Here is a 71580-nt window from a genome sequence, read left to right on the forward strand (position 1 = left end):
GGTATAAACCAAATGCCTATTGTGCCTTTCATCAAGGGAAAGGCCATGATACTGAAAGGTGTTATCGACTGAAACACGAAATTCAAGACATGATTGAGAATGGAACATTCCCGATCCCAACTGTTAAACCCAATAACATCACCAATCCATTTGGCGATCACGCCAACTTTGTTTCTGTCGAAGACAATGTCGATTATTCCCATCTTATCCGCCCATGTCACTTGAAAGTGGTGTTTATCGGGAAGATATTTGCGGATTGCTTTGAATTCTTGCTAAACCCGAAGAATGAAATTCAAGTCGGGAGTCTTGCTCTAGAATGTACTCCTCTCGTTAACGAAGTTAATAAAAGACAATTCGATTCACCAACTTTCATCACTGGCGTAGATCCTAAGAGGACTACCTCGGGATGGAGGCCGACCATCAAAAGGATCAAGGACAAGAACCGAGCATCTAAGCTGACAGCTGAACAAGAGAAAGCTCAAGACCAGATTTAAAAATTATGAGTCGGGATCTGTTTTCTTATCTTAGTCGAGTCGAGTCTAGGACTTTCTTTTCCTGAAGTTGAGTCGTTTGTTTCGCGATGACCTAGGGTGTGTCCTAGGAATCGTTCCTTCGAGTTTGTTAAGCATTTGTCATTCCAATAATGGTTGCAGTTTCGTTTCCCAATTTGTCTTGTTTTCAATCCTCAATCATTCTGAAAGCATGATAAAACGCACAACACACTCAAAGGCATCCCTGGGGTGGAAATATGTCTCGTTTCAAAATGTAAGGTATACTAGGATCCCGTGTTTGATTCCTTTACCTATTCCATGTCTGGTGGTAGAAAACCTCCATCTGAACCAATGTTTGTGACTAGCTCTTAGATGATTCTATGATAAACCCGGACTGGCTCCTTGTTTCCCCTATCGATGATGGAAGGCAAGCCTTTTCCCCAAAAAAATCATCCCATCTCGAAGAGAGAAGATATCAACCCGTTCTAACAAGGAATTGTTAGTTCCTACCCAAATTAGTTGGCGAAGCCCAGTTTTCAAGGTGTATCCATTTGTGACTAAGGGAATGAATAGAAGACCATTTTCAAGAAGAGAAGAAAAAAAAAAGATAAAAAAGAATGAAAAGATGAGAAAAAAAAGGACGAAAAAAAAGCAAAAGAAAAAAAATGAAAAAAGATGAAAGAAAAAGAAAAAAGAAAAAAAGATGTTGAAGTTGTTGCGGAATGCTTTTTGGTTGAATGTCGAAGTTACGAAAAAGCCAATTCAAGTCAAGTACCCATAGTTGAGGTTCAATGGGCGAAGCCCAAAAGCGTAAGTAGTGACCTCTTTACCCTCTAAGTCCTTCCCGAGACAGATTCAAGGGGATAGTCGAATTTTGAGAATCATTCCGCTTGTCTTTGTTATACCCACCTTTTAGGGTCCGGATATGGAGATTTGAACCCACATTGTTTTCCAACCCATTTGCACTCGGATTTCGTCAAAACCGAGACACCTTTTCCAACCACGATGTAAGCCATAGCCCTTGGCCTTAGCACCACAAAACAAACCTTCATAATGATGGTTAACCATTCCAACTTGTTATTACCAAGCTCTACATCCCAAAAGATCCAAGCCTTTTACACCTAACCCCAAACACGGGATTTAACGGTACTTTACAGGCTAGAATGGGATATGACGTGATACCTTAGGTGAAACCTTCGAGTGTGTACACACAATCAAAATGCCAAGTTTATGCACCATGATCGAACTACGCCGGATTTGATTTCGCTCCACGCGAATACGTAGGCAGTCCTTCAGAATAAGGGATTCAATCCACTCATCAACCAAGTTGTCATCTTGTCGGTTTCTTACGGGTCTTAACCAAGTCCAAATGAATCCACCTTTGTTTGAGTCGGTCTTAGCACTCGATGTAGGCTAGGATAAGGATATAGGTTCGGATGAATAGTATCAAGTCTCAGAATGAGCTTTATCTAATGGTTTAGGCAAAGATGCTGAGTCACATAGATGTAGGTTTGTGTTGAGAACAGAAAATATGAAAAACCCGCTGAAAAGAAAGAAGGCGTGGAAGAAAAATAGTAAAAGCCCGCTGAAAAGAAAGAAGGCAGTGGCAAGAAATGATGAATACTCGCTGAAAAGAAAGGAGGCGAGGAGAAGAGTGACAGAATGTTCCCAACAAAATTCATGTGTGATGTCTAAGTGTTCTCATAAAATCGATCTGTGTTTAGTGTCCGGCGAAGCCAACGTTGTTGCTCTGTGATTTTAATCCACCTTGTCAATGCCAAGTGATCTTGATTCCCGTGTGCTCTTGGGAGCACGCCCATGCCATACGATATCTCCGTCTCAAGTCCTATGGCCTTGTGATTCCCCATTTGCCATCTTTTGGCGCCAGAATGGCCAATCTACATTTCTGTCCCCAGCAAGTCAATATTTGAATTAAAACCCGTGCACACTTACGGTTTTATTTTCCTTTTTTGTTTTACGGTAGCGGGCTACGCCCACGTTGTTTACCGGTCATACAGAGTGTCTGAGTCGTATTTCATGCTCACCCATCAAGGTTCGATTAAAAAAAAAAAAAAAAAAAAAATTCAAAAGTTCAAAATTCCGAAATTTCAGAATCTTTTCGGGTCGATGATCCAATCTTTCAAAATTCAAAATTCAAATTCAATTTTTCGGGTCGATGACCCAATATTCCAAGTGATGTCAAATTCAAACTTCGGGTCGATGGCCCAGTTTTTTCAAAATTTTCAAGTTCAATTTTCGAGTCGATGACCCAATCTTTCAAATAATCTAATTTTAGGATCGATGATCCAAATGTGCTTATGTGATGATTATTGCTAGTACGTTTTTGTGCTTCAAATGTAGCAGGATATGCTTCAACTGGGGGCTCTAAAGTCTTCGACTTTAGAGCCATTACAAATTGGGGGCTCTGAAGCCGTTGGCTTCAGAGACCATTATCAAGATGTAAAGGATGATATCCACCAAGAATTCAATTCAATACAAGAGTATGAAATGGAAGAATTCCGTAGCTGAAAGCAAATGATGAAAGCGGCGGCAACCTCCTTGGAAAGTCCAGTCCCATTCGGACAAGTGCCAGCAGATGATAAGTTTTGGGCAAGTGTCAACAGATGATGAATTTTGGACAAATGCCAGCAGATGATAAACTTTGGGCATGTGTCAGCAGTTGCCGAACTACGACGCGGGTTTGATTCCGTCAGAAACGGATACGTAGGCGCCTAAGGATAAGGCTCAATCCACCATATATGCAATTTATGGGTCGACGACCAATGACGATAATTTGACACAACAGAAGCAAGAGTCAATCCCCAACGAAGTTTCAGGTATGATCTCTTCTTATGGTCAAGTAGCTTATATACGCAAGTCTAATGGACTATAAACGACCCGAAGAATCCTCGGGTCGAAAGGGACCTGGGGTATACTTTGACTTTCGCCTTGTCCAAGCCTCGGTCAAAGTGGGGGCTCAGAGATACCCGTATCCGTCGATATTGGAATTTATAGAGAACCCGACAAACACCCGATGATGATAGGACACATGTATTCTTTAGTTGTCATTGTCATTATTTGGAGCTCGTTTTACGATGTAGAATGGGCGTCGTCGATGAAGTATTTTATTAATTTAAATGATATTTAAATTAATGTTTTTTTAAGTGAGTTCATTTTATTAATTTAAATGATATTTAAATTATGGCTTTTTTTAGGTGAATTCAATTTATTTTATTTTGAATTTATTTTCCCAAGTTTATTTTATTGAAAATAAAATAAATATTTGATTTGAAAAATCATTTTGTGAGTATATTTGGTTTGAAAAATCATTTATTTTAATGTGTTAATTGATTTGAAAAATCGATTTGAAAATTGAAAAGAACTCGTTTTGAACATGTGTTTTTGAGCTCGATTTTAGCTCGGTTTTTGAGCCCGTTTCCTTTACGAGTTGGCACGAATCTCGAGTACACTAACCAACCTAAGCCTCTACCCATCCAACCCAGTTCGAACCCCCTTAACCACGGCCCAAATCCCATCCCAAATCACCCCCAACAGCCCGCATACAAACAGCCTACCCCCTGTTTTGCGTGATGAATCCCGAGCCCAAAACCCGCTCCAAATACCACCAAAACCCGTGCCCATTAACCCTAACCCATACTCTAATATCCTACCCATATTACCTTACCTTAATCACCAAGAAAAACCCCCAAACGAACCCTAGAAAACCCCCCCAAAAGCTGCTGGACAGCAGCTATGTTCAGCCGAGCCCGTCTGCCTCTCCTCCCTTTTACCCTACTTTAACTCCTTATAAATACCACCCCTTCACAATACATTCATTCCTCTAAGTTCTCCATACATCCTACCTTCACTCACAAGCTTTAAACCTCAGAAACGAACCCTAATTGCCTCTCAAAAACCTTCCACAAAACCGACATCCAAACTGAAACAGTTTGTGTGTCCTCTTCGAAAAATAGTTCGTTCCTCCTTCAAACCTCCATCAAAACTCGAGTTTCTTGTTCCTAATTAACCATATAACATCCATCTACACATTAGACAAAGATTTACGAGCCAAATTGCCCTTGAGAGTACACGAAATCCCTCGAAAAACAGAGTGTTATACACTCTATTTTCGCGGCTTTTCCCGTCTGTCCAGTTCTGTTTGTGCTCGTTTTTCGTGCCCAATAACTCAAAACGAGCAGGGGTTGCTTTAAGATCTCTGTTCTCCTCTCTTTCTAGTTTTCAAAACATCTTTTAAATCGAATTTTCATCGTGAAACGAGAGAGAAATCGCTGTTTGAAAGTTGCTGTCCAGATTCGATAAAAACGCGTGTTTGCTTTGTTTCTTCGTCGACGACGGCCTCTCGAGATAAAATCTACCATCGATTACGACCCAAGACGGTGTCAACGATACATGTAGGTTGAGGGTACATCAAATCCTCCTCTTTCTCCCTTTTATTTCGTTTTTTTATGTTTGTTTTTTATAGTTTGTTTTTATTCGTTTATCGTTTTTGTTTATCGATTGTTTAATTAACTATGAAACTAGTTTAGTCCGAGTATAGTTAAAGTACCACCATGAACACCCGCGTTGACTTGAGATGGGAAAGAAACCGCTACATCAGTCGGTCGTACACCCCCGTCTCATTTACATATCCTCGTGTTCAAGGTAGGGCATTAATAAAACGAGTTCTAACTTCGCTCTTCGCTTTTGACCCCTCTTTTGTTTCGTGTGATTCGACCCACCTTAGGACCATTCACATGTTAGTTTGATCTCTGATTGTTAACATATAACTCGTTTAGATGACATTAGATCAATTTAATAACCTAATTAGACACGTTAGGGTACATCGACGTAGCTTTAAAAATCAACTAACAATTCTGTAACTTAATTGAATGCATCTCTCTCTTTCACCTAATTTCTCGCTAGTATAAGAGTGCGTGATTAGCACCTTCTTATTAACACTCGATGAGTTAAATTAATTAGCAAACTTAACCTAATTGGACCCCTTTAGGCCGTGTAGAATACACATTTGCAAGACATCTTTTCAATCGATCAACGTCGTTTCTAACTTGTTTTCTAGCCCGCTTTCGAACTTGTTTCGCAATCAATCGATCTAACTAATGAACCTGACCTAGGACCTAGGGTAGCCGTGTCTATAGTGGCCGTGGCTTGGCCGTGTCCTTTGGTCTTTCTTGCTCCGTTTTTTATGAATCGTTCGTTCTTTATTTGTTTTGTCGCTTGTAATTTATCGTTCGTTATCGAGTTGTAATTTTCAAGTTAGCTTTCTTTTATCGAGTCAAAACTCCTTCCAAAAACCTTAGTCTTGTTTGGTTAGATGGTTGTGCCTCAATGCATGTAGGAGCGTAGTAAATCGCATGTTGTTTAAGGCGACATGGCCCGATTTATGCTAATGCATGCTTTGGTGCGTGGCCTTATGTCTAATTCGATGAGATTAAGTGAAAGCACGCATTACGAGGAGTGACCCAAAACCGTGAGTCATGTAAGCCGTGGGCCACCCCTTTTTGCACGGTTTCCGAGGCCGAATGGCCGTGTTTTGCGTCGTGTGTATAGCGTTGTATTTTAGATCGAGTTGTATCTTTAATTTATCGTTGTGTCGGCATGAAATGCCTGGGTTGTAATAGGATAGATCCCAACGACTCCCCCATTCCCATCAAGCCTTGTTTGTTTGCTTTACATGTTGTTAGATCAATCAACCCACATGCTAAATTACAACTTTGACAAAGTTAGTTTAGTTGCATCTAAAACGACATAGAAATTGTTGTCACATGTTAGGGTTTTAAAACGATGTTTGCATATCATATATCGTAGTAGCTATGACCTTGTTTGAACTCCGACACTTGACTTAGTAGAGGCCGTTATTGACGGGCGGGGTTAGGTGTCCTTATGGGATTCCTAACACGTACCCTCACCCCTTACTCAAGATCTATGGTTTGTGGATCCGTCTAAATACCATTGGATTACGAGAGTCATTCCGAGTGATATAGGGTACAAGTCTTTATCTTTAATCACTCGTAGTCGATTGGCTTTATGCTTTTCGATGAAAGGTGTAAAGTTGACTTGAACGGTTCCAAGTTCCCAAAAAACTTGGTGGCGACTCTAATTTGTCTTAATTCGATTCGAAAGAACCTCGAGTCGATTATGCCTAGTGTGTATCCCGAGGACGCAGTTCCCGAGGGCCTTGTCCACAGTTTGGCGACTCTGCTGGGGAAAAGAGGACTAGTTACACTTTGTTTCTAAGGTCTTTTCCTCCGAGGTGAAACTTGAAAAGAAAGTGTTGGAAAGTAAAACATTACTCATAGTGCTACGATTCATGCATAAACCCTTAAGGACTTGCCCGGGCCGTCCCAGCATTTCTTCGTGATGCGTGGGGGGCGACGTCCCACTATGCTAGGAAGCTGCACATTGCTCGCTTCCACTTCACCTCGCGTGGTTCTTGATGGTGGGGAAGATCTTCTAGGTACTCTACCTTAAGACACCTTGCTCTATAAGACCGCAAAAGGATGGAGGGCATAGACCTTCTTGTAGAAGACTTGCCGAGACTTAGAGATGTCTAGGAGCATACATCCTTGTAACATGAGAATGACAATGTGCAAATTGTTTTCCCGAGTCTTTTCGAAATTTCCCATGTCCTTTTCAAAACCGAACTTTTGAACAACTTACTTTCAAAATAGCATGATTTTCAAAACGCAGAATGCTGCCCAAATAGGACTAGAATTTTCGGCCAAAATAAGCTTTTATAGCCGGCATGCTGCCCATTTCAAATCTCATTTTCAAATCGATCCTTCGTTTTTTTTTCAAATTCAAATCCAAAATATTTCTCGAACCTTAACCAAGCATGAAATGCGTCGAGTCGTGTCCGGATCATGGCCGTGTTAGGCCAGGCGTTTTTTCGTTCCAAGAGTCTAGAACACGACCCTGTTGGGTCACCCAAGCTCACCTCTTGGGCTTTGAGTCATGTTGGTCGACCATTTGGTCTAGGATAGTCCACAGAAACGTCCAAGCTAGGCCCTTTAGGACGTTTCACTCGAACCTAAGGACTATGTTGGTCCAATCACGGGTTTAGTCACACCGAGTCCAGTTTAGAATCGAGCTATGACAGCTCGAGTCATGTCATTTTGTCGAGTCTAAAATGAATCGAGGTCTAAATCCAACCGTGAGTCGAACCTTTGGTTAGTCAATCTCAAGTCGAGTTTTTGTTTGAGTCAAGTTGGGGTCGTGTCCTTAAGTGTGCAGGGGCTCTTACTTTAAATATTGACTCAGTACGGGGTTTTCTTGTAGAAAGGCCGCCAAAACCCGACGTCAAGCAATGGAAGATGCTTTGTTAACAAGCTCACCGAGGCCGTGAACCTCATAATGACCCGAATGGATGCAATCGAATCTAAGTCGGGTGAAGATTCCCTCCACCTCGATCGATCCGGAGAAACGGTTCAAGTTCATCGAAGACCGTTTGAAACTCTCCTAGGGGAAGAACATTCACTATGAGAATGCTAGGGCCTATGCCCCGGTGCGGGATAAGTTGCCCACGAACATGGTACTCACCGACATCCCAAAGTTTAAGGGCACGGAAGATCCATCCACCATGTTAAGGCCTATAAAGGGTACTTAGCACTGAAGGGAGTGCCTGCTGACATGCTCTCTGAAATTTTTGCTCAATCTCTAGATGAACACCTGAAGGCGTGGTTCTATAATCTTGACATAAAGAACTTCCCTACTTTCGAAGATATCACGGTGGAGTTCTGCAAGCACTATGCTGATAATGTCGAGATTCAAACCAACATAAGAACATTGGAGGTGATGCCACAGAAAGACAAAGAAGACTTTACTGAATTCCTTGCAAGATGGCGCGCTGAAAGCATGAAATTAGCCAAGAAGCCTGACGAAGTTGAAATGGTAGATAAGTTCGTAAAGAATCTACGACCTATTTACCGCAATGCTCTGAAATACCAGAATTTTGGCTCTTTCAAAGAATTGATAAGAATCGGGATAAAGGTAGAAGATGATGTCATAAGGGCAGAGGCTGAAAGGCCGAAAGGGTACCAAGGGGCGTCATCGTCTAAGGGCAAGGCCCCAGCAACGACCCATTTAGATGAAGGCATCAATCTCTTAGAAGGGCAATCGAAGAAGCCGCAGCGCCAAACACCTAGGGCATTCACCGATATCGGATGCACTTATACATACGCTCTCCAAAGGCTCATAGCCCAAGGGAAGCTGAAGCCTATTGGTCCAACTCCGGACCCACCCGCTGAGCAACAAGGCAAATGGTATAAACCAAATGCCTATTGTGCCTTTCATCAAGGGAAAGGCCATGATACTGAAAGGTGTTATCGACTGAAACACGAAATTCAAGACATGATTGAGAATGGAACATTCCCGATCCCAACTGTTAAACCCAATAACATCACCAATCCATTTGGCGATCACGCCAACTTTGTTTCTGTCGAAGACAATGTCGATTATTCCCATCTTATCCGCCCATGTCACTTGAAAGTGGTGTTTATCGGGAAGATATTTGCGGATTGCTTTGAATTCTTGCTAAACCCGAAGAATGAAATTCAAGTCGGGAGTCTTGCTCTAGAATGTACTCCTCTCGTTAACGAAGTTAATAAAAGACAATTCGATTCACCAACTTTCATCACTGGCGTAGATCCTCAGAGGACTACCTCGGGATGGAGGCCGACCATCAAAGGGATCAAGGACAAGAACCGAGCATCTAAGCTGACAGCTGAACAAGAGAAAGCTCAAGACCAGATTTAAAAATTATGAGTCGGGATCTGTTTTCTTATCTTAGTCGAGTCGAGTCTAGGACTTTCTTTTCCTGAAGTTGAGTCGTTTGTTTCGCGATGACCTAGGGTGTGTCCTAGGAATCGTTCCTTCGAGTTTGTTAAGCATTTGTCATTCCAATAATGGTTGCAGTTTCGTTTCCCAATTTGTCTTGTTTTCAATCCTCAATCATTCTGAAAGCATGATAAAACGCACAACACACTCAAAGGCATCCCTGGGGTGGAAATATGTCTCGTTTCAAAATGTAAGGTATACTAGGATCCCGTGTTTGATTCCTTTACCTATTCCATGTCTGGTGGTAGAAAACCTCCATCTGAACCAATGTTTGTGACTAGCTCTTAGATGATTCTATGATAAACCCGGACTGGCTCCTTGTTTCCCCTATCGATGATGGAAGGCAAGCCTTTTCCCCAAAAAAATCATCCCATCTCGAAGAGAGAAGATATCAACCCGTTCTAACAAGGAATTGTTAGTTCCTACCCAAATTAGTTGGCGAAGCCCAGTTTTCAAGGTGTATCCGTTTGTGACTAAGGGAATGAATAGAAGACCATTTTCAAGAAGAGAAGAAAAAAAAAAGATGAAAAAGAATGAAAAGATGAGAAAAAAAAGGACGAAAAAAAAGCAAAAGAAAAAAAATGAAAAAAGATGAAAGAAAAAGAAAAAAAAAAAAAAGATGTTGAAGTTGTTGCGGAATGCTTTTTGGTTGAATGTCGAAGTTACGAAAGCCAGAATTCAAGTCAAGTACCCATAGTTGAGGTTCAATGGGCGAAGCCCAAAAGCGTAAGTAGTGACCTCTTTACCCTCTAAGTCCTTCCTGAGACAGTTACAAGGGGATAGTCAGGAATTTTGAGAATCATTCCGCTTGTGCTGTTATACCCAGCCTTTAGGGTCCAGATATGGAGATTTGAACCCACATTGTTTTCCAACCCATTTGCACTCGGATTTCGTCAAAACCGAGACACCTTTTCCAACCACGATGTAAGCCATAGCCCTTGGCCTTAGCACCACAAAACAAACCTTCATAATGATGGTTAACCATTCCAACTTGTTATTACCAAGCTCTACATCCCAAAAGATCCAAGCCTTTTACACCTAACCCCAAACACGGGATTTAACGGTACTTTACAGGCTAGAATGGGATATGACGTGATACCTTAGGTGAAACCTTCGAGTGTGTACACACAATCAAAATGCCAAGTTTATGCACCATGATCGAACTACGCCGGATTTGATTTCGCTCCACGCGAATACGTAGGCAGTCCTTCAGAATAAGGGATTCAATCCACTCATCAACCAAGTTGTCATCTTGTCGGTTTCTTACGGGTCTTAACCAAGTCCAAATGAATCCACCTTTGTTTGAGTCGGTCTTAGCACTCGATGTAGGCTAGGATAAGGATATAGGTTCGGATGAATAGTATCAAGTCTCAGAATGAGCTTTATCTAATGGTTTAGGCAAAGATGCTGAGTCACATAGATGTAGGTTTGTGTTGAGAACAGAAAATATGAAAAACCCGCTGAAAAGAAAGAAGGCGTGGAAGAAAAATAGTAAAAGCCCGCTGAAAAGAAAGAAGGCAGTGGCAAGAAATGATGAATACTCGCTGAAAAGAAAGGAGGCGAGGAGAAGAGTGACAGAATGTTCCCAACAAAATTCATGTGTGATGTCTAAGTGTTCTCATAAAATCAGTCTGTGTTTAGTGTCTGGGCGAAGCCAACGTTGTTGCTCTGTGATTTTAATCCACCTTGTCAATGCCAAGTGATCTTGATTCCCGTGTGCTCTTGGGAGCACGCCCATGCCATACGATATCTCCGTCTCAAGTCCTATGGCCTTGTGATTCCCCATTTGCCATCTTTTGGCGCCAGAATGGCCAATCTACATTTCTGTCCCCAGCAAGTCAATATTTGAATTAAAACCCGTGCACACTTACGGTTTTATTTTCCTTTTTTGTTTTACGGTAGCGGGCTACGCCCACGTTGTTTACCGGTCATACAGAGTGTCTGAGTCGTATTTCATGCTCACCCATCAAGGTTCGATTAAAAAAAAAAAAAAAAAAAAAATTCAAAAGTTCAAAATTCCGAAATTTCAGAATCTTTTCGGGTCGATGATCCAATCTTTCAAAATTCAAAATTCAAATTCAATTTTTCGGGTCGATGACCCAATATTCCAAGTGATGTCAAATTCAAACTTCGGGTCGATGGCCCAGTTTTTTCAAAATTTTCAAGTTCAATTTTCGAGTCGATGACCCAATCTTTCAAATAATCTAATTTTAGGATCGATGATCCAAATGTGCTTATGTGATGATTATTGCTAGTACGTTTTTGTGCTTCAAATGTAGCAGGATATGCTTCAACTGGGGGCTCTAAAGTCTTCGACTTTAGAGCCATTGCAAACTGGGGGCTCTGAAGCCGTTGGCTTCAGAGACCATTATCAAGATGTAAAGGATGACATCCACCAAGAATTCAATTCAATACAAGAGTATGAAATGGAAGAATTCCGTAGCTGAAAGCAAATGATGAAAGCGGCGGCAACCTCCTTGGAAAGTCCAGTCCCATTCGGACAAGTGCCAGTGATGATAAGTTTTGGGCAAGTGTCAACAGATGATGAATTTTGGACAAATGCCAGCAGATGATAAACTATGGGCATGTGTCGGCGATTGCTTGCGAACTACGACGCGGGTTTGATTCCGTGAGAAACGGATACGTAGGCGCCTAAGGATAAGGCTCAATCCACCATATATGCAATTTATGGGTCGACGACCAATGACGATAATTTGACACAACGAAGCAAGAGTCAATCCCCAACGAAGTTTCGGTATGATCTCTTCTTATGGTCAAGTGAGCTTATATACGCAAGTCTAATGGACTATAAACGACCCGAAGAATCCTCAGGTCGAAAGGGACCTGGGGTATACTTTGACTTTCGCCTTGTCCAAGCCTCAGTCAAAGTGGGGGCTCTGTAGATACCCGTATCCGTCGATATTGGAATTTATAGAGAACCCGACAAACACCCGATGATGATAGGACACATGTATTCTTTAGTTGTCATTGTCATTATTTGGAGCTCGTTTTACGATGTAGAATGGGCGTCGTCGATGAAGTATTTTATTAATTTAAATGATATTTAAATTAATGTTTTTTTAAGTGAGTTCATTTTATTAATTTAAATGATATTTAAATTATGGCTTTTCTTAGGTGAATTCAATTTATTTTATTTTGAATTTATTTTCCCAAGTTTATTTTATTGAAAATAAAATAAATATTTGATTTGAAAAATCATTTTGTGAGTATATTTGGTTTGAAAAATCATTTATTTTAATGTGTTAATTGATTTGAAAAATCGATTTGAAAATTGAAAAGAACTCGTTTTGAACATGTGTTTTTGAGCTCGATTTTAGCTCGGTTTTTGAGCCCGTTTCCTTTACGAGTTGGCACGAATCTCGAGTACACTAACCAACCTAAGCCTCTACCCATCCAACCCAGTTCGAACCCCCTTAACCACGGCCCAAATCCCATCCCAAATCACCCCCAACAGCCCGCATACAAACAGCCTACCCCCTGTTTTGCGTGATGAATCCCGAGCCCAAAACCCGCTCCAAATACCACCAAAACCCGTGCCCATTAACCCTAACCCATACCCTAATATCCTAACCATATTACCTTACCTTAATCACCAAGAAAAAACCCCAAACGAACTCTAGAAAACCCCCCAAAAGCTGCTGGACAGCAGCTATGTTCAGCCGAGCCCGTCTGCCTCTCCTCCCTTTTACCTTACTTTAACTCCTTATAAATACCACCCCTTCACCATACATTCATTTCTCTAAGTTCTCCATACATCCTACCTTCACTCACAAGCTTTAAACCTCAGAAACGAACCCTAATTGCCTCTCAAAAACCTTCCACAAAACCGACATCCAAACTGAAACAGTTTGTGTGTCCTCTTCGAAAAACAGTTCGTTCCTCCTTCAAACCTCCATCAAAACTCGAGTTTCTTGTTCCTAATTAACCATATAACATCCATCTACACATTAGACAAAGATTTACGAGCCAAATTGCCCTTGAGAGTACAGGAAATCCCTCGAAAAACAGTGTTATACACTCTGTTTTTTCCCGACTTTTTCCCGTCTGTCCAGTTCTGTTTGTGCTCGTTTTTCATGCCCAATAACTCAAAACGAGCAGGGGTTGCTTTAAGATCTCTGTTCTCCTCTCTTTCTAGTTTTCAAAACATCTTTTAAATCGAATTTTCATCGTGAAACGAGAGAGAAATCGCTGTTTGAAAGTTGCTGTCCAGATTCGATAAAAACGCGTGTTTGCTTTGTTTCTTCGTCGACGACGGCCTCTCGAGATAAAATCTACCATCGATTACGACCCAAGACGGTGTCAACGATACATGTAGGTTGAGGGTGCATCAAATCCTCCTCTTTCTCCCTTTTATTTCGTTTTTTTATGTTTGTTTTTTATAGTTTGTTTTTATTCGTTTATCGTTTTTGTTTATCGATTGTTTAATTAACTATGAAACTAGTTTAGTCCGAGTATGAGTTAAAGTACCACCATGAACACCCGCGTTGACTTGAGATGGGAAAGAAACCGCTACATCAGTCGGTCGTACACCCCCGTCTCATTTACATATCCTCGTGTTCAAGGTAGGGCATTAATAAAACGAGTTCTAACTTCGCTCTTCGCTTTTGACCCCTCTTTTGTTTCGTGTGATTCGACCCACCTTAGGACCATTCACATGTTAGTTTGATCTCTGATTGTTAACATATAACTGTGGACAGCGGGCCGCCCACGGGGGCGCTTGGATGAAGGGGCTCGAAAACAAGCGTTTGCATTTTGTAAGGAGTCGCCACCAATTTTTATGGGAAATTGGAACCGTTCGAATACCTCGTGTCATGTCAAGACACAAAGTAGTGACATGAACACTAAGCAATCGTTACCCTTAGCATTCTATGTCTAGAATGACTCTCGTGGATGCCAATGAACACGGGTGCTCACGGAGATCTGGAGTAAGGGGTGAGGGTACGTATTAGGAAGCTCTTTTGATCGAACACCTAATCCCGCCCGCCTCGATAGCGGCCTCTACTAATGATTAGGGAAGTTATTCATACTCGATATATCGTCGGCTATATGCATGCAATGCAACATCCATCAGATTAATCCTAGCATGTGAAGATTAGACTAAGTCGGTTGACAATTAATTTAGCATACAATTGAGTCGAAGTCGGGATTTAATGCTCATTTACATGTGAACAACGAAAGAAATACAACAATTATGAGCTACAATAATGAAAATTACATTAATTACAATGGAATAGATGATTCATGTCGAAAATACCCTTAAAACGGATTATTTGAGAAAAAGAAATAAAAGAATAAAACACGACAGATCAGAAGGTGATAATACGAATATTAGTGAATTAATACGTAAACTAATTAACTACGTCAAGGCAGAAAAGGAGTTCAGGGACAGAACTCATCCTGGAACAGGCGCAGCAGACACTGCGCCCTTTGGAAGAGGCGCAGCAGTTGCTGCGTCTGTTCCAAGGGTGAGTTCTGGCTGTGAAGCCGGAACTGCAAACCGTTAATGTGAATTGTTAATTTTATGGACTAATTACGACAATTAACTCGAATGAAAGTGATTAGCAGATTATTTACATATGATTGAGGTCATAAAAACGGCAAAACGTGGATGAGACGGAAATAAAACAGATTAATTATGTGAAGGGTCGATGTTAATGAATAATTAATTAAACTAACTAATTAAACGAATTATTATGATAAACATGACGAATAAGACGACGGATATATGAATATGGATGAAAATATATCAATGACGAATCTCAGAAACCCAATATGAACAGATTGAACTTCTAAAATCCGGGTTTGAATATTAAAGACGAAAACCCGTAAATATTGATTATTTAGGATTTAAATTGGAACAATGAGGAATTAAACATGTTAATGATGAATGAATAATATACATATGGATTATCATGACATTAAAACGAAGAATTAACAGACGAACAAAACAAAAGAAACAAATTTGATACGAATTACAGAGGACGGAGGAAGAAGAAAAGAAGCAGGAACTGCGGCAGCCTCACGAAGAGGCGCAGCAGGTGCCGCGCTCCTTCGAAGAGGCGCAGCGGTTGCTGCGTCTTTTCTCGACGTCTGTCTACTGGAAATCCGCAAAAAAAGGTTTTAAAAGACGGTTTTAGAGATCGGTTTTAATGAGGTACTTTCGACATAAACCTTACAACGATAATTAATAAAATAAATAACAATAAATAAAAGAGGAATTATTACACCCTCAGACTTACATGTTGACGGAACGAGAAGAACTAAGAAGATCGATTAGTGAATGCTCGACGCGAACGTAAGGAAAGAATGCCCTCGTGAGAGGAAAACGATTTAACAAGTTGATTAATTAGATTGATTGAGTGTAGTGGTCAAATTGGTCGGTCATGCAACGGAGAGGCTGGTACCCGGAAAGATCCGAGCTTACGTGGTCGAAGGTTCAAGCACGTAGGCGCCAATTAGTAAGAACGAAGTCTAGAATGCAAAGGGAGAAGAGAAGGGCGGACACTCGCGTGAGAAATATGAGGAACGAAGGCTCCTATTTATACTAATCACACGGAGGTTTAGGGTTTCGGAGACTCTTTGGAAGTGAATCTCGGAAAGATATAAAAAAGATACGTAAATCATGCAAAGAAGGGCCTGGGAAGAGGCGCAGCGATCATCGCGTCTCTTGGAAGAGGCGCAAACACTGCTTGCGTCTATTCCCAGGAGGTTTCCTCCTGTTTAAGAAAGATTTCCGTGTTTAAGTTATGGTAGGACGGAATTAATTCGATTATCTCTAATATCTTATGTAAATATTACGGGATATTATTTGCCAAAAGATAAAATTTGAGAAATATGGAATAGAAATATCCGGAACATTCCAGAACATTCGACTCGGGATTTAACAAATCGAAAAAATGGAGACGGTTTTTGACCCGGACTCCGAATGTACTCTAATTACTGCCAAAACGACCGTATCGGGACGTAGATGACAACTAAGAGGTTGACATTAATATTTGAGCAATCACTTGACGATAATCTTACGAACTGTCACAAATCGTTCCGCGGATCAAACATGCGGCCCAATCATCACCGGGTGGTTTGCGAGGGTGCGAAACGAGGTGTCTGAGAGCCCCCACTTTGACTGAGGCTTGGACAAGGCGAAAGTCAAAGTATAGCCATCAGGTCAATCGAAGATTACAACCTGACGACTATGGCGACGCGAGGCGGCTCAAGGGGTCTGAGCCAAGGACCTATCGTCGGGAACATTTTAGAGTCTGTCGACTTCCGGGGAGGGTCGTTTTAAGTCCATTAGACTACGTAAGAAGGCTCGCCAGCCATAAGAAGAGACCATACCTGAGACTTCTTCTCGAGATGCTTTCGGAGGTGCATAGGAGCCAAGGTTTGAGCTTGGGAGCTAAGGGTAAGACCTAAAAGATATAAGGATTGGTGCTAGGGTGTGGGACCCTAAAGGAAAGCATTGACGGGAAGGAGGCCAAATATGAGTTTCGACCTAAAGGGTAACTAAGGTTTGAGTATAAGAACTTCTGGAGAACGACACCCTGTCGGACTCCGCGGGGAAGCGAGAAATATTGGAAGCAGCAGGACGTCGGTAGAAACTGCTGGGGGAATCCGCTTGCGTCGGTCTCAAACGAACTCAGGCAAAACTTGGGGTTGAATCTGCTTGCGTTGGTCTCAAGCGAAACTCTTGTTGGGAAATATACTGACGACTAGGAACATCTTGATCGTCGGGGGAAGTCTTGCGTGAGCAGTACTGCAAAATACTACTGCGCTGGGCAAAACAAACTGAGCAATACTGCAAAATACTGCTGTGCGGGATAAAACGGGTTTGGACAATACTGCAAAATACTGTCGCGCTGGACAAAATGCGGGCCGGAACGAAAGAAAATCGTCGAAACGGACCAAAATGATATAATAGCGTTGAAGAAGAGGCGCACCAAAGATGGGCCCACAAATAACGAACTCATAACGAATTTTTGAAAATTCGTATGGAGGGAACAAAAGGAAGAGGCGCAGCAAGAGCTGCGTCTCTTGGAAGAGGCGCAGCGCCTGCTGCGTCTTTTCCCCAATTTGGCAATTCTTGCGTAAAAACGCGAAATCAGAAGGTTTATGTTTCATTTTATTCGAAACATAAATCACTCCATTCTCTCTCAAATCTTCACCATTTCCATCAAGGTTGGATTCAAAAGCTTGCTTTAAATATGACTAATCGAGGTATGTGTCTTAATTTTGCATTAATCATCCGCATTCGTCGAATTTTGAGCCGCAATAATTAGGGTTTTCGACCCATTTGATCGAAAATTTGGGGCTTTTCCCCCAAATGGATTTGTCCTGCCAAATTGATGCTAGGAATGGATAATAGGTAATGTTAGGAACATAACCATGTATTTGCTTCGAACTTTTGTCGAGTTTTGAGCCCTTGAGCGAATTTTGAGACGGTTTCACAGCTAGATCGTAAATTGCTTCGAAAATGGTTTTAGGATTGCCCCTTGGCGATGAAATTTGATATTCGGGACCCTTGGATGATGGGTAAACTTCCCGTCATTTCGGAATTTTGGTTGGTGACAACTTTTGCAGGGCACCTTTTTAGGGCATAACCGCCATTATAGCGAAATGCTGCCGAATTTTCGACTTGAACCCGGGACTAGGCTTTGACTTAGACTTGACTTGACCCAATTTGTCACATGAGTGATCGGGTTGGCGGGAATATGGCCAAGGATGGCCAGAAAATGGGGAATTCCCGGGCCTTGGAGGCTCGAAAATTTCTTAACGGAGGCTTGTCGTCACGTGACGCGGCCTGAATTCACTTTAATGTTGCAGGTGATGATGCTTCTACTTCTGGGAGGACCCCCATGGATATAGACGCTGCTGCTGTTGAGGAGGCTTTGGAGCGGGCCTTCACCGCCGCGGTGATGGGCTGCTGCAGACGAGGTTCCCGAGGGAGGAGGCCGATGAGGAGGAGATTCCGAGACGGGCCCACCTCGGACGAGGGGGTCGTCACCGAGGGAGCTCCGCGTGGGCTGAGACCTGGGAGAGTAGACACCTTGTGTGGGCTGCAGAGGGTCATTTGTCCTACAGGACGGTGAAGAGCTTGGTAAATAGGAATTCCCTAACTCATTGCCTATCCCTTTCTATTTTTGTTCAAATTTCCTTTCAAATTTACTTAAAACTAAAGATAGCTTTATTTCGAATCATAATAGGAGGTGGGAACATCGGGTCGTTTCGGTACACGACGGCGATGGAGCACTACGAGCGGCTGTCGGCGGAGGAGAGAGCCATGATTGAGCGTGGAGCGTTCGGTCCTCCGGTTCGTCCGGAGGGATATCGTGAAGAGGAAGTTGCGGGCCAACCTTAGCCTGGTTCGCGCTTTCTTGGATCGATTTTGGGATACGACTTCCACGTTTCACCCTGCTTTGGTGAGGTGGGAGTCACCTTGGAGGATTACGGCATGATTTCCGGTCCGCCGTGCGGGATCGAGGGGATGGTGTGGCCGAGACGGCATGAGGGCGGATTCGGCCGAGGCGAGGAGGTTGATCGGCCGGAACCCGTCGCCGAAGGCCGTTGCGTGCTTGGGTTTGGTACCCAGTGACTATGTTCGAGATTACTTTGCGGGGAAGACCCCAAGATCGGTGGTGATTGATGGGAGGGAGACGGCTCCCCCTCCTTGTACAAATGAGCGGAGGGCTCGTCTGGGGCTTTGGTGGTTCTTGTCTTCGATTTACCTCGGAGACAAGGGCGAGAGGTCATCGACGAAGCTTCTCCCCTTTCTTTCGACTTGAGTTCCCTAGAGCGTTGGGATTGGGTCACGCTGGTTTTGCGGTCCTCATCCGCTTCATGAGGGCCATGGTTCGTCCGGAGTTGATGGAGAAGGGGACTTCTCCCGGTGCCGTCGGACACAGGCTACCGTTGGAGGTATGAACCTTCCTTTAGACCAAAGTAAATTCTTTTCTTTGTTGAATCACGAAAGATCGTCATTGATTATTATGCTTTGCAGGCGTGGGTGTACTCTTACTTCCCGGGCCTCGCGCCCAAGAGGACGGAGCCGCTGGAGAGGGCCTATCCCGTGGTAAGGGATTGGGTCATGTGCCGGACGAAGAGCAAGCGTTCTTCTCACAACGTCTACCGGCGAGATGTGAACGCTCTTCAGCCGAGCAGCGTGAGTATCCTATTTGTATGCATTTATTCTTCTCATACTTTGTTTTAAATTGATCATAGGAATGATCTTTGCCTTCATATCATCGCAGTGGGTGCCCAGACCTTGGGCGGAGTACGCTGGAGCGCCTCCTTTTGTCGCTGAGGTCCTTCGACCTAGGAGCTCGAGTCGGCTGCTGTTGTGGACGTCGATGGGTCCTGTGTGGTATCTAGGCGAGCGGTTAGCCCGTCAGTGCTTTCGGGGCGCGTTGACGGTTCCCGTCGATCCTCCTAGGACGATGTTTAGGGAGCCTTCTGAGGCTGAGAGGGAGGCGGACTTGGCTGGTGCTAGTGGTGACGACCTTCTTCTCCCTGACGAGGATTACTCGGCGTTCCTTTACGGGAGGTTGGCGTACTGGCCAGTGGTGGTGAGCATCCTTTATTTTTGATTTGACTTCGGGAATTACGATGAAAGGTCGTCGATTAATGAGAGCCATTTGTCTTTGCAGGAGGTTGAGGCGGCGGGCATCGAGCCCCCAGTGTACCCCGAGACCCTCGAGTACACTGACGCGACTGGGAGGACGACGATCTCCGAGCTGCGTGACTTTGACGTAGCTGTGACGGATGCTGGCTTAGATGACTGGCAGCATCTGATTCGGAGGGTGAGTTCTTATTTTGCATAGTTTTCGTGTAAGAACACGTTTGATTGAACTTGTTCAGTTTACTGAAAATTCTTTTGAAATGCAGGTCGCGCCATCTCGGTTTGTGGCACTATGGAGGGTGGCCAACCGGCTACGAGCTACGGCCATTGAGGCACTCGTCGGCGGTCGAGGTCGTCAGGTATGAACCTCATTTGTTTTTCCTTGATCTTTGGTTTTTCAGTTTTGTTTGAAATGATTGACATGAGCCAATTTCTTGTTGTCCACAGGCCGATCGTGAGCTGGAGCGAGAGTTGACCCAGTCTCGGGAGAAGACGGCTCGTTTGTCGAGGGAGCTCGAGTTTCGGGATGCCGAGATCGCCGCCCTTATGGCGAGGGTTGCCGAGTTGGAGGGTGCCCAGCAGTAGTCTGCGTGGTTTTGATTTTGAACATTTTTGGATTTGTTTGGGGCGCGAGCCCCCAGTTTAGATTTGGACTTGTTTGGGGCGAAGCCCCCAGTTGCACATTTGAACTTGTTTGGGGCGAAGCCCCCAGTTTGCTTGTATATTTGCTTTTTTGTTGTATATGCGACGGCCTGAGTGCCTTTTGTTGCTGGGTTGCGTTATTTGTACCTGCAGGTTAGCCTTTGAACAGGTTTGGTAGACGACGGTTTACACCGTCATGCTGCCGAAATTTACATAGACGAATCACATAAAACATACATTTTTATATACACGTAAGGCCTTTAATTAGTGCAAAATGAGACTCGAAAGGACGTGAAAATGCAAAAATTTTGTCAAAAATTTTGTCGGAAATGACCGGACGGTAGGGAGGGTTAACCCCGAAAAAAAAAGAAAAAGAGAAATCTATAAGTTAGAAAATGGAAAAAATAGAAATTAAGAAAATGAAACGACTAGGTAAATGTTGAAATGAAAAAGAATTAAAATGAAAACTAAATATGAAAGTGTGAGAAAATGGCGGAAAATGTCGATGTCGCCTCGAAACGCGCGCTTGTGGATTAGGGAAACCTGAAGCATGGTAAATTACTCGGATTTACCAAAATAAAATCCCGTAGGAATAGGAAATTATTCGCATATAGAATTAGGAAAGATCCAAACGCGGAAATCACAGAAATAAGGCTGGGGAAGAGGCGCAGCAAGAGCTGCGTCCCTTTGAAGAGGCGCAGCAGGTGCCGCGCTTGTTCCCAAGCAGGTCGGTTCTGACGGATTTTTGGAAACAGCAATTAGTATAAATAGAAGCGTCGACGAAGCTTTAAATCATATAATTCTTCCGTCTCTTCTTCGTCGATTCACACATAACAACTCCCAATAAATTTTCAAGAGAAAATTATCATCATGAATACCTTAGAGATTCGCTTGAAGGAATGGACTAATGAGTTTTCGAACATTGAGAAACATGACATGGGTGCTTATAACCTTGGATCTTTGTTGAGTTTGAAACTCATTAAGGTTGTAAAACCGTTCTTGGACGCTTGCCTTGATTATTGGGACCCAAATTACCATGTTTTTGCGTTCCCAGGAGGTGACATTTGTCCTTTTCCGGAGGAAATTGCTACTATTGGGGGGTGGGACCCCGAACATTTACCTGCCATCCCTTCTGCTGCTCAAGGGTATAAGAGCAAGTTTAGAGATTTGCTTGGACTTACTAGACTTGAGGTGGATCGCCTTGTTACTCCGAAGGGCGTGAGGATGCTAGATTTTATAGACCGATTCATCAACAGGGCCGACCCTACTGTCTCTTATGTTGCTAGGAGGAGAGCATTTGGCTTCTGTTTGCTTCATGTTTATGTCTTTCAGGGACATGTTGATGAAGATTTGAGAGGTGATCCTCGTCTATTGGGTCTTATTGAGCAAATGGAGCTGCGCAGGAGCCCAGCTTGTCTATGTTTGGGGGAGATCATCTTGGGTTTGGATAATAGGAAATCCAACCGCAATCTTCCATTTTTGGGGAGTCCCGTTATCCTACAGGTAAAAGACACCCTTCTTTCTTTCCTTTTTTTTTTTTTTTTTCGTTTTTTTTTTTTTTTTTTTTTTTTTTTTTTTTTTTTTTTTTTTTTTTTTTTTTTTTTTTTTTTTTGGGTGTCTAATACCTGTTTTTTGGTAGGTTTGGCTTATGGAACGGCTCCGATTGCTCGAGCCCCCAGTTCATGCACTTTCCTATCATGCCCGTATGATTTCGATGAGGACACGGCTGTACATGGTGGACTTCACCCGGGTCTGCGATTATTGGAAGAACAAGTCAAGACCGATGATGGCCCGCCGATCGGGTGGGTCGTTCCGTGGTGGCACCTCAAGTCCGTCACTGGAGTGTCTTCTTTGGATCCTACTAGGTCCGCGCGCATTCCCCGGATTGGAGTTTATGGTATGCATCTTCCCCGAGAGATTGATGAGGCAAGTCGGGTTGAAGCGGATGATCCCTAGGCTTGACACCGTTCCATGACTGCTATGGCGCTTACTACCGAGAGCCGAAGAGAGTGGGCTATGAAGTGGGCCCAAAGAAACATGTGGTTCTTGAACTTCTCCTCCAATGCCTTGTGGGTGTCGGACTCTTATCCGAGGTGGAGGAAGGCAAAGAACTTCGGAGAGCGCGAAAGACTGAGGAAGCGTGAGCCCGTTGACTACAAGGTGCGCGAGGGAGAGAAAGAGAAAGAGAAGCATCTGACTGAAGGAGAAGAAGAAGCCGGGTTCCAAGTCATTCATCCTTCGAAGAAATCGAAGACTACTCCTGTCGCAGAGATGGTGGTCGGCAAGAATGGAAAAGTCAGGCCTCGAGAGAGACCGTTGGTGATTAGGTCTGAAGTGGTGCAAGAGCGCCCGGCTCGAGGTCGTGACAAGAAATATGGCAAGAATGACAAGGGCAAGGGAAAGATGGAGGAATAGCCCAAGTCTTATTTATTATTTGATTATTATTATTATTGTTGTAATAAGAGAGGAGGGATTTTTAGAATCCTAGCCTAGTCTATTTTTTATTATTTGCCGTATTATTATTATTAGAAATTGAATGAAATAAAAAGGTTAAGTGGTTATGAAACCGTTGTGATTTTCTTTAATTATTCTTGTCGAATTTCAAATGCAATGCAAATGTCCTTCTATTCACATTTTAAATATGATGGTGGGTTGAATCCCGTGAAGGATTGCCTACGTATTCACTTAAAAAAGCGAAATCAAACCCTTGCGCGTAGTTCGAATAAATGTAAAAGAATAATTGTTCGAAGCAAGAGCTTGTAATGAACATAGAAAATAAGCATGAGCCTTTGCTTACTCGGGAGGTGCGAATTTAGTTTGTTTGATGATATGAGGATGACAAGTTTGTCAAGATGCAAGAGCATAGTGACATTCAAATGGGCCAGGGGCCGTTTATTTAGTGCCACAAGAGCGACACGTAGGTTTACGCGAGGCGCGTTTTTGTTCCTGTTCTAGGCATAGTATCGTTTCAGTTGGTCGAGATTTGTGGGGTTTGAGAACTCATTCCCGTCTAGGTCTGTGATTCTAACCGCACCCCCTGGGAGTATTGATTTGACTAGATATGGTCCGGCCCAGTTAGGTTTGAATTTTCCCCTTGGGTCGACGGGTAAAAGAGCTCTTACCGATTTGAGAACTAAATCTCCTTCTTTGATGTTTCTTGGCCTAACCCTTTTGTTGAAAGCTCGTTTGATACGTGCTTGATATGTTTGGACGTTATGTAAGGCACGAAGTCTACGTTCATCCAGGAGGATGAGTTCTTCGTACCTATCCCTCTTCCAATCGGCCTCCGGGATTTGGCTTTCGAGTAGGATGCGCAGGGATGGTATTTCTAGCTCGACTGGTTGTACGGCTTCCATACCGTAAGTCAAATAGAAAGGAGTAGCCCCAGTGGGCGTCCTGACGGATGTTCGATACCCCCACAAAGCGAAGGGTATTTTGCTTGGCCAATCTCTATAATTGTCAGTCATTTTCTTGAGGATTGTGACGACATTCTTGTTAGCCGCTTCTACCGCGCCGTTAGTTTGTGGTCTATAGGGCGAAGAGTGGTGATGCTTGATTTTGTATTTGGCTAGCAATTGTTCGGTTTCGGCTTGGAAGTGGGACCCATTATCGCTAATGATCTCATGCGGGCAACCATATCGACAGATGATGTTATTTTGTATGAATTTGGCTACATTTTTGGCCGTAAGAGCGGTGTAGGAAGCCGCTTCTACCCACTTGGTGAAGTAGTCAATTGCTACTAGGATGAAACAAAGTGACCTCTGTTCCTACTGGGGTTATTTTCCCAATTATGTCAATTCCCCATGCGGAGAATGGCCAAGGAGATGTCATCGTATAGAGCAACGAAGGAGGGACATGTTGTACATTCCCGAAGATTTGGCAATTGTGGCAATGTCTCACATATTTGATGCAATCGGATTCCATTGTGGTCCAATAGTACCCTAGACGTGTAATTTTCTTTGCCATCATAGGTCCACTCATATGAGGACCGCATTCTCCGTCGTGGACTTCTTCCATCACCTTTCGTGCCTGTGAATGATCAAGGCAACGTAGGATTACACCAAGAGGTGTTCTTTTGTATAATTCTCCTTGCATGAGAACGTATTGTGAAGACAATAGGCGTATAGCTCGTTGTCCCCTCTTGTCCATATCTGGTGGATAGGTACCATTAAGCTTGAAGTTCAGGATTGCTTGGAACCAGGGTTCCCGTGCGATTTCTTCTTCATCGGTAATTTGATGGACATAAGCCGGCTCCGACCGTCGTTCGATACACAAAGGCATTTCCATCATGTAATCTGGCATGTTTATCAAAGATGCAAGTTTCGCAAGAGCGTCTGCAAATTGATTTTCTTCTCGCGGTAGGTGTAAGTAGGTTACGTGATCAAAGAATTGAGCGACTTGGTCTATCCTAGCCTGATAGGGTGCTAGGCTTTCACTTCGGATTTTCCAGGATCCCGTAACTTGGTTGATGATTAGTGACGAGTCTCCATGCACTCGGAGGTTTTTGATGCCTAAGCTTACTGCCGCTTGTAGTCCAATTAGACAAGCCTCGTACTCTGCGGCGTTGTTTGTCACCTCGAAGTCGAGTTTGACAGCAATCGGTGTATGCTCACCTTCAGGAGAAATGATCAACACTCCTATCCCAAATCCTCTTAGGTTTGATGCTCCATCAAAGTATAGGTCCCAGGAGTCTACATCTGTTTGAAGTATATCCTCGTCGGGAAATGACCAAGTATCTATGGTTTGTGCGTCGTCGATGGGATTTTCTGCGAAGAATTCGGCGACGGCGCGACCCTTTATTACTTTCAGTGGCACATATTTGAGGTCAAATTCCGAGAGCATCATGGTCCATCTTGCCAGGCGTCCGTTGAGGACGGGTTTCTCGAAGAGGTATTTGACTGGATCCATTTTGGAGAATATCTTGACGGAATAGCTAAGCATGTAGTGTCGTAGCTTCTTTGTTGCCCACACAAGAGCGAGGCATGTCTTTTCGAGTTGTGAATATTTGCACTCGTATTCCAAGAACTTCTTACTTAGATAGTAAATAGCTCTTTCTTCACTTCCTACGGTTTGAGCTAGCATGGCACCCATGGCGGTTTCGGTTACCGTGAGATACAAACCAAGAGGTTGATCTTGTTGTGGTGGCATGAGCACTGGTGGTCTAGCCAATATCTCCTTGATTCGGTCGAACGCCTTTTGACAATCATCATCCCACATGGTGTGTTCTGTTTTCTTGAGTTTCTTGAAGATAGGCTCGCAAATCATCGTAAGTTTCGATATGAATCGACTTATGTATTGAACTTTTCCCAGGAATCCTCTGACTTCTTTTTCTGTTTGGGGTTGTGGCATTTCAATCAGAGCTTTGATTTTGGAAGGATCTATTTCTATACCTCGTTGGCTAACGACGTATCCTAGGAGTTTACCAGACGTTACCCCAAATGTGCATTTCTGAGGATTGAGTCTCATGTTATACTTTCGTAGCCTTGCGAAGAACTTGCGAAGGTTCGCAATATGTCCCTCTCTCTCCTTGGACTTGACGATCATGTCATCTACATACACCTCAACTTCTTTGTGCATCATGTCGTGTAAGAGTGTAGTTGCGGTGCGTTGGTATGTAGCTCCGGCGTTGATCAATCCGAACGGCATTACTGTATAGCAATAGGTTCCCCATTGGGTGACGAACGCGGTCTTATGCATATCTTCCATGGCCATCTTGATTTGGTTATAACCCGCATACCCATCCATGAAGGATAGTAGTGCGTGGTCTGCAGTATTGTCCACCAATATGTCGATGTGAGGTAGAGGGAAGTCATCTTTTGGACTCGCTTTGTTCAAATCCCTAAAGTCAACACAAACTCGGATTCTCCCATCCTTTTTGGGTACGGGTACTATGTTAGCTACCCAGTCGGAATACTCGGAAACTTTGATGAACCCGGCTTTGAATTGCTTATCCACTTCTTCTTTAATCTTTAGAGCCCACTCTGTTCTCATTCGTCGGAGCTTCTGTTTCACAGGCTTGAAACCTGGCTTAATCGGAATTCTATGTTCGGCAATATCCCTGTCGATCCCTGGCATGTCTTTGTAGGACCAAGCGAAGACGTCTTTGAATTCATTTAGTAGGTTTATGAAATCGGTCCGTTCGGTAGAGCTCAAGGTAGTCCCTATCCTAAGTTCTTTGGGTTCTAGTTCAGTTCCTACATTGATGGGTTCGGTGTCCTCAATTACTGGTCCCCCTTCCCTTTCCTGTAATATTTCTTTGGCTACGTAGGGAGGTATTTCGGTCAAGTCTGGGTCTTGGTCATCCTCAGTATCATCATAAACAGAATTGCACTCAAGATAACGCAAAGAGTAAGCAGAACCTGATTTATTCATATTAAGATTTGAGTAAAGTTGAAACAAAGAAGCCAACTGATCCATGGTCAGTGGCGGTAAAGGAACAGTAATTGGGGCATTTCCCGAACTACTGTGACTACTCGATGCTAAGCTAGGAGAAACGAAGGGAGTGGGGATGACGACAGGAGTAGACTTTCTAATGACTTCTCTAGACTCCGACTCTGACTCCGACTCCGACTCGAACTCGTCATCTTCTGGTTCTCCTTTGAACATCTCTCCTTCTCCAGTAGTGAGCTTGAAGAGTCTTCCTTGATTGTTGGTCCATTTGATTGACTTTCTCCATCCTTTCTGCTGCTTTGTGTCGATTTCTGTGATCAATGCGGTGGGGTTGAAACGATCGTCTTGAAGTATCGTAGTAATGATCTCATCCTGCGCGGCCCTAACAAATCGGTCCTCTCCAAACAGGAGGCTAACAGCTTGTTTGTCTAAGCAAGGTGCTTGACGGGTTTTGACGGTAGGAACCGTTTCGGGAGGAATGAAGTAGCAATCGTGAAAGATCTCGATTCCGGCCAACTTCCTCTCAAGGTAATGCCAAGGTTCGGGAAACCCGTGAAAGAGTTCTGAACTTCCTTCTTGAACGAAGTATCCATTTAAGGTGGGGAGATATGGCCTCATTTGGACTCCTACATACTTGCGATTTTGGACTTGAGCGAGCATTTCGAGAACTTCTTCAGCTGTGGGTTTATACCCTAGCCCAAGTGGTATTCTCGATGAGCTGCCTTTCTTGTATGGCGCGAAGGTGTTCTTCCGAATCGGGTTCAAAGGCATTCCAGGGAAGTATCCCTGATTTTTGAGTATGTGGTTGACCACCAAGTTAGAGTAGGGATTATAGTATAAGGGTGCCAACTCACTTTCTATGACATTTACACTTTGGAAGCCCCCAAGTTCGTATATGGGATCCGTAAGGACTTGATTGTTTGATTGCTTCTCAATTATTGCCTTGATAGGCGACGAAGTGATCGTCACAACTTTGCCATTGAGTGGGATCTTGATCTTTTGGTGAAGGGTGGATGTTACTGCTTTGGAAGCATGAATCCAAGGCCTTCCCAGAAGTATGTTGAATGAAGCTTCGATGTCCACTATTTGGAAGTTGACTTTTCGCTCGATTGGTCCCGTGGCTATGGTTAGGCTAGCAAGTCCAACCACCTTTCGTCGCGTACCGTCGTATGCACGCACACCTTGATTGGTGGGAGTCCAATCCGACTCTTTCATGCCCAATTTGTATGCCGTTTTGAGGGGTATGACGTTGACCGCAGAGCCATCATCTACCAAAGTCATTGGCACATTCTTCTTTAAACAAATGACGGTGATGTATAGAGCAAGGTTGTGACTAGCGCCAAAAGGTGGCAAGTCTTCATCTGAGAAAGTAATAGGATTACTTAACCTCAGTGATTCTTGGAAGACCAAGTTGACTACATCTTCGGGAGTAGAGTTATGTGCTACATTCAGTTTGGCCAAAGCTTGCAGTAAAGCTTGACGATGCGGGAATGAGCTTGCCACTAGTTGCCAGACTGAAAGATCAGCCTTGGTTTTCTGTAATTGCTTGAGCAGATGATCGGTGGGGTCGTCTTCGTTGTCATTTGGTGTGATGACATTGGTTGGACCGTTTTGAGTAGTGCTTTGGTACGGACGACCCGAGCGAGTTAGGTGATCCACATCTTGGTATTCGCCATTTTGGACTATTTCTTTGACTAAGGAGTTTTCGATGAGATACTCGTCCTCGTCGTCATCGGCCCAAACCCCATTGATTGCAGCTAGTTCCTTCATCCTCATGATGTCGCTTTCTAGTTGTATGATTTGATTGACTAGCTTGTCGACCACGGCGACTACTTCTTGCATGGTGGCGTTTTGAGAGAAGGTCAATGGTACGCGTTCTTTAGGCGTTGTCTTAGGATCACGTAAGTTTGTTACCATATTTTCTAGTTCCCACACTTGTCTGTCTACACTCCTTGCCCATGCGATGAAGTCGGAAATGGTAGGGGAGATGGTAGAGTAGAGTCTTTCTTTCTCAATTGCACGAATTTCATTTTCGGTGGGAGAAATGAGATGTGAGCAATCTAAGGTAGATTCGTCACTTGTAATCACTAGAACTCCAAGAGGATTCTCAGTGTTGTTGGGTTTACCTCCTGGTGGAATTGGAAGTCGACCGTCTTCAATCATATCCTGAAGCACGTGTTTCAACTTGTAGCATTTTTCTGTATCGTGCCCCTTGCCCCTATGGTATTCACAGTAGGAATTTTCATCCCAGAATTTGGACTTCCTTTCAGGTTCGGGAGTAGGCCCAATGGGTTGGAGTTTACCTTGCTTCATTAGTCTTTTTAGAGCGTTGGAGTATGTATCCCCAAGGTTTGTGAACTTCCTTGGTGGGCTAGTTTTCTTGGATGGCTCGAGAAGGTTAACTTCGTCGGTCTTGCTAGTAGAGCCGTATGAACGACTTGTGGACCCTTGGTACCCTCGACCTACCGTTTTGGACAAGAGTCCTTTACGGATGTCGTCTTCAATTCGTGTCCCTAGTACAGTTAAGTCTTTGAAGGTCTTGATGTTTTGATATCTCAAGTGGTTGGCATATATGGGCTTGAGATTGTCCACAAACTTTTCTACAAGAGTGGCCTCATCCGGGCGTTCAACTAGTTGGGTACTAGTTTTCCTCCACCTACTTAGGAAGTCGGTGAATCCTTCCTTGTCATTTTGGGTAAGAACCTCTAGAGTGCGCATGTTGACTTGTATCTCGGCATTATCCGCGTATTGTTTCGAGAATTCGATGGCGGCGTCCTCCCAAGTAGCGACCTTTTTGTGATCTAAAGTGTAGAACCATTGCTTTGGGATGGTGTCAAGAGATGAAGGAAAGATCCTTAAGAACATCTCGGGTTTGATGCCTTTGATAGACATGTAGTCCTTGAAGGCGCGGATGTGGTTCAAAGGATTCTCATGTCCTTTAAACTTAGGGATATCCGTCATGCTAAAGTTAGTGGGCAATTTGGAATTGACGGCTTCATACTTACGATTGTTCTCCCTGTAAATGTCATCCCCCTTAAGGTACATCAATTGCTCCTCTAGGTATTGGAGTCTTTTCTCACTGCATTGTCCCTTGGAGAGGATTCTCATCTTTAGACTCGTCATCGGAAAATTGTAGTACTTCTTTAACGGGAGGCAACTTTCCCTCTACATCAAAGATGCGGCCTTCGATAAGTTCGAGGCGGTCATAGGTTTGTTCTTGAGTGATTTGCATTTGGGCTATCGCGGCTAGGATTCGATCACTATTTTCTTGAATTTGCTGGAGGTTTGTTTCATCACTTGACCCAGGCATCTTGGAAACTGGATAAGAGATCGACGACGAATCAAAACACGATCGACCATTCTATCACACTTGCTAAAAGAGGAAAAGTTTTGACTCGTGAAGTGGGTGTGTGCCACTTGTGTTGAGTGAGTTTTGAAGAAAGACAAGGTCTTTGAAAATGTGTGTCCTAGCCAACTGTAGTGTAGTTGTAGGAGTGGACTCGAGGTGACGTTTGAAATGGGCTTATGGCCCGAATTTTGACACGACAAACGGACAGAGTTTTGACCGGATTTTGTGCTAATTAAAGGCCCCTTTTTCGAAATTCTTGATTGAAATTGGGTTTTGATTTTTGAAAATTCGTCATGATTTGTTTTGAAATGGTGATCACGTAAGGTATACACATTTATACAAGCATTATAACGGGATGTTGAGTGCATTTAGAAGGGTTTTGGTTTAAAGGGTGGGTTGCCATACCGAACCATCAAACCCGAAGTCTGTGGAGAGGCTCGTGCCAAACAAGAGTAAGGCCGATTCCTAGTCCATTTCCTCAAGTAGTGAAGGCCCTTGATACAAACAAGAGTAAGCATCATGGTATGGATGACGTCAATCGCTATCCATCCTTAGGCCCAAATAAGAATTAGGACCGTTTAGACGGGACGATTGGTCGAATGGGTTGGGTTGGGCCTAGGAAGGCCGAATTAAACGGTCTAGGAAGACCGAGTTATGAAAACCGACAATTGTCTTGTACAAACTTATTCCCTAACCTTGTTCAAGTTTCACCCTAGCTACACGTAAGTGTATGTCCCAATGAGTCGCCAAACGTGTGACGACGGGGGCCCACGGGGCGCTTGGATGAAGGGGCTCGAAAACAAGCGTTTGCATTTTGTAAGGAGTCGCCACCAATTTTTATGGGAAATTGGAACCGTTCGAATACCTCGTGTCATGTCAAGACACAAAGTAGTGACATGAACACTAAGCAATCGTTACCCTTAGCATTCTATGTCTAGAATGACTCTCGTGGATGCCAATGAACACGGGTGCTCACGGAGATCTGGAGTAAGGGGTGAGGGTACGTATTAGGAAGCTCTTTTGATCGAACACCTAATCCCGCCCGCCTCGATAGCGGCCTCTACTAATGATTAGGGAAGTTATTCGTACTCGATATATCGTCGGCTATATGCATGCAATGCAACATCCATCAGATTAATCCTAGCATGTGAAGATTAGACTAAGTCGGTTGACAATTAATTTAGCATACAATTGGGTCGAAGTCGGGATTTAATGCTCATTTACATGTGAACAACGAAAGAAATACAACAATTATGAGCTACAATAATGAAAATTACATTAATTACAATGGAATAGATGATTCATGTCGAAAATACCCTTAAAACGGATTATTTGAGAAAAAGAAATAAAAGAATAAAACACGACAGATCAGAAGGTGATAATACGAATATTAGTGAATTAATACGTAAACTAATTAACTACGTCAAGGCAGAAAAGGAGTTCAGGGACAGAACTCATCCTGGAACAGGCGCAGCAGACACTGCGCCCTTTGGAAGAGGCGCAGCAGTTGCTGCGTCTGTTCCAAGGGTGAGTTCTGGCTGTGAAGCCGGAATTGCAAACCGTTAATGTGAATTGTTAATTTTATGGACTAATTACGACAATTAACTCGAATGAAAGTGATTAGCAGATTATTTACATATGATTGAGGTCATAAAAACGGCAAAACGTGGATGAGACGGAAATAAAACAGATTAATTATGTGAAGGGTCGATGTTAATGAATAATTAATTAAACTAACTAATTAAACGAATTATTATGATAAACATGACGAATAAGACGACGGATATATGAATATGGATGAAAATATATCAATGATGAATCTCAGAAACCCAATATGAACAGATTGAACTTCTAAAATCCGGGTTTGAATATTAAAGACGAAAACCCGTAAATATTGATTATTTAGGATTTAAATTGGAACAATGAGGAATTAAACATGTTAATGATGAATGAATGATATACATATGGATTATCATGACATTAAAACGAAGAATTAACAGACGAACAAAACAAAAGAAACAAATTTGATACGAATTACAGAGGACGGAGGAAGAAGAAAAGAAGCGAGAATCTGGCGGCCTCACGAAGAGGCGCAAAGCAGTGCCGCGCTCCTTCGAAGAGGCGCAGCGGTTGCTGCGTCTTTTCTCGACGTCTGTCTACTGGAAATCCGCAAAAAAAGGTTTTAAAAGACGGTTTTAGAGATCGGTTTTAATGAGGTACTTTCGACATAAACCTTACAACGATAATTAATAAAATAAATAACAATAAATAAAAGAGGAATTATTACACCCTCAGACTTACATGTTGACGGAACGAGAAGAACTAAGAAGATCGATTAGTGAATGCTCGACGCGAACGTAAGGAAAGAATGCCCTCGTGAGAGGAAAACGATTTAACAAGTTGATTAATTAGATTGATTGAGTGTAGTGGTCAAATTGGTCGGTCATGCAACGAAGAGGCTGGTACCCGGAAAGATCCGAGCTTACGTGGTCGAAGGTTCAAGCACGTAGGCGCCAATTAGTAAGAACGAAGTCTAGAATGCAAAGGGAGAAGAGAAGGGCGGACACTCGCGTGAGAAATATGAGGAACGAAGGCTCCTATTTATACTAATCACACGGAGGTTTAGGGTTTCGGAGACTCTTTGGAAGTGAATCTCGGAAAGATATAAAAAAGATACGTAAATCATGCAAAGAAGGGCACGGGAAGAGGCGCAGCGATCATCTGCGTCTCTTGGAAGAGGCGCAAAGACTGCTGCGTCTATTCCCAGGAGGTTTCCTCCTGTTTAAGAAAGATTTCCGTGTTTAAGTTATGGTAGGACGGAATTAATTCGATTATCTCTAATATCTTATGTAAATATTACGGGATATTATTTGCCAAAAGATAAAATTTGAGAAATATGGAATAGAAATATCCGGAACATTCCAGAACATTCTGACTCGGGATTTAACAGTTATCAGAAAATGGAGACGGTTTTTGACCCGGACTCCGAATGTACTCTAATTACTGCCAAAACGACCGTATCGGGACGTAGATGACAACTAAGAGGTTGACATTAATATTTGAGCAATCACTTGACGATAATCTTACGAACTGTCACAAATCGTTCCGCGGATCAAACATGCGGCCCAATCATCACCGGGTGGTTTGCGAGGGGTGCAGAAACGAGGTGTCTACAATAACTCGTTTAGATGACATTAAATCAATTTAATAACCTAATTAGACACGTTAGGGTACATCGACGTAGCTTTAAAAATCAACTAACAATTCTGTAACTTAATTGAATGCATCTCTCTCTTTCACCTAATTTCTCGCTAGTATAAGAGTGCGTGATTAGCACCTTCTTATTAACACTCGATGAGTTAAATTAATTAGCAAACTTAACCTAATTGGACCCCTTTAGGCCGTGTAGAATACACCTTTGCAAGACATATTTTCAATCGATCAACGTCGTTTCTAACTTGTTTTCTAGCCCGCTTTCGAACTTGTTTCGCAATCAATCGATCTAACTAATGAACCTGACCTAGGACCTAGGGTAGCCGTGTCTAGAGTGGCCGTGGCTTGGCCGTGTCCTTTGGTCTTTCTTGCTCCGTTTTTTATGAATCGTTCGTTCTTTATTTGTTTTGTCGCTTGTAATTTATCGTTCGTTATCGAGTTGTAATTTTCAAGTTAGCTTTCTTTTATCGAGTCAAAACTCCTTCCAAAAACCTTAGTCTTGTTTGGTTAGATGGTTGTGCCTCAATGCATGTAGGAGCGTAGTAAATCGCATGTTGTTTAAGGCGACATGGCCCGATTTATGCTAATGCATGCTTTGGTGCGTGGCCTTATGTCTAATTCGATGAGATTAAGTGAAAGCACGCATTACGAGGAGTGACCCAAAGTCGTGAGTCATGTAAGCCGTGGGCCACCCCTTTGTGCACGGTTTCCTAGACCGAATGGCCGTGTTTTGCGTCGTGTGTATAGCGTTGTATTTAGATCGAGTTGTATCTTTAATTTATCGTTGTGTCGGCATGAAATGCCTGGGTTGTAATAGGATAGATCCCAACGACTCCCCCATTCCCATCAAGCCTTGTTTGTTTGCTTTACATGTTGTTAGATCAATCAACCCACATGCTAAATTACAACTTTGACAAAGTTAGTTTAGTTGCATCTAAAACGACATAGAAATTGTTGTCACATGTTAGGGTTTTAAAACGATGTTTGCATATCATATATCGTAGTAGCTATGACCTTGTTTGAACTCCGACACTTGACTTAGTAGAGGCCGTTATTGACGGGCGGGGTTAGGTGTCCTTATGGGCTTCCTAACACGTACCCTCACCCCTTACTCAAGATCTATGGTTTTTGGATCCGTCTAAATACCATTGGATTACGAGAGTCATTCAAATCGAGTGATATAGGGTACAAGTCTTTATCTTTAATCACTCGTAGTCGATTGGCTTTATGCTTTTCGATGAAAGGTGTAAAGTTGACTTGAACGGTTCCAAGTTCCCAAAAAACTTGGTGGCGACTCTAATTTGTCTTAATTCGATTCGAAAGAACCTCGAGTCGATTATGCCTAGTGTGGATCTCGAGGACGCAGTTCCCGAGGGCCTTGTCCACATACTGTATAGAAGTTGTTTCAAATACTTTAAACCAAATACCATAACTGAAACTGTTTGACAAAGTAGTAAACTAGGTAAGACTGTTCTAAACTTTGTGACCCAGTGCCCCTCCCAGCTCCATGCATAGCAACGGCAGCAAACACCTCAAGCATCTAAACCTGCTTTATTACCTACTCTCCATTCAAGCGGAAATCATTGAATGAATCGACACATGCACCCCGGAAATATGTGATAATTTTCATGCACAAGACACAACAAGGTCATCTTATGCTAAATATGAATACCAACACAAATTAAATAGCTCAAATGAAACTGCCACAATTATAAATTGTACTTGTACTGAAATATAAGCATGTATCACAATACGACAACGATACGACGCGCAACCATTCGTGACTACTCACGGCCACATCACACATGTATCTCAACAACGTCATATTCATCATTTCATTTCACAAGTCATCAGGTCCACGACGCTTCTACTTCCCCATGTCTGGCCTACTAATTTTTCAAGTCCACAACCGCAACTGTGTCTGCCCTACCAATATCATCTCAGGTCCACATCCGCAGCTGGACCTGACTTACCAATAACTCATTACCATGTTGCCCCGCAGGCAACCAGCATCATCTCATATATGTTTCTGCTCAACTTGACACGTAGAGGATTAATGTCATTCATAATAACTCATAAATGCGTTAACAACTCAGCATGTGACGGTTTCAATACAAGATAATATACAATAACTTAACAGGGATCACAATACTTATAATATGATGCATTTTCACAGGCTATTCAACATTTAACATAAGTGAGTAGGATAAAATCCTACCTTAGCTGAAGACCGTTGCAGCAAATGATCAGGTGTGCTTAAAAAGGCTCTTCTACGAACTCGGCGCCTATTATAATTATAACATTTAACGTAAATATCGCTACCAAATAATTACACGACACTACTATACAAACTTGACCCAAACCGTGACCCTGGGCTTCGCCTAGGCCACGACCAGGCCGTGCTAGGCTGCTGTCAGGCCACGACTAGGCACTGCCCGACCACGACTAAGCCATTGCCAGGCCACGACTCACGCATCAACACCCGAGACCATTACTCGCGGCCAAAACCTGGTCACAACACACCCATACACGACACACTACCCTTAGCCGTGTCTCCCTTGGTCCATATCCGTCATACATATTATCATTATACCGCCTTAACATTATCATATATAATAACGAAATCCCTAAATTATATGATAATTAACAAATTGGAGTTTGAGGCAAAATATGAAAAATCATTTAAAAACTATATTAAATTGAATTAGAAAGCAATAGGATTATAGCTACGATCGCAAGGATGAAAAATTGGTAAGAAATCAATTTAGAAACTCGTGCCCTAAACTAATTTTTTTTTTCCGGATAATTTACGTGGTGCCCCTGAGGTTTGCCATTTTGCACGAAATACCCAAACTTTTTATCCGGAAAACTTAAAGAGGTCATAACTCATGTTTACGAGTTCAGAAAGTGACGAATTTTTTTTCCAAATCGCTCATCTTTCCGAGAACTACAATTTGAAAAAAAAAAAAATTGTTGCATTTGGATCGCGTTGTTAGGAGTTATTGAGCGTCAAAAATTTTTTGACTGAACAAACTTTGAGTGATCATATCTCTTGGTCACGAGTTCCAAACTCGTCAAACATTTTTTCAAATCGTACTTCTCGGAAAGATGATTGATTTGAAAAAAAAAATCCACTTTCTAAGTTCGTAAACATAAAATATGACGTTTTCACTTTTTCATTCCCTCAAATTTTTCTCACGGTAGATACAAATGTCTTACACTAAAATTTACACTTTTTTTTTACAATTGGTCTCCCTTGTGACGGGTTACCATTTGTGACGGATATTTTGTGAGATAAAATGGTAACAAAATGGGTTAGTGGAGAAAGGGGACCACATGAATAGTGTTGCAGAGAGAGAAAAAGTGGGTACATTGTGAGGTAAAATGGTATCCGTCTTCAGCTTGTGACGGATATGTCATGTCTTCAATGAGAATTTGTGTTTTTTTTAATATTCTCCTTTCAAAAATTTCAAACCAAAAATCCCCACTCTCATTTCTTCCAAAACTTCCATTTTCATTTTTTCATTCCCTCACATTTTTCAAACCCTCGTGTCAGCTCACTTATAAGTTATCCTTAGAGCATCCACATTGAAGAGGATTGACCATCCTTTTAGATGAAAGAAGGTGTTAAGAGGATGTCCTCTTCAATGTGGAACTACTATTAAACATCCTCTTTGAAAGAGGAAGAGGAAGTCTTCCTCTATTTTTAGAGGAAGTACAACCTAGGCCCTTGTGCCACTCACCTATAAAAATATTGCATTTGGACATTATTTAATTTAATTTCCAATAGAAAAAATAATTAAAATATGAAAGAGGAAGTAGAGATGATCCTCTTTGATGTGGGAAAAAAAATAGAAGAAGAGAAGGAGGAGGATAGAGATAGTGGAAAATGTGTTGGATGAAAGATAATGTGATGTGTCAAAAAGATAGAGGGAGAAGGAAAAAATAAGAGGATTGTTACATACTCTTCAATGTCCATGCTCTTACATATTAGGAGTATTATACACACATTTAATCATGATGTCACTCAGTAATATTCATACATGTACTCTCTTCAATTAAATTGAGAGTGACACAATCTAAGACTGATTCACCCTTTTTTAACCTCTCTCCTAATTTATCTCTGACACCCCTCTTTTCTCAAACCCTAACTCTTCTCATCCCAATTCAATTGATTTCAACTACCCACCTTACAAAATCCTGATTTTGATCAATTCTGATTGAAACCCATTTCATAATTTCATCTCCTCTACAAAACCCAGGTTTTATTTTCCCCAATTTCTCCTCCAATTTTAATGGGTTCTTTAGTACCATTTCTAGACCTAAACCTTATTCCCGACCCACCAAACATACCGATCCGGGTCAAACCCGAACCTATTGACGAACCTCCGGACCTAATTCCGAGCTCCCCACCACCTCAACCCGACCTGGATTCCATTCCCGCCGAACCCATATCCGCTGAACCGGAAAACTCAAATGTATACTCGGAATTCAACCGGATTTCCGAGATGTTTCGGACTGCATTTGCTGCGCGAATGCAGCGGCTCGGCGACGAGGATAATACTACTAATAATAATATTGATGATAATCATACTCCCCTTAATGCGGAAACCGGCGCCATCGTCGTGGTTCCGACCGAAGAAAACCAGGTTTCTACCGTTGTGGTGGCCCCACAGAAGTATCCGAAGCGGTCCAACGAGCTGGTTCGGGTCACGAACCTCAGCATTGAGGACCAGAGGTATTTCAGAGAGATTGTGAGACGAACGAGGATGTTATACGACGCGTTGAGGATATTTTCGATGGCAGACGAAGAAAGAAGAAATGGTCCGGGTTCGGGTAGGCGAGGACGAGGCGATTTGAAGGCGGCAATGCGGATGAGAGATCGAAATTTATGGTTGAATAGGGATAAGAGAATTGTGGGTTCGATTCCCGGGGTTTACATTGGTGATTTGTTTTATTTCAGGATGGAATTGTGTGTTGTTGGGTTACATGGACAAATTCAAGCTGGAATCGATTATCTCACGTCGAGTCAGAGCTCGAATGGGGAGCCAATTGCGACCAGCATTATTGTTTCGGGTGGGTACGAGGATGATGATGATGCTGGTGATGTTTTGGTGTATTCAGGGCATGGAGGACATGATAAATTAGGGAGAATGTCGAATCATCAGAAGCTTGAGGGAGGTAATCTAGCATTAGAGAGAAGTATGCATTATGGTATCGAAATTAGGGTAATTAGAGGTTTGAAGAAATATGATGGTAGTATTACTACTAAAGTTTATATTTATGATGGTTTGTATAGGATAGTTGAGTCTTGGTTTGATGTGGGTAAGTCAGGGTTTGGGGTTTATAAGTATAAACTTATTCGAATCGAGGGTCAGCCTGAAATGGGTAGTACATTGTTGAAACTCGCTCGAGGGTTGAGGACTAGGCCTTTGGAGTATAGACCTGCTGGGTATCTTACCCTTGACCTATCTATGAAAAAGGATACGTTGCCTGTTTTTGTGTTTAATGATATTGATAATGATCAGGAGCCTTTGTATTATGATTATCTTCCTAGGACGGTTTTCCCGCCTTTTGTTTATGCAGGTGCCAATATGGGGTGTGAGTGTGTCACTGGTTGTAATGATGGGTGTTTGTGTGGGATGAAAAATGGAGGGGAAATCGCGTATGATCAGAATGGATTTTTATTGAGAGGGAAACCGTTGGTGTTTGAATGTGGTCCTCACTGTAGCTGTCCTCCTAATTGTCGTAATCGTGTGAGTCAAAAAGGGCTGAATCATAGGTTGGAAGTGTTTAGGTCAAGGGAGACGGGTTGGGGAGTTAGGACTTTGGATGTGATACATGCTGGTGGTTTTATTTGCGAGTATGCGGGTGTTGTTCTTACGAGGGAGCAAGCACAGCTTTTTACCATGAATGGTGACAGTCTAATTTATCCGGGCCGGTTTGCTGAAAAATGGATGGAATGGGGGGATTTGTCTCAAGTGTTTTCCGACTATGTTAGGCCAACATACCCCTCTATTCCTCCATTGGATTTTGCTATGGATGTCTCCAGAATGAGAAATGTTGCTTGCTACATAAGCCATAGTACTAGTCCTAATGTCATGGTTCAGTTTGTACTTTATGATCATAACAATATATTGTTTCCTCATTTGATGTTATTTGCAATGGAAAACATTCCACCAATGCGTGAACTTAGCCTTGATTATGGGGTGGCCGATGAGTACACGGGGAAGCTCTCAATTTGCAACTAGAATTTTTTCTTCAACTTCCATATCTATGGATGTGTTGAAGCTAAGGGCGTTCCGGATTTAATGAAGTGAGTTACTCTTTTCTTTATTGCTTTATTCCCCCGAGTTTATTTCTTCAATGGTTTCTGATAGAAGTTAGGCTGCCACGTGTTCATGACTAACATATCCTCTTTCGTAATGGGATATTTTTTGCATGGGTGTATATACCATAGAATTGATTCACTGATTTTCATTTTGTACTTTTGATACCACAGTTTGTTTCCTGTATTCTCTGTGTAATTCATACAGCTTTGATAGCTGATAAAAGTTGTTTACGATTATAAATGATGCTTGGATAATTTGTATGTGAGATGTAATCTCTTACTCCTTGCGCATATGGAAACTTGATTTCTTAACATGTTTTAAGTGATACGGAGTAATAAATTTGCATATGATGACATGTCTTGATGTGGATCCTCTTGTTAGTATTTTTGGCAGTTTTCGGTTCGTCGTGATATAATTAGCTACATCTGTATATAACTGTCTGTATATTTGAGCCATTTGACAAGTGGTTTCTTTATTCACCCCCTCTGTCCAGTGATTTGTTTTATTCTACCACAAAAGTTTATCTTTGAAATGTTACGTCTTCTTAATTTAAGACGGTACCCGGACGTGATGAAATTCACCTGCATGGGAATATTTGAGCCATTTGGGTTAGTAGTTTAGCATATGATGACATGTCTTAATTGCTCTATCAAAGTCTAGTGTTGCAAATTTTTCTTTTGAGTAAATCACGAACATTAAATGAGGCCATGAGGGAATGAATCTCTTGTGTTTTTCACTAAATGTTGTGAAGGTAAAAGTATGGCGTCAACTGAAAAATATAAAAGTATTTTTTATGGTATATAACAAAGGAAGAGTCATACATATAAATGTTTTGTATTCAACAGAAGATGTGGTGAGAGCCTTTGGTATTATCGCTCTTGTCATCTCTGTAGTATTGACATTTGGGAAGTGCTACTAATTATTACGAAGCTGGATTGATGATAATGTATTTGGGTGGTTTGAATGTGATATGAGAGGAAGTCATTTGAAGTTCTGATCATTACAGCCAGAATCGGACATAATGGAAAATAGTATGATCACTTTTGGAGAAAGCTTCTTGTAAGTTCTCCATACGGCTCTGATTTTGCTTGATTTGGAAGGACACAAAAGCGTGGTCTTGATTTATTGCCATGGGATTGGAGACAAATGGCTGTGTCCTGTAGTTGTGCATACATATATCTGTAAATAGAAGAAAAGACAAGTCCCGTATGGAAAGAAAGTAAGCAACATCCGAGTCCACTTTTACGGCTAGTTTCTTCACAAATCCTCTTTAAGACTATTAAATTCAGCTTGTAAGTCTTAATGCAACACAATCTCTACAATCATTCAGCCTTCCATTCTTTTCGTATCTTCCAAGTGTATCTCTATGTAGCCAATAAGAACCATTTATCCTTCTCCATTCCAACTTTCTTCATGGTCTCCATCCCCTCCATGAGTCGTGTACGTGCAAGGCCCACGTGTGGTATTGCCTCAATATTCATCACCTTTTCATGGTGTTCAACCTCTATGACCTGCTGGTACCTGTCAGGATCAACTCCAAAGCCTCGATTAAAGGCATTCTAGCATTTCTCATTTCCCAAAAATCCTCATGTTTTCAGTTAGTCATGAGCATGGATGTCAAACTCAAAGCTGTACTACCGTCTGTACCAGCGTAATTATTTCATCTAGAAAACAACTTGCTACCGAGTATTAAAGTTCTGATCCAATTCAAGATCTAGTGCCTTTCGGAATGGTAATGTATGGAATCGAAGCTCGAGATGGTGATGAATATACAAGTAAAGAGAATCTTCTTATACAAATAAATAGACTGAAATCTGACAAACCAAAAGCTGGAAAGATATTCTCAAGATTTCCAGCTTTGTGTCGACAACGCTTCATACTTGTTAGGAAGTGAAAATGAGCAAACGTTTTTTTAACAAATACCCCTAGTTATCAATTATCATAAAACATACGTAGTATCAATGTTGTCTAGTAAGGCTTAAAAAACAAATAAGTTCACAACAAACTCTGTTGTTCTGAATAAACAGCCATAGATTCTATAACTTGAATTTTCTAATTGTAAAACATACAATTACCAAAGTGACACCAACTCTGATGAATATGTTGTCATTTAAGGCATTTTAAAATGTAGACCGCAGCGTTATTTTGAATCGCAGTGTCAGGTGTGATCTTGGCAATGGTCGTGGTAGTATACAAAATGACGCAGTGGTGTACAAAATGGCGTCAGTGTATCATGGCTTATGTTTATTCCGGTCATATGAGCCACATTGGTCTAGCTTTGGGTTTATAGGTTATCTATTGGCCTAGGATTGCCTGTATGGATCACTTTTAGGTTTGTAGGTTGTATATTAGCCTAGTATTTGCCATAACGTACAAACATCAGCTACATTTATTGGCCATTGGTCAATTTGTGCAAATTCTTGTGGCCTTGTGGGTACGTTTGTGTTGGCGGCGGATATGTCGGCTGACATTTGATACCAAGGATAGAATTAGCAAAAAGCTAAATAATTTATTGGCCGTTAGTCAATGTGTGCAACTTTTGTGGGTCTAATGCTTTGTTTATATTGTGGTACATGCACAGCGCAAACCGACTATCAAACTTAATTGGTGTAAATTAAGGTCAGATATTTGCTGAATGTCAAAGGCACTTGTGTCCTGCTGCTTTTGTTATTGCAGCCTTTAGGATAGTCTAAAGAGTTACCTGTACGGTCTTTGTAGATTGTCAAGAAGGCCCTTTGCCTCCAATCCTCTTTGAGGGGGAACAGTAGCCTAAGATCTCCCCACGTGAAAGATCTGACGTCATTTGTGCTTCAGTATCCCAAAAGGACATGGCAGGGGGGAATTACTTGAGTCTTGTTTACTCTCTGGAATCATTAGTGTACCAAATTTAGAGAGCATGAAGTATGTCGTGTGCAGTACGTAGAAAGCTTTGGCATCTTGATGTGTTTTTTTGACAAGTAAGATAATCACTTTGACACAAAATTTCCGTTCTAATATTCTTGCAAATGTGTAGGATTGAGTAAATCGAGTTGGATTTGAGTATCACTGTATGCTAGAAGTCTTTCCTAGTTCTGACCATGGGGAAATCGCCATTGATTTAAAGGACGTGCTTTTGAAAGCTTGAAAATATGTTAGCGACTGAATAGGAATGTTCTTCCTCATCAAGTTAGAGCAGCAAATTAGGGCACCTGAAATATCTGATCTGAACTAATAACTGACCAACTGCTTTTTAAATGTGATGCGTGTTTATGTTATTTTCTCAAGTTTATTATGGCGTTATCCTTATTATATTAGCTCTATGTAGTAGTCTAGAATGCCAGAGTAATGTGCAGCTTCTGGTGGCTTAGGGAATTAACGTGCTAATTGTTTGTTTTTACAGAACATGCTACGTTTGCTTATTTTTCTTTTTCCTGTCAAATACTTAAAAACTTTTGTATTCCACACTTCTTAAGATTTGTTTATCAATTATTAACTTATATAATGAAATGTTTCGAGTTTTGACAGCAGATATAGAAGCATGTTTAGAGTTTTCCTGTCGGACGATTTTGTTGAACTTTTTGGTGGTCATCTTCCTCCAATAGAAGGTTGAGGAGTTGACCTGCTTCCAGTTCACCAAGATAGATGTACTGGAGTTGGCTGTGGGTTGATTTTGACCATACTTGGTAACAGAATTTCCGGTGTCTAAAGGAGCAGTAGTATGCATCGACACTGGCGTTTTGATTTCTTGAGGTACATTTCACTCGAAAGTTGTGGATTCCAAAAGGAGAAACCTCGTCCAATTCCAGTTAAGTCAAATTTCTGTAAGCTGATATGTACAGGAATTTCTGTAATTTCTGTTATAAAAATGTATATATATGGTAATGAAATTGCAAAAAAGCTTTGTAAAGTTAGTTTTATTTAGGCATGGGTAGTGTTGTCCTTTGAGGTGCTTCGTTTCGTTTTTGTGCTGAATTAGTAGGCAGTGTTGTAGTTATCTGTAGGTATTTTTATTAAACTCTGTCAAATTATAATGGTTAGCATTCCAGTATTTTCTGCTTTCGTCCGACATTGTTGTGAAGTTCTGTTTGGCCTAGGATTCCGAGACGTCTCTCTCGTAACTGTCGTAAGTGTTCTTGACTATTTCCATATGTAGATAATATTGACCAATTAGGTCTTAGTCTAGTAGCTATGATTGAGGTATTGTACATAATAGGTCATCTCCGGTTGTGATCGGACTGTGTTTCCATGATTTTCGAATGTTTATACCTTAATAATGTTGACGCTTTTGTATCTTTCGGAGATCTTCCGTCGTGTGTTCTACCGGCCTTTCAAGAGGTAAATTACTCGAGAGTCCTTATGATTATGTTCAGTATGTTGAGTTTTCAACAGTTATTTTCAGTTGCACGCTGCATACCGATTGTATATGCTGTATGTTCTATGCTGATCTTGGCGGAGTCAACATTGATCACTGTTTTTGTATCCGATACTGATGACTAATCTCCCTAAATGTTCCCTATTATTACCTCAAAATACGGTATACCCCTAAATGTTGCCTATAATACCCAAAACACAGCAACTTTCAATAGTGGTGATAGCTTTACGGGATACTGTCTCAACCTTGATTTAATTGCAGATCGGAAAAAATGTCAGATTCGAACTTCCAAAATCTTGCAATTTTCCATACTTGGTTGATTGCGAGGGAAACAAAAATACATTTCGGGAGACTGAGAAGAAGGCAATTTTATTTTTATTCTGTAGTGATCTTCAACCATGAGCTAGCATGGCGGTGACAGTTGCACAAATGATACAGATCGAGTAACAGGGCGCTCAATTAATTTCTCGTCTACAACTGGAATTTTACAAAACAAAAAAAAGGAATTCTGATGCTACATTTTCTTTACAGAATATTCCATGAATTCTAGACGACACTGAATACTTAAAGCATGGTTCAGTACATCCCGTTGCATTTCTAAATAGATGCTGCAAAGAGTCTGCATAACATCTGAAATACAGCTACCATGTTTCGGACTAGTAGCAATTTTTGAACGCCATAACAAACTTTCACTCTCCGGATTTGCGTCCACCTTCTTCTGAAACGCCTATCCTGAAACTAAATATTGGTCAAGTTGCAACCGCTATGATACTGAGTCTAAAGCATACAATTAAAATATGTATTGTCGTATTGACCTTGAAATTAGTGATTGCGGCTTAATCTCGGTCATTGTGTTATTAATGTAGTGATTAGTGAAGGTTACCTTCAAACAGTAAAAATCGGTTGTGATGCGTTGTCAATGTCAAGGCCAAGATTTAATACCATGGTCTCAAAGACTACCGGCATTGGGCAGAGCATGGATCTCGGATCGGATATCCGTATCCGAAACTCACAAATTTCATTATGCGATATCTGATTCGAAACATTCGGATATCCGATTTTTAGTATCCGAAAATTTCTGATCGGATATCCAAATATCCGTCATCCGATCCAATTTCAAGACTATTTGTATTTTCTTTATCTTAGAAATCGATTTTCAATGTAAACTTTTTACAATAATTTAGCTCCAAATCTTAGATAGCCAATTCAAAAGACGACTCCATTCCCATTGTATGCACAAGGCTAAAAGCCTGATAGAGCTCAATTGTGGACATGCACTCCATAGTCTATCCCCTCGAAAAAAAAAAAACTCCGTGTGACCTAATTTTGGGCCTTTGGTAGGAGGGCTAGATCAAAAGTGCTATGTCATGATATGCTAATGCTAATTTGCTACACTAACTCTCATAATACTCAATTTGCTATCAAGAGTATCAACTACATAATACTCAAGTTATTCTGATAGATAGTTTCGCGGCAGCAATGAGTCAATGCACAATGCATTTAGGCTTTCCCAAACTGGATCACATTACTGCAGTCGTTCTTAGATGGTTCTCATAGTTTCATATAGCTATTATATGGGGAGAGTCTTCTCAAGACACCTCAAAGGCGGGTGCCTTATTACCTAGATGACCGATGAACTGAAAAGACATCCCCTTCCCCGAAGAAAAAGGTGCTCAATTGTAGCCTTGTCCAAGCCAACAGACATGACAGCTCTCTGCTCTACTTGCTCAGAGAAAAGATGTAGTATAATGAATGCCAAACTATTAAGCAAAAATGGGGTCCCTTCAAAAATATATAGTGAAATGGTGTCAGCGTAGGCTTGGAAATCTGGGCCCGTAGGATAGGCGGGGGGATGCGCCAGGCAGCCGTATGCTGCAATTTTATTTTATTTTTGGTATTTCAAGGTATTTGGCACAATGGCAAAAATGCTGGTATTTGTCCGTGGTGCCTAGGGTTCAACTCTGACTTTTCATCGCCTCAAAGCATAAATTATATCACGAAAACAAAAAATGACGTTAAAGCAAACATGCCACAGGCCCCGGTGTGTCGGGTGCCAATTCCTGAGCTTGCATGGACACCATTTCGCTAAATATTTTTGAAGGAATCCCAGTTGCTTAATATTTTTAAAAATTGATTTCAAACTATTCAAGGGTAGTAAAATACTAAAATCCAGTAGTCTTGAAGTATTTACCTTAAGGGAACAAGGGCTGGTAAAGAAGCCCAGTGCTCTCTGGGTATCCCATCATTAAGTTCAGATTTTGAACAGCTTGACCAGAAGCTCCTTTTACAAGGTTATCAATCTGCAATACATGTTTACATGATTTATAGGCTAATAAGGAAATAAAAGAGAGCACTGCCTAGAGAGAGAGAGAGAGCCATTGACAATATTTTCACTAGTAAAAGGCAACGTTTCAAGAACACGACAATTAGCCTGCTCACTAATTAGGCACTGAGTGTTGCGCCATTGAACAAAATCTTGTTCATAAAATTGTATATGGTGGAGATGCGCTACGGTGGATGTGTGGTCAGCCATGCAGGAAATTATCAATTAAGGAATGAAGTGACTGAATTGGGAAGAGTGTAGGAGTTGCATCTAATGGAACACAAAATGAGCGAACCATGGTTAAGGCAAGTTACATGAGACCATGTGATTCACGAATACAAAGGCTTGAAAAGTACGTAAATGATAAGATTTGTGATTGTTAGGAGAAAAACAGAAAACATGGCGAGTTATTGACAGCAATGAGTCTTTTGGGATTTAGGATGGCACAGCTGAGAAGAAAAATATTCATGTCGATGTTGGGCTTTTCCTTTTTTTTTTTTTTTTTTTTTTATTATTATTACTTATTTTACATTTCTTCTTTTGTTTTGTTTATTCTTCAGTCCTAAATTTTTTTCTCATTTGAATCTCCTTTTTGTTATCTTTCCCAAGTTTTGTACGCTTTTTATTTCACACTTATTTATCACATTCAAATCTCCTTCAGATAGAAATCTCCTCATTTTTAATGTCTTATCATTTCTTCCTTTCACTTTAATTTATTCACCAATCTTGCTTCATTTCACAATGGTGTTTTCCCTTCTCACAAGAGTCTCAACTTTTTCATTGTTTACTTCCTCATATTGACGGCTTCATATTAGCTAACACCAATCAAGTTGGGACTTAGATTTTTGTGGTAATTGTTGTGAATACTAAATTTAGGAAATAAAAAGACACATGAGCTGTATGCCAGTATGTGAAAGACCAACACATATACCTCTAGAAGGGAAACAACAATTTAATTAAAATAAAGAAGGATGCATTTATGGAACATTCAAGGAAACGTAAGGTTAAAATTTGAGGACATACAACTGAGATTATGATTGCTCTTCCGGGAATTCTATCAGGAAAGACATTTATAAAGCAGTAGTTTGATCCACGGACATGCCTAGTGTGAGGAACAGCTCCTTCTGGCAACAACTTAACAAATTCTTCTTCCTGAAAGCATAAAAGGGAAAGGAAAGGATAATGAGTAGGCTTCTGTGAGGTCTAGATGCAGCTGATGCAGAGGAAAAAGCCCATCAGCTTACAAATAGAAACACAGCGAAACAAAATTGACGTGAATGCTTCACAGAACCACGGGAGTTTCAACCTTGTTAAGTTATAGCGCAGGGTTAAGGAGTACCTCGTAGAAGATACTTAATTGTTTATACAGATCCTCAATTTTTACTCCTGGAGACATTTCAACGTATATGGTTGACTGCATTCCTCGACTCTGCAGGCAAATAGAAGTTATATTTCTATTGTGAAGTCGGATACAACATTATAAATCTCTCTGAAGCCACCAGTACCATTGGCATTAAGTGAGGAGTAAAGCTGACAACAACTTTTGAACTTCCAACATCTGACAACCCTTGTTCAATTTCGGGAACTGTTAACAGCAAAAGGGGAGATATTAGTAGCTTACGAATTGCTACACAGTAACAACCTGCCCATGGCACTTCTAGCTTTAGAGATACTTTGAAACTGTTGACAAAAGGAACAAATATCAAAGAAGGCCTACGTACGTAAGTTAAAAACAAAGATTCATTTATTTAATTGATTTACAAGAGGTCTAGTGACAATGCAGGAAATGCATTTAGGATTCAATTCTAGCTTGACAATTCAAGGAAAGATATATGAGATTTCACGCCCATCAAACACTGACCATGACGATGTCTTGTAATACCATAAGCATGGATTCCTTCAGCTACCTCTGTGTACAGATTAGCCTCCTTTGCGCTCCGTCCTATAGGATTAAGCAATTCAACTTCAATCGCTGCCGATGCACAGACAACTTTCTTTACTAAAGCACAAGTTTTACATTAGTAGAGATACTGACCTGCCCCACTCACACCAGATTTTGCGTCAATAATTATGTTACTATGCTGTATAAGATTACTCTACAATATAAGCCAATAAACAGTTAATGAGAGCAATTATTTGCTTTACCCTATTGCGGTTCAAGGAAAAAGTTGCAGTATACTTGAACAGCAAAGATGAATTAAAGAGACGCAATAGTTATGGCCTTCTGACTCTGGAAAGCTTAACAAGCGGAGAGTTCCAGCTTCCCTCTCACAAGTCACAAGGAAAGTTTGTTCCAATACTTCCCCTGCCCTATTGGAACTTGTTTCGAAACACTTCTATTAAATTTAGTACAACTCAAGATTGTTATGTTCAGTTAAAGTGAAGGTCAGCTCATAGATAGAGTTAACAAATGTGATTCATTCACTTCAGTTAACCTGTTGAGGACAACAAACAAGAAGGTTATAGTGAAAAGGGGGTATATAAAATAATGGGATTTTCTCAATAGTAACCTGAACTTTTTCATTTTCCCAATGGGACCCTTCTTTTTTCAGAAAAAATCTTTAGTTAGCCATAACACTTGGCTACGAGTTCAGAAAACGGTAATTTTGTGTTCAAACTTAAGTTCTCATAGAGAGAATGTATTTGAAAAAAAAAAAATCAGTGCTTTCGAAACTCATAGACGGGAGTTATGGTCAGTCAAAGTTTATTTGTCCAAAAACTTTGAGTGACCATAACTTTCGTCTGCGAGTTCAAAAAATAATAAAAAAAAAATTTAAACTGAAGATCACGTAAAGACGATCAGCTTGAAAAAAAAACAATTACCCTTTTTAGAACTCTTAGTCACGAGTTATGACTAGTTAAAGAAAATTCCGAACAAAAAGGGTAAGACTAAGAAAATGAAAAAGTTGAGGGCTACCATTGAGAAAATCCACGAAAATAATTGAACTCCCAAGAGGCCAAGATATCCCCGAATAGAGTACATAAAATTATTAAAATGGAATTAAGTAAAAGCTTACCTTTAACAAAGGAACAAGAGGGAGCTGGATCGATGTTGGATAACAACCAGGGTTGGCAACCAATCGTGCATTCTGAATTTCAGGTCTTAATAGCTCTGTTAAACCATACACAGCTTCTTTCTGGGATCAGACAGGAAAAAAATATCAGCAAGAAAGAAGAATGCAGCAGCAGACAGAAGGTCAAAACAAATTCCACTTCTTCACCAGCACTAAAAAAAGCAGCAGCATACAGACTATTTATAGAAATTAGTCAAATTACAGTACCTATGTTACTCCGACACTTCAGTTAGCTACCGTGTCGCGTGTCAGACACCTACCTGTCCGACACCGACACGACACTTCGACACTTCACTTTAGACCAAAAAATTGAAGAATTCGCACAATAGCCGTATCCGACACGTGTCAGACACGACACCCGTGTCGGAGAGTCAGAGTAACACAGAACTACACACAACAATATCACCGGGTCTAACAAATTTACAAGGGTAGAACTCAACGATTGTTCACAAATTTGCAATCATGAGCCTTGGAGAAGTATCCTTTTGTCCAGAATACGGAACTGATGCAATTTTAACTTTAACTAATCCATAAAGATAAGTATCGCAAATCCGACTAAAACAGTTTCTTATAGCTCAGTTTTAGGTGAGCAAGTGCCATAAATTGATCAGGCAAATGACAGATAACAAATATGTAAGGAAAAAAACATTAATCACCATGCCTGTAATTCTGGCGCTCTATGTGGTTGACCATACCATTCTTCATACTCATGAATATTTCGCAGCCGGAAGTCCTGAATAATAATTGTGAAATTATTTACGTGGAATGACTTACGAACCTAATAGTTTTTTGCATAACGTAGTTAAGATATAAAACAATGCCAGTTGATACTTACAGCAGAAAGATCAACCACTTTTAACGATCTGGGAAGAGCTTTGATGATATCCTGCAGTGAGTAATTATCAAACCAAAATTAGTGAACTTGACATCATATCAACTTGATGGATAAAATGAACATAAACGTATTTTTCACGTGCCTATAAGACTTTAGTAGTTTAATTGAAAGCGAAGACCAACAAAAAGAATGGAGTTCATATCTAGGATTATGTCATTTCATTCATACGTCATTCTGATGATTGCTAAAGGTTGTCACTTGTCATTTGAAGAGGGCACACCTGTGTTGTGCCATGAGGCAAACAGCAAAATACTGCATCTACATTTGAAAAATCTGCATCCTGGACAGCAACCATATTCGGCAAGTCCTGCAAACAGTTAAGACAAAATGTTATACCAATATGCAGGCCACGAAAAAACTAGTACAAGTTGCAGACATGAAAAAAGTTAGTAGGAACTGTAGAAGGGAGAAAAATCACACTTGGGCAATCAAATGTGGAAACACTGATGCAATTGACTGACCCGCCTTCCTATCGGCAGTCATCACAGTAATTCCAAAATAGGGGTGATTTGCCAGCAAACGAACAATCTGAATAAATTAAAACATGGAGAGGGATAAAAAAAAATTAGTCTCACTTTAAAATCAACAAATAAAGTGCATAAAATAATATTAGGTTCACTTTAAAATCAACAAATAAAATGCTCTTGTTACGCAGAATGCGTAAAATGCTCACGTCCACACAAACTAATACCAGATAAAGAATTTGAACATTAGAAGGCAACACAAAAACTACACCGGTAAACTGATATGATGGATTAAAAAAATTGCGATATGTTCCATCATTGTCCTCGGGATCCTTACTACTGCATCATAGTGTGTTACCGCAATACGCTACCAATATGGCAACTGCAAGATAACGAAACTCCGTAACATGTCGTATGATAGGCAAAAAACATTGAGACAATGGGGAGATGTTGTCCTGCTAGACAAAAACTATCCATTCTCGTAAATTATACTTACTAAGTTATCTTAAGTCTCACTTGTAGGGCATCCTATCCCAAAACTCATAATCTCGAGTAATTCTAAAACCATCGATTAACCACAAAACGAGCTTTCTACTGGTCTCACCAAGCTAAGTGAAGTCGTGAAGACTGCATATATATAAACATTGACCACTACTTGTTTCCATTGTAAACAATTCATAAATTAACGTACACATATAATAGATTTAAACAAGAAAATATATGCTTAAATAGAGAAAAATACAAATAGTCCAAAATACGACTTATTGAGAAAAATAAAAATCATACATAATACTTATATGTTCCGAAGATGTACTCCATCTGTCCCTATCATTTGTTTACCTTTTTTATCCTTTGTGACGAGTATTTTAATCAAAACTAGGACAGAGGGAGTAATAGTGGTGTGTTTGGATAGCAAAAGTGGAGGGAAAGAGAGGGGAGGGGGAAGGAGGGAAGGGAAAGGGAGAGAAGGGAAGGGGAGGGGGAATGGAGTGTGGTTGTTTGGATACAATTTCCCTCCAAATCTTGCCTATTGTGGAGAGATTTTGATTAGGTTTGGAGGAGGAAAATTGGATCCCTCCAAATCTCTCCCCCTCCATTTCACTCCACCCTCATTTGTTATCCAAACAAGGGATTTTAAATCCCCTACTCTCCCTCCCTTTCTTTTCCCTTCATATCCCCCAATCCAAACACACCCTTAAGGTATAGCTTGTTTTGGTTCAATTCAATGACTTAACAACAACGATAACAGCTCCTGCAAATGTTAGGGCAAGTAGGAGACGGATGGACACAGCCTCAATAATTCTCCCTACGTCTCAATCATTTGTTTACCTTTTATTAAAATACCTCTATCGAAAAATAAAATAAAAAAGGTAAACAAATGAATGAGACTAAGGGAGTAATACATAGGAGCACCTCAGAACAGCAATGCGGGCGGTTTTTTATAAAAAAAGTTAAACAAATGAATAATAAAAAAGAGGACCTCAGCACCAGTATAACCACTAGCACCAAGAACAGCAATGCGGGCGCTTTTAGCCAAATTCGCCTTCTCAGCAACCTGCGATACTGAAGGTACTGACGCAACCGAGCTTCGAACCCGTAATCTCCTCTGAATATAACCTCTATCTACACCACACTTCTTTGATAAAAAAAAAAAAAAAAAAAAACAAATACTAATTATAATTCCTTATATCCCAATTATTTTGTCCAATTGACTAAAATAAAAGTGATAAAATAACATTATTAGAATTTAGAATTACCTTTTGATTAGAGAAAATACAAGTTGAATTGAACACCAAGGAAGTCATGATTTCTTCGTTCGAATAAATTAAAAATCTGCATAAAATTTGAAGACAAATAAGTATAATTGTTTTAGCTAATTTGGAGTTTAAACTGAGAAAATTAACGAATTTTAAACCAGTGTAATTAAATTAAAAATAGACGAACAAAATCATATTTCAACGAGAAAAACTTACAAAATTGGGAATCAAAGTATGCGGCTAACGGTGGGGGCGCGAGAACGACTGAAGGGAAATGACGTTGGTGTGAACGGATGAAGGGAGTGATGAAATGGATTCCTGGTTCTATACCTGGTAAATGGTAATCGGGTCGGTTTTGAATCCATTTTGAACCGGATTATTTTCAGATTTGCAAAAATTTGGGTTAGTTCGGTTCAGAGCAGATCCTCTGTCCAATTTCATGTCCCATCTTGTGTCTCATCACCTCTACACATTAGTACTTTGATATAAAATATTACCATTTTTATTATTTGAAGTGTGATGTGTCAAAATCTTAAGGGAACGGGACACAAGATGGGACATAAAAGTGGGATAGGTGATCTATACTACTCAGTTGAGTCGGGTTTTTTCGGGATTTGATTATTTTCGGTCTATTGTTATCGAGTTATTCAGGATTAATGCTTACTAGTTTGAATGCTCGTGCGTTGCAACGGGTTAATTAACTGAGTAACAAAAAAAATGGTTATAAAGTCTTAATATATACATCTTATGTCTAATCATTTATTTAGATATGATCAAAAGTCAAAACATCTTATTTAAGAGACGGAAAAGATGTTGGGTTGATACCTAAGTTCCAAGGATGCATCATGTTTATAATCATAAGACCACCACATCTTATGTTAATCTTTCGATGTGGGACAATTCTATTATTTTTATATAATTCTACATTATTTTTCGATGTGGGACATATAACATACTAAGAAGTACACAATTTTATATATGTACAAATTATATGAAATCTATACACTAATGATAGCATTTTTACCACGAATCAAATTATGTTATTTTCATAATTTTCTTAACGATATTTTTTGCCAAATGAAATGTTAAAGTTTTTATATAAAAATTAGAAACGTCACTTGAATATAATATAGGAAATAAATATTATAATAATTAAAAGATTAGTGGATTTCTATCTGAACACAGGATTTTATTTCGTGTGAAATTTTTTAGTATCTTAAGTTGTTTTAGATTAATAAAATATCTTCTCTATATAAAGAGAAGACGTGATTGGGTTTAATCATCTTTCATTCAGCAGACTTTACTCTTAATTACTCAGTAGACAATTTTTCTCTTTCGACGTTGCTTTGTTCTCAATTCTCGGATCTCAAACCTTGTAATATTTCTTTGCTCTCTTCATTTAATTCAATTCTCTCTTTGCATATCTTTAATCTTTGTTATTAATTTCTGGCATCATTAGTCTTGTTATTAGTTTATGCAATCCCTTTTTATTCATCTCTACATCATGTCTCTTATGGTTTCATTAATTGTTGTTATTGTTTTAATCATCGCAATGAGTAGCTACATCTTTTGTTGCTAGGATTAGGGGAGCCTTGGTATTAAAGCAATGATGTTATAATTAGATCAGGAGGTTTTGTATGTGAGAATTGATTCATAGCAATATAATTGTAATCGTTTAGTTGAGTGCAGGCTTCCAAACTAGTTAATATGGTTAAATTCAGACCTAGATCGAGAGATTGGAATGAACATGCCTGTTATGAACAATAGGCTACACTAACGAGGATGAAAGTTAAGTTAGTAGTATTTTAGGGCGGATAGCAGACCGATAGGACCTTTCCTTTACCCATAGCATGCATTTATGGAGATGGAAGAATTGGAGCGGAATTACTATGCCTCGGGGACCGTGAAGTGGTCTTAGGAGCTAAATCAACGACGCAAGGAGCTGTCTGAGTGGCAACGTACTCGATCAATGGCTTTTGTTAGTCTTTCTCTTTGATCGAGTAAACATGGGTGGTGAGAAGACCTCGATCGAGAGCCCGCTTTGTGCCCGATCGAGAGGTGCTGCTTTGAGGTTCCTCGATCGAGTATGTACAATACTCGATCGAGAGGTTATGCCAAGGAAATGTTCGATCGAGGAATTTCATTCTTCTCGATCAAGTGGATTGCTATCTCGAACACGGATTTTATTTCGTGTGAAATTTTTTAGTATCTTAAGTTGTTTTAGATTAATAAAATATCTTCTCTATATAAAGAGAAGACGTGATTGGGTTTAATCATCTTTCATTCAGCAGACTTTACTCTTAATTACTCAGTAGACAATTTTTCTCTTTCGACGTTGCTTTGTTCTCAATTCTCGGATCTCAAACCTTGTAATATTTCTTTGCTCTCTTCATTTAATTCAATTCTCTCTTTGCATATCTTTAATCTTTGTTATTAATTTCTGGCTTCATTAGTCTTGTTATTAGTTTATGAAATCCCTATTTATTCATCTCTACATCATGTCTCTTATTGTTCCATTAATTGTTGTTATTGTTTAATCATCGCAATGAGTAGCTAAATCTTTTGTTGCTAGGATTAGGGGAGCCTTGGTATTAAAGCAATGATGTTATAATTAGATCAGGAGGTTTTGTATGTGAGAATTGATTCATAGCAATATAATTGTAATCGTTTAGTTGAGTGCAGGCTTCCAAACTAGTTAATATGGTTAAATTCAGACCTAGATCGAGAGATTGGAATGAACATGCCTATTATGAACAATAGGCTACACTAACGAGGATGAAAGTTAAGTTAGTAGTATTTTAGGGCGGATAGCAGACCGATAGGACCTTTCCTTTACCCTTCTCACATCAGACCGGCCGATCTCATTATGACAAAATTGGCTAATTACCATGGGGAACCGACATCCTAGTATTTCTCTCTTTATTTGATCACAACTTATTTCATTTTACTACTTTTATTGTTCTTTTTCTCTTTGCCTTAATCTCATTTAGTAGTTTAGAAAACAAATCAAAACACCCCAATTTGTTACTGTGACGGACTGAAACAACGAGAAGATATAATAGCCTCCCTGTGGAGTACGATACCCGACTTACCTCTACTATATTAGTTGAGCCGGTTGGTGTATTTTTGATAGGATTGCGACAACTGTGTCAAATTTTGGTGTCATTGTCGAGGAGGCAATTAGCCTATTTACTTGTTTATTTTCGTTTGTCTTAGTTTCAAGGGATTTATAATTCCTTGAGACAGTTCTTATTATTTTCTTTCTTAGTTTTGTGTATACCCAGGTCCAACAGGTCAGAATTAGTACCAGTTGATCCTAAACCAGAGCAGACTTTTCGCCGTAGACAGAACTTGTTGAGAAATAATCGTCAAGAGGAAGTCTTGAGTACTCTTGATCCTGTTCTAGAAAATTTTACATTTGCGGAAGATCAGTCTTTAGAGGAAGACACTTCTATTTCTGCAACACTTATTAAATCTGTGAAGATGCCTAATATCGCGAGTCATTCTGAGCCTACAACTGATGCCATTCCCAATGGTTTCAAGCTTGTAACAGATGAGGAGGGGAATACCTTTGACATTCGCCCTTCTTATATAAATCTGGTGGAGAGAAACATGTTTAGGGGATCATCTGGTGAAGATCCGTGGAAGCACATGGAGGTCTTTACAGACTATTGCTCTACTATTCCGCTATTAAAGGAGTAACACAAGAAAAGACTAAGGAAGCCCTTTTTCCTTTTTCTCTGATTGATGGAGCCCGAGAGTGGCTAACTAATTTGGATAGTTCTGCAGCTGGAATTACCGACTGGGAAACCTTGGCTCTTGCCTTTTACAAAAGGTACTACCCTCCACAAGAACTAATGCATTGAGAGGAAAGATTACGAGTTTTAAACAAACCAGGTGAGAACCTATATGAAGCATGGGGAAGGTTCAAGAAGTTGGTAAGATCTGTACCACATCACGGGTTTGGCCAATGGTTTTTATGCATCCAGTTCAATAATGGGTTGTATGATGATCATCGTGCTATTTTAGATGCAGCAACCAATGGGAGATTCCAAAAGAACATTGATAACGATAAGGGTTGTAGTATTATAGAAGAGATGGCTACCCATATTGCTGAGTATGGGAACCCAAGGAGTGGCACTAGAACGGTCCCAGAAGAGAGTAGTGCGCTTGTGGCTCAACAGGAAGCCATAAATGCCAGATTTGATAAGTTTGAATTGCAGGCCACGGGGGATCAACAACAGATGATTCACTTGTTGACTAGACAAGAGACCGTCTCATGTGAGAGATGTGGTGGTAATGATGGTCATACTGTTGTGGACTGTCTAGCCGAGAAGGAGCAAGTCTTTGCCTTTCAACAATATAGGAAATGAGGCTCCTATTACTATAACAAAGCTGGAGTTGATCCTAACTTGAGATGGACTAGTCAAAATGTTTTGAATCCTACACCTCCACCGCAGCAACAACGAGCTTATGTACCACGTCACAAAGCTCAACAACAAGGCTTTCAAAAGCCTCCATCTTTCTCGCCGCCGCAACAAGGTGCCTCTTTTAGTGGCATAAGTTAAATAGGCGAGTTGAAATCAATGTTGCAATCACTGACCATTCAATTGATGAAAAGTGACCAAGCGAAAGAAGCTTCCATTAAGTCACTCGAAACCCAAATAACTCAACTAGCTGCTAATCAAGCTTCAAGGCAACCAGGTCATTTACCATGACAACCTGACAAGAAACATCATGAGACAGTAAATCTGATAAATTTGAGGAGCGGTCTTTCTTATGAGGGACACAAAATGACGTCTGAAAATGCTGAACTTTCTGACCCGGAAGCTAAAGTTATCAGATGCAACAATCGTCTTTTGACGAAAAATTGTGAATCCAAGAAAAGTCCTCGAACGATCGATTTATGGTGGTCGATCAAGGGACTATCTTTGAAATGGCATCCATCGAGAGGTCAGAAGTGCTCGATCGAGCACTGCTGAAGACACTATTCTCGATCGAGTAGATAAAAATGCTCGATCGAGCACTATTGCGGATAAAAGTACTCGATCGAGAGGTATTATTCCTCGATCGAGTAATTCTAACGATGAACGTGATGATTCTTTGCCAAAGAGGAATGAAGGACTAGCTATCCCAATTACGGTCCCGTTTAGAGACAATTGCAGAACAAGAAGATTGAGTAACAATTAGGTAAATTTGCTGAAATTTTGAAATGTCTTCGTGTTAATGTACATTTCGCTGAGTTAATAACCGAGGTACCCTCCTATATGAAATTCATGAAAGACATTCTAACACCTCAGAGGCATATTAATGACCATTAGACGGTGGCTTTAACTGGCGGCACGCCCTAATTCAAAATAAGACCCCACCTAAGTTGTCTGATCCGGGTAGTTTCTCTATACCATGTCATATCGGGACCCATTTCATTGATAATGCATTATGCGATTTGGGAGCTAGTGTGAGTGTCTTACCGTTGTCTCTCGCTAAGATGCTTGGTTTGACCAAATTTCATTGTACTAATATGACCGTACATATGGCCGACCGTACTTTATCACGTCATTTAGGTGTCTTTGAGGACATACCTGTTAAGATAGGAAAGTTCCACTTAATTTTTTAAGTCAAAAAATATTATTTTTGATATTTTCCTAAATTAATTTTTAGGATCACCCCACCTTATGATAATTTTCTAATGTGGAACAATTCAACTATTTATGTGTATTATATTTACCACACCTACATTATTTTTCAATGTGGGACAAATAACACACGGAAAAGTACACCATCTTTTTTTCACCTATTTCGATATACAACCCGATTTAATAATGAGAAAATACTATACTATCTCTTTATATTCATACGTTTTTTTCCATTTTTTGTCATAATTAAAATATGTACAAATGATATGATTTAAATTACATTTTTTTTCCTAACCCGATTTAATAATGAGAAAATACTATACTATCTCTGGTGCGATTTTGATTAATGGTTAAAAATTATGATGTGTTTTAGTTACTCAAATGTAATGAGGCATAATAATTACCTATATTTGAAAGTTAAAAAGATTTAATTCTACTATTTATCAAAGTAAAAAAGCTCATTATTGATTTGTTTGTGGATTCAAGATCTTTTTATGCAACACTTGATTGTATTATAATTCATAAATTTTCTATTCTAGTGCAGAGATTATCATTATATATGACACATTAATAACCAATTTATGTATATTTAGCACCCATTTTATTTTTTAATTATGATTTTGTCTTAAATAAAGTTATTATACTATTGATTGTCTTAAAATAAACATTATAATATCACTAATATAGTAATATATAATCGCTTTTATAAATATCTACGTGATTAATATTTGTATGGTATTGTTGTAACTAAGGTTTGCTGTTATTATAAACTCTTATAAGAACTCTCTAAGATAATATTTAAGCGATTCAAAAGATTTTGGGTTGATACCCCTAAGTTTCAAATATGACTTTTATTTATAATCATGTGATACCTCACCTCATGCTAATCTTCTAATGTGGGCAATTCAACTATTTATATGTCTTACTTCTATTTATAATCATAAGATCACCGCACCTTATGGTAATACGATGTGGGTCGATTCTACTATTTATAAATAGTATACACCAGACCTACATTAATTTTCAATGTAAGACAAATAACATATTCTAAAAAAAGTAATAGTACAAATAAATTTTTTAGCAACCATTTATAGATTATTTTTCATAAACTTTTTACCAACCATTTATAGATTATTAGGCGATGATAACAAACTTTTACAAACTTTTAAGAGCTCTCTCTAAGACAATACTTAAGAGACTTAAAAGATTTTGGGCTGATACCTAAGTTTCAAGGATGGCTCATATTTATACATAGTATATTCACCGCACTTATATTACTTTTCAATGTGGGACATATAACATACTAAGAAATACATATCTTTTATATCAAAAAATTTTAGGTTAATATCTAAGTTTCAAGGACGTATCCAATTTATATTTTAAAAAATCACTATTTTATACATATTATATTTCTTTGAAGGTAAACCACGTAGTCTCGATCATTAGATAGAGATCTTTACATCGTACATATAACGACTCATTAACGCTCTATTAGTGCATTCAGGAGACAACCAGTAGTAAAATCTTTAGTTTTGTACTCTGTTATGGGACTACCATTAGTAAAACCCTTTGTTTTGTATTGTGCTTTAACTTTGTGTATGTTGTAATCTTGTTCAGTATAGGTTGCCTATATGACACCAATATTATGTGATTTTTGCTTCTCTAGTTCATGTTCTTAACTCTTTCCCGGGTAGTTATAATTAATCTCCACTTTATTTTTTATATTATATCGTAGCGATAATGATAGAAAATCTTAAGAGAGCTCTTTAAAACAATATTTATGAGACTCAACAAATTTTGGGTTGATACATAAGTTCCAAATATGTCTCCTATTTATAATTATAGGATCACACTACCTTATACTAATCTTTCGATGTGGGACAATTCTACTATTTATATGTGTTCCGGGTAGAATTCCAGAGCAAGTATCGTTACCACCCGTGGCTTGTAGAATAATGTCTTGAGTTGAACCCTTCTTGCCTCTATCGTACCTCTCGGCTTCTCCTGCAACAATGAACGAACTGAGGGCTTGGCTTTGTGCCAAGCGTACTCACTCCGACGCTCAAGTCAGTAAACTTAAAGGATTAAGTTGTGTTACTTGGCTAGGTATGTATTGTAGAGAGATAAAGAGGATATTACCAGATGAATAGTGTATTTAGGTTAAGTTGTGGGATCCTTTCCTCAATGAAGGTTGAGGAGTATTTATAGACTTTCACCTTTTGTCACGTAGTGGCCAAGTGGCTAGCAGGTGGAAAGACCGTTCTACCCTCGGCCGATGGACCTATGGCGGGCCGGCCGCCGACGGTCTTGGATATGAGTACGCGGATATGTGTCTCGGTGGCTAGGTGCCGGTAGGACCCAGTGACAGTAGATGGATTGCGTCGGCTAGGTCAGTCTCGATATGTTGACTTTCTTTGTGGATGTCTCTGACCTTGCTCAGTGTGTTGACTTGGTCAACGGTGTTGAATATGCCCCATCAATTTGCCCCCAGCGTAGTCTATGCCGTGGTATGGGCTCCGATGTATGCTGAGCATATATTCTGCACAAGTAATTTTCGCAAATTTTTTTGTATCGGCTTCTTCTTATGCATCGGCGTGGCTCTTGTTAGGCCGTACCATATACCATATCCCCCCTCCACATGGATGCGTAAAGGGCATCCGATGTGGAAAAGAAACATGACGCTGGCCGAGACCAGGGTGAGAGTCTTAGGTTGATTTTGATTGCCCCGGGCCGTGCTTCCTAGCTTGGTTGATCAGGTGGCCGGCGGAGACTAGATACCTAGGAATTTGTTGAGGAAGATGAATAGTCGAAGAGGTGTGAATGGGCGTGTTGAAGACGCTTGGTCACTGTTGCATTGATTGACGTTTAACTGTTGCGACGATTGACATTCCGTGGTTGCATGCTCGACACGTGTCTGCTCGCTGATTGGCTGTCGCTTCATGGGCTGTGCTCTGATTGGTCCTTCTTCATGGGCTTTTTCCCTATAAATAGGGCAGTTTTTCCGTGATTTTGGTCGCTAATTTCATTTTCTCAAATTTTCTCCAAAATCTTCGTCTTTCTAAACTTGCAAGGGCTTCCTTTTTCTTCCAATCTTCAGAGTCTTTGATCCGGCGAGTGTTTTTTCTTTTAAGGTAAACAAACGAACTTTTTTTTTTTTATCTTGCTAGTAATTTGTTGTGAACATGTCTTCTGCTGATGACGGGACTAGTACACCTGCGTCGGGGGGGCCTAGGTCTCCTTCTCCCGAAGTTGATCCTCAAATTCTGGAGGAATGGGAAGATGATGATTCTTTAGGTGATTTTGGTGATGACTTTGGTGATGATGCGGAAAGTTCTCGTCCTAATGAGGGGAGACAGTACGTCATGGATCACGGCGATGCCTGTAAGGTTCGTCTTGACCGTGCTTGGTCCCATAAGCTTGCCAGTTGTTCCGGCGGGAAACTTTTCGAGGACCATTTTTTCTTTGGTAGGAGATACAAAATTGTTATCCCTGAGGAGGGTCAGGCCGTATGTTGTCCTCCGCCGGGCTATACTGGCGTATACATGCGGCATTTGGAGTACGGGCTCCGGTTTCCGCTGAATGGGTACGTTACGGCCATAATTAGAGCCATAAACGTCGCCGTTGCCCAACTGCACCCGCTGGCTATGAGAACCATAATCGGTTTTGTCTGGCTTTGTCTCTTTAAGGGAGAGGCTCCGACGGTGAATTTATTCCGCCGACTTCATCATCTTAAACCATCAATCCCTGGCCGCGTCGGATGGTACAGTGTGCAAATGGAGCAGGGTTATGTCTCTGTTGACAAACTTTCTTCTTGCAAGGACTGGCAAGGTCGGTGGGTGTATGTTAAAGTGCCGGATGACTATCCGCGCCCGCTCCTTCCAAAGACCAGGTTAATTTGCGGTGTGAGACTAGGGCGGAGCATGACGGATGGGTCACTCGGAAGCATCTTAAAATGGATACCAAAGGGTCGTTCTCAAGGAGGATGAGAGGTCAGCAATGAGGCTCTTTGAGGTGGACAAGAGTGGGATGCCGAAAGATGGATTCCCCGACGCGAGATCATTCTTCGGGATGAGCCGCTTTGCTATGTCGGCCTCATACCGGCCCTAGCACGGGGTGAGTGGGGTCGGTGTGAGGCCCATCACCGCTCTCAATGTTCCCGCTTTTCGAACCTCGATTTATTTCCTCTACTTGACTCTTGCTTTGTTTCTTTTGCGACCACTTTGGACCGACCTATCGATGATATCCTTCGAGAATGGGGCCGCACAAAGATAAAACCGTTGCTAACTTGCATCCCAAGGCTCTAGCCCATGACCGCAGGACGTCGCCGAATGATCTTATGGAACAATGGTGAAGGTCTTGAGCAAAGAGGAGGCGCAGGCGAGGGTTGTTAGCGGCGTAGTGCGTCGGACGCGAAAACGAAGTCTTCAATGCGGAATCGGCGTCGACACCGGTTCCAACTCCCATCCCCCCTTAAGAAGGTGGAGATTGTTGATATTCCCGATGAGGGGGACTCGATGCGAGAGGATCTCCCCTTATCCGTAAGAGGAAAGGGACACTTCTACCGCCGGCAAGGAAGTGCCTCCTCCTCCGTCCAAGAAGGCCAAACATGGTACCTATCTATCCTGTGGCTCAAATTTAGTCGAAATATGTTGATGCTGATGCCTTTATTAAATTTTTGTAGATCAACCGCTGCCGGCTTTCGCTCTCATTGGGCGGCAAGTGGAGGGGATCTCTGCGCAGTCGGTGATCGGGCGTCACTCACAACTCTTCATCCCGAAGGCTTCCCTCTCTCACCGCACTGCAAGTCGGTGGTCAAAGTGTCACCACCGTGCCCTCATCCCGAAGGCTTCCGTCTCCCGGCTTATAGAGGAAGGTACGGGCGATTAAGGAGCCGGCGAGGTGGAACGTGGTTACCGGTGCTCGTCTCATGGAGCGGGAGAAGGCCGTTGCTCAAGCCGTTTTTTGAGCGTAATGCCACTAAGCGGTGGGCTGCGTCGGCGAAGCCGGATCTCCTTAATGAGCGAGGGCTTAGGGGAGATGCTTTGAGAAGGCGCTCTTGGCCGAGAGAAAACTCGGGAGGGCGCTGAAAAGGAGGTCCTTCTTTGAGAGAGCCAAGGCCGAGGCCGCGGGCAGCCCGAAGCCGCGAAGTCGCTGGAGAAATGTAACCTTGTTCAGGGGCGTGCCGACCTCTATCTCCAGCAGAGGGACGAATCCAGGGGCCTGTTTAAGGCTCAGGCGGAGGTGATTCGGGGCAAAGAGGCCATCATCAAGCAAAAGGAGGAGGACATTGAGATGCTCCAAACCGTCATGCTCCCCAAACGTGCGCTGTTGAATTCCGGATTTGGCCGAAGAAGTCGCTAGGGAAGTGATCGGGGAGCTTTTCCCTCTTGATGGTTCCTTTCCGTGGGGCCAATTTGACGAGCTGCTTGATGATAAGCTCGAGGCTAAGGAGAAAGCCGTGGCGGAGAAGGCCAAGGAGGCGGTGAAGGCAAAGATGGAGAAGGAGGCGGCCGCGGAGAAAGCGACTCTTCTTTGAGAAGGCTAAGGCGGCCAAAGAGGAAGCCGAGAGGATGAGGGCGGTGATGATGCAGAGGCCAAGGCCGAGGCCGCTAGGAAAGTCAGCTGGGTTGCCCCTTGAAGAAGATGCGGCTACATTGCTGATGGCAAGCAAGAATAACATCATAGGGCGACGGGCGGCGGTCACCGAGGCTCACCTGGCGTCTCGGTTGCCTTATCTCTTCACACACTACTATGTCTTTGCTTGATGAGAACAAGTTTACAAAGAGAGACTGTTTCACCGTTCGGGGCCAAATACTAAACCCTTCCTCTCTGCCATCTTTTGGCGCTTCAAATGATATACTTGTAACTTTTGCTTTTCTTTCCTGGTAGTTTGTACAACTTTGGCAGGTTGTGCTTTGGCTCATCCCAATGGGGACGGCCATCGTCTGTATTCTTTGTAATTTGCTGAAACATATTTAATAAGAGCTCGTTTCTTCTGCCTCCGGCTTGGCCGAGGTCTTTTCTCATCCTTGTCTGATTTTTTTTTCTTTTTTTTTATGTTATTAATTGGGCGCCTCCTCTTCTTCCGCCTTGGCCTGGTCGAGGCAGTCTTAGGTGTTTATTTCCTGAGTGTGATTGCCATTCTTGCCGGTGTGACGGTGTCAGCCGGCGAGTGCTCCATGTTACTGACTGCCGCTCTTGTCGGTATGACAGTGTGAGCCGGCGTCTACTTCTTGATACTGACTGCCGCTCTTGTCGATATGACAGTGTGAGCCGGCGTCTATTTCTTGATACTGACTGCCGCTCTTGTCGGTGTGACAGTGTGAGCCGGCGTCGGTTTCTTGATAGCGTGTTACGTGGCGTCTACCACTTGGAGTGATCATGATTGGCGTCTACCTCTTGGGGTGACCGCCGTGGCGTCTACTACTTGGGGTGACTGCGACGGCGCTGTATTTCTTCATAGCGATCGCCGCTTTGCTCTTGTCGGTGTGACAGTGTGTGAGCTGTGGTCCGTTTCTTGATATCGATCGCCGCTCTTGTCGGTATGATGATGTGAGCGAGCGTCGGCTTTCTTTTAAATAATCGATGGGAAAAATTTACTTTGATGGAAGGCTTGGATGGTTTTTCATTAGGTAAAAACATGCGTTGGGGTGTCCACAGCTATTTTGGACACCTCCGCCGCTACATAAATTTTCATGAGATTACCAATGCCCTAATGGCTCATCACAGGCACACCTTCCCAGTCAGCCACTAGTTGTATCCATGAGGTCGCCCTCCTGCTGTAAGGACGGACTTTTTCCTTTTTCGGACTTCTTCGCCTCTTTGAGGGATTGCATGTTGCAACCTCGGGCAGCTATCCGGACGTTGACCACCTCATCCTTCTCGTCTTTGGAGACGAGCTTATGCGCTTCCCCCCGGTCCGAGACATACATCAGTGTTAGGGCCCGGATGGACATCACTGCGTCGGTCTCGCTCAGAGTGACTCGGCCTATGAGAACGTTGTAGGCGGACGAGCCGTCGATGACCACGAACTCAGCTAGGACGTTTTTAGCCGCATTCTTTTCGCCGAACGTCACCGGGAGTCTGATTGATCCCAGCGGTACCAGGCTGGCCGGCCCCGAGAAGCCGTATAGGGGTTGGTGCGGGGCTCAAGTCCTTGATCTTCAGTAGAGGCCGAGAAAGCACTCTCGGAACATGATGTTCGTGTATGCGCCTGTGTCAACCAGGCACCTCTTGACCAGGTGGTTGGATATGTCCAAATTGACTACAAGCGGGTCGCGTGAGGGAGCGATGACCCCTTCGTAGTCCTTTCTTCCAATAGTCATATCGGGAATATTTGCGGAGGGGGATCCCCGAGTTGGGCACAAAGTTGATGGCCCGATATAGCTCGTTCGGTGTCGTTTGTGCCCATGAGCGACCCTCCGTTTTCGTTGCCCCGATGACAACATGAATCACTCCTATCCGTTCAAGACGGACTTCTTATCTGAATCGCCAGCGTCGGTCTTTTGGCCTTTTGCAACGTACTTGCCGAGGCTTCCTTCCGGATCGGTTCCTCTGGGCATTCTTCGGATGGCGGCGATCGTTGGTTAAATGGCCGGTGTGGCCGTGGTACTCACAAAGATCGGCTCGTGTCACCGTCACTTTTTGGCTTGGGGGTCTCTCCCACTTCCGGCCCTCGTTTTTGCTCGGGCGAAGACCTCGGCGGGCGACACGACGAGAGGGGTTTTATCACTATACCGCCTCGGTGGTACGTTCTGAATTCCACCCGGCGCCCGCCGAGTCCTCATTTCCGGTCGGATCTGTCCGACCGCGACCTATTATTCTCACGGCGTCTTTCATCGGACCGCGACCCGTTGTTGTCACGGCGTCTTTCGTCTGGCCGTCCTCCCGGCGCTCTTCTTTTTCGAGTGCTCGGCCTCGCCGGGATCTACCCGTGTCTTGTGATAGTCCTCCACCTTGATGGCTTGGTCGGCCAACTTCCCGGCGGCGTCAAGCCCCAGGCCTCCGCTCTTGATGAGCTCATTTTTAAGGCTCCCCTTGGGAGGCCCTTCATCGCCGCGAAGGCCGCCCGCTCGGGATTAATTTCTCGAATCTGCTGGACCTTTCCATCAAACCTCTTCACATAGCTCCGGAGAGACTCGCCTCCCTCCCGTCGATAGTCGGGGTCGGATGTCTCTACGGCTCTTCTCTTGTTGCAGGAATACTTTGGGCTAGGAAAGCGTCCTTCGGTCGGCGTAATAGTACACCGAGCCGTCGGAAGCCCTTTGTACCAGCTCTGAGCCATCCCATGCAAAGTTGTTGGGAAAACTCGGCACCGGACCTCATCAGTCGTTCCCATACCGACATGTAAGATTCGAAAGCCTCGGCGTGGTCGGTTGGATCACTATCTCCTTTATATGATATGGGTGGCAACTTGAGCTTAGTTGGCACCGGACTTCTAGGACGTGGCGTTGAGGGGCCGCCTAACCACGTGTCGAACGTGCGCGGCGATCGGCTCCTTGCATCCCTAACCTGGCTCCTCCCCCCGTAGCGGGGGGGGGGGGCTCCTTCTTCGACTCGGACTTCTTCTCCAACTCTGCCGAGTCGGACTCCTCCGCTCCTTTGGGGTAAGCCTCGTTCGTGTGGCGGGGACGCCGTCCTCCCACGAGTGCGGGAAGGACTTAGGTCTACCGCGCCCACTTTGGGCTCCCCGCGTCTTGGGCTGGGTCGCCTTCTCCTAGTGCTCCGTTCAAATTTCTCGGAGTCACGTTTTGGGCCCTGGTCTCCTGGACGGTTTCCGCCGCTCTTGTCGGCGTGACAGTGTGAGCAGGCGTATTACTGATTAGGTCCAGGAGCATTTTCAGTTTCGCTACGTCAACCACCTGCCCCATGATGGTGACCTGGTTGGTCAAAAACGGCGTGTCGGGTATTATTGGCATCCCGAACTCGGTTGGATTACTCCGCGGTGGAGGGCTGCACGACTCCAGAGTTGTTGAAAGCATCATCTTGGTAGAACGCGGTTTCGTCGGTCACGACTGCGTCTTGTTGTTTCGACATTTTCTTAGCTTTTTTGGGTGGGTTTTTTTTTTTTTTTTTTTTTTGTTTGGGAATGAATGTGACTAGCTTCTAGTGTCTTTCCCCACAGACGGCGCCAATTGTTCCGGGTAGAATTCCAGAGCAAGTATCGTTACCACCCGTGGCTTGTAGAATAATGTCTTGAGTTGAACCCTTCTTGCCTCTATCGTACCTCTCGGCTTCTCCTGCAACAATGAACGAACTGAGGGCTTGGCTTTGTGCCAAGCGTACTCACTCCGACGCTCAAGTCAGTAAACTTAAAGGATTAAGTTGTGTTACTTGGCTAGGTATGTATTGTAGAGAGATAAAGAGGATATTACCAGATGAATAGTGTATTTAGGTTAAGTTGTGGGATCCTTTCCTCAATGAAGGTTGAGGAGTATTTATAGACTTTCACCTTTTGTCACGTAGTGGCCAAGTGGCCAAGTGGCAGCGGTGGAAAGACGTTCTACCCTCGGCCGATGGACCTATGGCAGGCCGGCCGACGGGTCTTGGATATGAGTACGCGGATATGTGTCCCTACTGGCTAGGTGCCGGTCGGGACCCAGTGACAGGCCGATGGATTGCGTCGGCTAGGCTGTCTGATATGTTGACTTTGCTGTGGATGTCTCTGACCTTGCTCAGTGTGTTGACTTGGTCAACGGTGCAGAATATGCCCCATCAATATGTAGTATATTTAACACACCAACTTATTTTCCAATGTGGGACAAAACATACTAAAAAGTTCACAATTTTACATATTAAGAAGTACAACATCTTTAATATGTGCAAATAATATGAAATCTATACTCTAATGATAGCATTTTTTACCACAAAGCTAATTATATTATTTTCATAATTTTTTGACCGACATTTTTTTGCCAAATGAAATGTAAAAGTTTGATATAAAAATTGGAAATATCACTTGAATATAATTTAGGAAATATACATATTATAATAATTAAAAGATTCTCCACTTTATTTTTTACATCAAAAATTATACTTTCCTAAATTGATTTTTGATGATGTGGACGCTCTCAGATCGCTCGAAAAAACTCTCTTTTTTATATATATATATATATATATATATATAGATTAGTTTTCAGCTATAAATATTCGGGTCAGTAATATTGGTTCGGATTAATACGGGTTATGAGTCATGCTCGGTTCTCAGTACGTAGGAACATGTATTCGGGTCATGCGAATAGACTTCACATGTGTCAGGCTCGGCTCCAGATGTGAGTAGGAGACCAATTCATTAATAATAGGTCTAACATACAATTATTGCAAAAGATATTAAAATCAAATCAACTGAGTTCAAGTTTGCAAAAATCGAACAAATTAAATTCTTTCTAAACACAAAGATCGCTATTATTAAGAGTATCTTCAATGGTTACAAAAAAAATTGCTGGTAATTTTGTAAAAATTTCAAGTAGGTTGCTTACTATTGGGGATGGAAAATTATGACCCGCTTGAAAGCTACACCTGCTCTACCAAGTGATAGTATAGTAACCTACCATTGGGAGAACATGTAGCTTGAGAGCAATATTGCTGAAAATAACAATATGACATATCAAACTACAATATAATGTAGTTTATCATTAAAGATGCTATAATAGTAGTGACTACTAAGTATATAACACCGTGGAAATATTGGTGATAATTTTAATTTAAGTATCATATTAAAGTTTGAGCAAGTCTTTTGTAAACCTTATAACAAAAACTTTGATGCCCTTGATACAAGTCAAGAGCCTGCATCACAAGCCCTAGGCCTAAGAGAATTGGCGCGACAATAATAATAATAATAATAGCGGTTGGTTCTTGTAAAATCGTTCATACAGGTACACTGATCTTATTGTAGCTTATAAACTTCACCTAATGTCTAATGATAACAAGAAATGAAGTGCATAATCTATAATAAGCAACAGTAAGCCTTATAACGGTCTTATTTGATATTTACATGATACGGAGTAGTAAAGAAATCTTAATTAAGCGAATGTAAGAAAGCAACAGTAAGCCTTACAACGGTCTTATTTGATATTTGCGTGATACGGAGTAGTACAAATATCTTAATTAAGCGAACGTAATAAGGTGAGCATTTTCTCCCTATTGGGCAAGTTATCCTTGATAATGTTGCAATTAAGGATATCATCAGCCCAATTGTAAATCTCAGGGAACTTGTCTCTTGTAAACACATCCTTGCCTGCAACTTCTTGCAATATTGGTATCCAGTAAATTACATACAAGCCTATTACATCCAAAAATTTGTTTATGTTTTCTTTGAATAACTTGTTTCCCTTCATCTCTTTCTCAAAGATTTCGAGTTGGGTTAGTAGTTCGTCGATTGCTTCTTGGGTTCCTTGTCCTCTCATAGGCAGTGCCTTTGACGATGTAGCACCTATCTGAAACACAATGTCATTGCCAAAATGTGAATTTTTTCGGGTACTTAAAAAGTTCGGAACAAACCGGATGAGTTCGAATTGACCTAGACGATTCATATTCAAATACACTGGAGATATAAAATTCGAGTTGAATTTTAAGCTAAATTTCTGATTTCATTTCATCGTTAAATAAAGTTATGGAGGTTAATCAACATGCGTATCTACCAATTGATGTTAGTTTGTTTGATCTATAAGTACTATTACTACAAAGTCAAATTAACCCATGAGCACTTAGATCAACTGGTTAGGAGTTGTTCTAGCTTAATCAGAGGTCTCGTGTTCGAGTTCTGGGAATGCAACAGTTTTACCGCCCTAGTGGTCCTACCCGGCTTGAATCCGAACTAAATCAGATGGTTTACAAAAAACGAAAAAAAAAAAAAAAAAAAAAAAACTACAAAGTCAAATTACGGATATATTTAAAATGAAAATACCGGATTGAAGTTGCCACGATTTGAATTAATGATTGACCTCCGCAATTAATTTAAACCGTAAATTTTAATTGAGATGATTTCCTCACAAATTTCATAAAATAATCTATAAATACTATTAAAAGGCTAGCCTAAAAATGCCACATAGACAATGCCACATTGGATGAAAAAAAGCCACGTATACAATAACATGTGACTTGGCAAACTAATATGACGTGAATTATCCAATTTATTATTATATTGCATTAATTTAATTCACTTATTTACTTTAAAAATCCATCATATTCCATTAGATTTAAATTTAATTAACTAAAAAAAACTACAATAAAAAAATACGCATTAACTATAAGTTAATAATTTCAAGATATTTCATATGGAGTACTATTATATGTATTCGAAAAAAAAAAATTGAATACATAAGAAATTAAGAACGAAGAAGAATAAATGAAGTTGAAAACAAAAAAAAATTGTATTGTCACTAATTCACTACTTTTTTTTTTGAAAGACATTAACTCACTATTATTGTTACTATAACTTTGTTGTATATAGAAGATGTTTTACAGAACTAATTAATCGACAAATAAGTATTAAAGATCATATAAAATATTTTCTCAGGAAAATGTAAAATATATGAAAAGGAAAATATTTATTTAATTTAAGTAATTTACAAACAAATTCTGTAAATACTTAAGTGAAATTAAACACTAATAATAGAATTTTAAAAGGGTAGAAATACCGTATTTAGTTCATGAAATTATTTCACGTAAAGGATAAGGTTTTGGAAAATATAAAATATATGGAAAAGAAAATATTTATTTAATTTAAGTAATTTACAAACAAATTCTGTAAATACTTAAGTAAATCTATCTATACAATATAGTTAAAAGGCTAGATTAAAGCATTTAATTTAATTTTACATGGCATTAGCATTTAATATTTTATAACCCATTAATTTCCATTAATTTTTATTGACTGTTTAATTATTATTTATTAATTATTATTAGATTATTGGTTATTTGATATGATTCTTAAAAAAAATTGAATGATTACTAAAAGTCCTCACAAAAATGTCATTACATATTATGTAACATACAAATAAAGAAAATCAAAAGACATCATTAATATTCTTAAACTAAATGTATATATTAAAGATTTGATGAGCTAGAAAAAACAAAAAAAGATGCAATTTACCAAAATTCACATAAAAGTTTTATAATTTACAATTATATTTCACATTTTAATTGAAATTTTTGGAAGAGAACATAGATGTTAGTG

General features: G+C 41.1%; 4 protein-coding genes across 11 annotated transcripts in view; 2 read left to right on the forward strand and 2 right to left on the reverse strand.

Annotated features, from left to right (window-relative positions):
• Nucleotides 1-19226: 19226 nt before the first annotated feature.
• LOC141633757 (uncharacterized) lies at nt 19227-20594 on the forward strand. The gene is made up of 4 exons (XM_074446174.1): nt 19227-19277; nt 20006-20158; nt 20244-20336; nt 20425-20594. The coding sequence occupies exons 1-4, from the start codon at nt 19227-19229 to the stop codon at nt 20560-20562; spliced, it is 435 nt and encodes a 144-aa protein (XP_074302275.1). The 3' UTR covers nt 20563-20594.
• Nucleotides 20595-37631: 17037 nt separating this feature from the next.
• LOC141642256 (histone-lysine N-methyltransferase family member SUVH9-like) lies at nt 37632-43948 on the forward strand. 3 transcript variants are annotated; one of them, XM_074450983.1, is made up of 2 exons: nt 37632-39887; nt 43411-43948. In XM_074450983.1, exon 1 carries the CDS (start codon nt 37867-37869, stop codon nt 39820-39822), a length of 1956 nt encoding a protein of 651 aa, XP_074307084.1. In that variant the 5' UTR covers nt 37632-37866; the 3' UTR covers nt 39823-39887; nt 43411-43948. The 3 variants fall into 3 exon arrangements, with proteins under 3 accessions (XP_074307084.1, XP_074307083.1, XP_074307086.1); XM_074450982.1 differs by having other exon boundaries at nt 37637-39887; nt 43408-43948; XM_074450985.1 differs by having other exon boundaries at nt 37654-39887; nt 43399-43819.
• A 656-nt stretch (nt 43949-44604) lies between these two features.
• Nucleotides 44605-53091, reverse strand: LOC141642257 (putative N-acetyl-gamma-glutamyl-phosphate reductase, chloroplastic). Of its 6 annotated transcripts, none has more exons than XM_074450988.1 (15): nt 52984-53091; nt 52768-52843; nt 52491-52646; nt 50967-51074; nt 50767-50853; nt 50487-50537; nt 50313-50384; nt 49595-49714; nt 48613-48673; nt 48439-48519; nt 48083-48162; nt 47917-48006; nt 47601-47729; nt 46446-46554; nt 44605-44981 (listed from the first exon to the last, which is right to left on the reverse strand). In XM_074450988.1, the coding sequence occupies exons 2-14, from the start codon at nt 52813-52815 to the stop codon at nt 46447-46449; spliced, it is 1191 nt and encodes a 396-aa protein (XP_074307089.1). In that variant the 5' UTR covers nt 52816-52843; nt 52984-53091; the 3' UTR covers nt 44605-44981; nt 46446. The 6 variants fall into 6 exon arrangements, with proteins under 6 accessions (XP_074307089.1, XP_074307088.1, XP_074307087.1 ...); XM_074450987.1 differs by having other exon boundaries at nt 44605-44986; XM_074450986.1 differs by having other exon boundaries at nt 44605-44992.
• A 16314-nt stretch (nt 53092-69405) lies between these two features.
• LOC141628355 (putative glutathione S-transferase) overlaps nt 69406-71580 on the reverse strand; it is a 4782-nt gene continuing 2607 nt past the window's right edge. Inside the window, exon 2 of the mRNA XM_074441512.1 lies at nt 69406-69838. Within this exon, the coding sequence (XP_074297613.1) occupies nt 69506-69838 (333 nt within the window). The 3' untranslated portion in view covers nt 69406-69505. The remainder of the gene's footprint in view (nt 69839-71580) is intronic.

The sequence above is a fragment of the Silene latifolia genome, chromosome 2, assembly GCF_048544455.1.
Source record: "Silene latifolia isolate original U9 population chromosome 2, ASM4854445v1, whole genome shotgun sequence".
Classification (NCBI taxonomy): Eukaryota; Viridiplantae; Streptophyta; class Magnoliopsida; order Caryophyllales; family Caryophyllaceae; genus Silene; species Silene latifolia.

Excerpts from the sequence above, each read along its gene's own strand:
- LOC141633757 (XM_074446174.1), top strand. The coding sequence starts at position 19,227 with ATGGAGAAGGGGACTTCTCCCGGTGCCGTCGGACACAGGCTACCGTTG. Across the intron at positions 20,159-20,243 it reads GGCAGCATCTGATTCGGAGG|GTCGCGCCATCTCGGTTTGT; the intron begins GTGAGTTCTTAT and ends TTTGAAATGCAG. Across the intron at positions 20,337-20,424 it reads TCGGCGGTCGAGGTCGTCAG|GCCGATCGTGAGCTGGAGCG; the intron begins GTATGAACCTCA and ends TGTTGTCCACAG.
- LOC141642256 (XM_074450983.1), top strand. The coding sequence starts at position 37,867 with ATGGGTTCTTTAGTACCATTTCTAGACCTAAACCTTATTCCCGACCCA.
- LOC141642257 (XM_074450988.1), bottom strand. The coding sequence starts at position 52,815 with ATGACTTCCTTGGTGTTCAATTCAACTTGTATTTTCTCTAATCAAAAG. Across the intron at positions 50,385-50,486 it reads AAGTGGTTGATCTTTCTGCT|GACTTCCGGCTGCGAAATAT; the intron begins GTAAGTATCAAC and ends ATTATTATTCAG. Across the intron at positions 48,007-48,082 it reads CTCCTCACTTAATGCCAATG|AGTCGAGGAATGCAGTCAAC; the intron begins GTACTGGTGGCT and ends ATTTGCCTGCAG.